We start from the raw sequence: 56,271 nt of genomic DNA, 5'->3' as shown, positions 1-56,271 counted from the left end.
ATAACTCTTAATCTCCTTCAAAACTTATGAAAGAATCACTAATATTATAAATTTATTTCATCAATATATTAAGACAATTAAGTTTGGCATTTTCATAAACTCAGTAAATTTTAGGTTGTATTCTATGCCAATGAATTCATTTATAATTAATTATTTTCATATTTATATATTTAACCACAACCAGAAGGGAGAAAACATAATCGCGGATCAAACACAAACAGTAAAAGAAATCAATTAAAGCATGATCATTTGGGCCTTGCATATTATATTTGTCCAAAACTTGGGCCTTAGGCCCATGACCTGACTTTGGAGACTCAAGCCGGACTTCGGGTTTTCTTGAAGGAGGGGTCAACACTTATAAGCTTCAAAACCCACCCCTTGAACTTTTTGGCAGCTGAGTTGAGAGAGAATAGACAAGCTGCACCTTGCTTGTGTTTCAGGAAATTAAATTCCTTCGTTACTATCATTTTATCTTCATCGCTATTTCACTTCCATTAAAATTTCGACAAAACTAATCCTGCTTTCAAACATTCTGGTTACCGTAATCTAGGGTTTTTAGTAAACTAAATTTCTAGGGTTTAGTTTAATCTAAGCATGGCACCGGATCCAAACAGCGCCAGCGGCAGCGGAACAAGAGATGAGACTTCCGTCAAGGTCCCGGCCAAGGATCCAAAGAAGAAGGACGAGAAGAAGGACGAGGATCTGGTGAGTGTTCTTCTTGTTTACTCTCTGTTTGGTTTCTGTAGCAATGTAATATATTTTTTAATGCTTGGGTAATATCATGCTTGGTCACTGAAAATAGTCGGGGATTTCGGAATTTCCAATTTTGTTGATCTTTTGAAATTTATCTTCGTGTGTTGTGTTGGTGTTGCTTTTATTTTATGAGCTCGTATTGATTAAGTGAAGTGGTTGTATGCTAGGTTTAGGGTTTGTTTATTAATTTAATAATAGGTTACGTGGTTTAAGCTGTATGATTGCAGTATAAGAAAAATGAGAATTTATTGTGTACAGTGAGTACATTTTTATGTTGTTTGGGGTTCTGATAATACAAAATCACCCTATTTATTTGAGGAGGAATGCGTTATTTTAATATGGGTGGATTGTGGGATTCATTTCATCTGATATGTATGAATTGTATATGCAGTCGGAGGAGGATTTGGCTCTGAAGCAGCAGCTGGAGTTGTATGTAGAAAGGGTTCAGGATCCTGATCCCGGGTTGCAGAAGGTAGCCCTTGAGAGTATGAGGTAATTTGTGATTTCTCAATTTCTAATTTCTAGTGGTATTGTCAGCAGAGCATGAACACCCATGCTTATAATGGATGTCATTAATTTGAATTGTACTTGACGTTTAAATGTTTTTGTTAGTCATTTACTCTATTAATCCTTTACCACTGAGCTTACTTTGAATTTTAGTTAATTAATGTTAATAGAGAAGATTATATAGCATTCCAGGTGTGCTCATCAGATTATTACAGCAGAATATTCTTGTTTGTGGTTCAAGTGATTTTATATCAACAGATTAGCTGTTGCTAGTTATTGTTTATACAGGTGGCATCAGGGGATGGTTTTGGGGTTAAGTTTGTGTAGAAATATTTTTGGATCGAGAAGATATCTTATACTTGTGGTTGATGGTGAATTATTTTCTTACAGGCAGGAAATTCGAACCTCAACTAGCTCCATGACTTCAGTTCCAAAGCCATTGAAGTTTCTTCGTCCACATTATGGAACTCTAAAAGCATACTACGAAACAATGGGGGATTCAGACCTGAAGGTATAATTTCTCTGATTGAACTTATTATTATTTGTTTATGGTTCAATTTGTTACAGTTTATGTGAATTACTTTATCTTAAATGCAGAAATACCTGGCAGATATACTTTCTGTTTTGGCCCTGACCATGTCTGCTGAGGGAGAACGGGTATGACTCATTCTTTTGAAATTTAACTTATATTATGTTGGCTATTTCTTTTTGGGTTAATTATGCATGGGACATAGAGAAATTTGCATCTTCTCTTTGATCTCCCAATTTGGTGGTTCTCATTTTATTTTGTAATTGTGATCCTCATGCATAACATTGGTTTTGCATGTTTAGTTGGTATGCAATTTATATGTTTTGCAGTGATTTCCATGAGTCAATGTCTCGTCATATATTATCATCTGATAAATACTTTTCATTTGAAAACTCTTCAGGAGAGCTTAAAGTACAGATTGTTGGGTTCAGAAGGTGATATTGGTTCATGGGGCCATGAATATGTCAGGTGAGAGTCATCTGGTTTGAGAACATTGTTTTCAGAATCGAGTATTGTGTTGGAGTATCATGCTGTCATCTTTTCTTGATGAGAGATATCTTGCTATTATCAGTGGCTATATCTTTTCAAACTTTGTTAATGCTTTGGATTGTTGTCTTGGTTCTCAATGTTGGTTTGTTTGTGGTTAGAATGTTACATTTATTGTGTTTCCACATGAGACTCAGGGGCGTAGCCAAAAACTTATTCTAGGGGGGTCAAGTCGTTAATTAAACTTAATAATACAATTGTAAATAAACTTATAATAAATAATATATTGGGTATAAGTTATACAAAAATATGAGTATTTATTTATAATGGTCTTTATGATTAATATATTTATGATTGTGTTTGACGATATGGAATAAATTTATAGTACTTTAACGAGTGTAAAACAAAACCAAGAAAATTTACTAATGAACAAGTTATTAAGCTAACACAAATAACAACATCTCCAAATTAAACTATAATAACATATCTACTAATAAAATATTTAAAGATTTATCTAGCTTTTATCGTAAGATATTATAACTTTTGTTGTAATTTCACTTTTATGTTTCGACCCCTTAAAATAATGCATCAAAATACATATTTTTGATATTTATATATATATTTTTTTTCTAACTTTAATATTTTGATATGACCCATCTTTGGGTAGTCTAGATGCTTAGAATGAATTGGGGATAGTGTGGATAGACACACGGTCTTAGGTTCGATTCTCCATTTGAGCATCCGCAATTTAAGTGGGGGGCCGTAATGGTGGGTTGTAAGCTAACCATATATATATACACAAAACAATTGACAGTAATTTAAATTGATAAACAAATTTTAGAAATGATATATATTTTATAAAATATATGAAAAGATATACAAACTTCATTTTGTTCTTTGTACAATTAAATAATATATATATAATTCATTATATAATTTCTTAAATGTATTTGTGGGATTTTTTTGTAAAAACTAAGAATTTAATTTGATATATTTGATAAATTTAAAAGTTAATTTCGTATATGTATATTTGAATTTTGATAATTTTTCAAAGTCAAGGAGGGTCAACTGACCCTCCTTGACCCCCCCTCCCTCTGCCTCTGATGAGACTTGTATGTTTGAGATCTTTCTGATGCTGATTTTCTTGGTGGATAGTAGCAGGCTGTAAAACTGTGATAATAGTTCTTTTACTGGGTGGTGAATTTTAGATTTTATCACTCAACTAGGATGTTGCTGGAATTGTGAACCCCATGATGCATGTTTCTCTATACTTGTATTAAGTGGAATGTTGTTTTTTATAAATGCTTGTTGTATCATAATTATCTTTTGCTCCTATAAAAAAATATCATAATATCTTTTGCAAGACTGACACTTTTCACCATTAGAGGCACATATCCAATGCCTCTAGTCGTTCAGTATAGTGTGATACTGAAATTTGGCGTATTGTTTTTATGGTGTTATAGATTTGGTAACATTTTTGTAGAATGAGCAACAATTTAATGGAATAGGTTGTCTAGGCATTTTTCCAAACAGCATGCTGTACTCTTGATGTTGTTAGATAGTCCATAGGTCTCCCATATATATATATATTTATTTATTTATTTATTTATTTTTTTTTTGTGGCAAAGCACTTGTGAGGCTGGTTGATTGTTGCTTAAGATTTGGACATGCATTTTTGTTTATTATTTGGTTGCACTCCCATTACCACACAACTTAAGATAAATGTGAATCATTTTTTTCTCACTGTTATTGACTTTTTTAAATCAGGAACTTGGCCGGAGAAATTGCACAAGAGTATACAAAGCGACAGGTTAGTACTGCATTCTCATTTTTTAATTCTGTTTAAAGTCTTAAAGATGTAGTTCAAGCATCTGGAATACTTCTTAAAGTTCTGTATCTCTCTAAGTTTTTAAGTTTTAAAATATGCATGTTGAGTGGACATTGTTTGAAATTTACGGCATCATTTTATATCAAGTAATTTATGTCTTCATTCTTAATTGGCATACAGATGCATTGTCTTGTTTTTATGTTTTTGATATCTTTGATGGTTGATGCACCTGCTACCATAGATTCTTCACTCAAGAAGTTAGTGCTAAATGATTCTTCCATTTTGGATTTTGATAACTTTTAATTATGTTATATTAAAAATTCTGATTGTATTTTCCTTTAATTAATTAATTAATTTCTTCATTTTATTTGCAATCACAGAGTGATGAGGCACCAATTGATGATTTAATGGAACTTGTACAAGAAATTGTTGCTTTTCACATGAAGGTATGACTTTACTTCCAAGTTTTGCATGGGTTCCCTTCAATCGAACAATTTTGAAGCTAAATACAATCTTTCATGATAACAAAAACGTTCAGAAACCAATCTACAATTTAGGTGTAGACGTCATCTGAAAGCAATTTGTTTGATATTGCTTTTAATAATGCGCTATTGCCCTGCAGCACAATGCTGAACCTGAGGCTGTCGATCTGTTGATGGAGGTATTGTGCAATTACATAATCTTTGTTCCCCATTTTTTGTCTTAATTTATTTTGTTAGATGAATTCAGAATATGCATTGCATTAACAAATCCAGGTTGAAGACCTTGATCTGTTGGTTGAGCATGTGGACTCTACAAATTTCAAGAGGACTTGTCTATACCTCACCAGTGCAGCAAGGTAAGATTTTGGGTGAATAAATTCTTTGGTATCATCTTTTTAAGAATTCTAAGGTTCAAACCAGAGAAAGAGAATACGAGAAAAAATAAAAAATAAAAGAAATGTAGAGAAAAAAATAAAAGAAAAAGACTCTAGCTCTCTAATTCTTGCAAGTTTTTCTTGTGATCCCTTTTGTCATTCATGTTAATTATGATATTTAGTCATCTATTACTTATTTTATGATGAAGCATCAGCACACTTTTGTTAACAGTCATGAAAAAAAATAAAGGCTGTGTTTGGGGTATTATTCAAACCCTATCTTATCGTACTATCCTATCCAAAAAAATGAAAAATGCATTTGTTTTAATATTCTCAAAATGCAACCCTATTCTATTCAACTCAACTTTTGCAAAAATACTATTCTAATTACTCAAACAAACACAGCCTAAGATATTTTTTACATATGGCTTTCTCTCTTTAAGAGTCTGGCTGAATTTTTTTCTTTTCTTTTCTTTTTAATATTTTCAGTGAATAAATTGCGGTTTGCTTATATTAGTAGCTTGTCTGCTCTCTCCCTTCCACACCCTCTCCTTCCTGCCCACGATCTTTGATGTTAACATTTTATGAGGCAATGTATTGCAGATACCTACCTGGACCAGATGACATGTTAGTTCTGGATATTGCATACATGATCTATCTGAAATTTGAGGAATATCCGAATGCACTTCAGATCGCGCTGTTCCTTGATAACCTGCAGGTTTGTATATGAATTTGTAAAAGCTAAATTCTGAAGTTGTTACTTTGCATTCTAACTCCCAGAAATGTTTGTGCCCTGGATTTAGTGATTCCCATTTCTGAATTCGTATCTGCTTGGAGAAAGAGATGAAATGTATGATCTTTGTGACATTCTTCTGACTTTGTTATGTCTTGGCAGTATGTGAAGCAGATCTTTACATCATGCGACGATCTGCTGCGGAAGAAGCAATTTTGTTACATCCTTGCTCGTCATGTAAGTCTTGCAATCTTGAATTTTCTCTATATTCGAATTATCTTTTATTTAGGATTGTGACGTTTAATTCTTTCTGAATCAGTTATTCCCTAGGAGTGGCTAGGCTTGCATATGTGCATATTCATCTGGTTGTTTCATACTGCAACCAAATTCATGAAGCCGGTTTAGGGTTGCAGATTAAATTTTTATGGATGATTATTACGTTACAATATATCCTTACTTGTATTATCTTTTCATCCTTGAGTTGAGTGTGAGGTCTTGTAGTTTAATGTTATTTGTGTGGAAATAAATCACTGAGATGGTTCCGTTAAATATTCGAAAATTGCTGTGTAGTGTTTGTTTTGTTTGTTAATTGAGATTGGACTTCGAATCTAATGATTGCTTTCATTTGCTTACTGTCACTTGTTTCATGCAGGGTGTCTCATTTGAGCTTGATGATGATATGGTTGCCGATGACGATGATCGATATGTACTGCAGGATATTATCAACAACATCAGATTTAGTGAAGGCTATCTCACCCTTGCACGTGATATTGAGGTTATGGAGCCCAAATCTCCTGAAGATATTTACAAGGTTTGAAAGTAGATGTGACTCTTGATACATACAAAAATGATTTTAATCTATATTTTTTTATACCTAGGGCATCCTCAACCTTTCTTTTTACGTTTGTGTTTTTCTACTTTGGGGACTATTGTTGGATGGTAAAACCTTAGTAGTAAGGAAATAGGTAGATAGAATCGTAAGTTGGTGGTCTCGAGGTGATTAATATCTGCAACTTTTGTAACGTTTGTCTAGTTATTCAATTCATGACAGTTTTAAGCTGGATTTATTAGCTGTTGCTGACAGTCTTATTACATTATATGTGGTAGCATTTTGTTAGGTGACATAATTAAAGTTTGTATACATATTGCTTCTTTGTGGTATTGCTGATCTCCAGTTTTCGCTCCTATCTTAGTTCCCTTGTTTTGCATTAATGGTGAAGTGATTGTATCTTCTTAAAAGATCAGTATAATTCCTACTTGCTGTTTCATGACTATCTTAGCATGCTCAGTGCCTCTTGTCAGAGGCAGATATGATAATCCTGATACCCTCTTCTGTTTCAGAAGTTATGACCAAAATAGTGCATAAACTGATATGATCTCCTTGCTTATATTTTCCCTATAGGTAAAACAGAAAGTTTGAATGATTAATTGTGTGGACATTTTTGTTTAGTAAATTTTACATTAGCACAGCCAAGTTATACCTCATATGAACCTTAAATTACTAGAGTTGATGTATTTCATTTAAAGTGATTCTCTTGAACTATTTGATAATTTTATTGCTGGGTTTCTGTTAGGCACACTTGCTTGATGGCAGGGCTAGTGCTGGTGCAAGTGTTGATTCAGCCAGGCAGAACTTGGCTGCGACATTTGTGAATGCATTTGTAAATGCGGGCTTTGGTCAGGTACTGCATGTGAAATTTATTTATGCACAATAGTGGAGTGTTGTGCATTTTATTGATATTTATTGTTATTGTTATTATTATAGTAATAATTATCTTATTTGTTGCAGGATAAATTAATGACTGTCCCATCAGATGCTTCAAGTGGTGCATCAGCAAACTGGCTTTTTAAAAATAAGGAGCATGGGAAGATGAGTGCTGCAGCAAGTCTGGTATATAGACCTTTCAGTACCATGCTTATTGTTATTATGATACTTTTATATAAGATGCTCATTGGCGTTCCTTGTTATAGGGCATGATTTTACTGTGGGATGTCGATTCTGGGCTTGCCCAAATTGATAAGTATTTCCACAGCACTGACAATCATGTAATTGCTGGAGCATTGCTGGGGGTTGGCATTATCAACTGTGGTGTTAGAAATGATTGTGATCCTGTGAGTAAGCTGAATTCTGTTTTATGGTTTTAATTTTTTTGACTTGGTGTTCAGAACAATTAGTAAGACTTCTGAAGTGTTTATCTTGTACAATCTCTTTTTTTTTCAGGCATTGGCACTTTTAGACGACTATGTTAACAAAGAAGATCCATCAGTCCGAATCGGTGCAATAATGGGCCTGGGAATTGCATATGCTGGTACTCAGAATGATCAGGTGAGATATTTCGCAGTTCTAGTAAATTCTGGTAGGCTGTGGCGACTATATTCTTTCTAGTGGACATGGGCTTACTTTTCTATAATGCTAGGCTCAAGAATGATTGTGTTAAATTCTTATGTAGCTCCAACCTATTGGTGAAAGATTATTTCTTGTCACTGAAATTTTTGATCGTTCAAACTGGTTTGAGTTTTCTGAAACTGTGGTTTCTCTTTGATGTGTGGTTTATTTGTTCCAGAAAACTAACCTATGATAACTTGGACAGATAAGGAGTAAGCTAACTGCCATACTTAATGATGCAAAAGCGCCCCTTGATGTGATTGCTTTCAGTGCCATCTCTTTGGGTTTGATATATGTGGGTTCCTGTAATGAAGAGGTCGCTCAGGCTATTATATTTGCTTTGATGGACCGAAGTGAATCAGAATTAGGGGAACCCCTCACTCGGTTTTTACCTCTTGGTCTCGGTCTTCTTTACCTGGGGAAGCAGGTAAATCACAACTGCTGGTGCTTTCTGTGGGATTCCGTTATTTTCTCATTATCCTGAAATTTTCTTTTGATACTCTATGTGGCTTTTGGTATTCTCTTTCAGCAAAAATATTGTTAATTGTGAGAATATGGAGCTCTACGGTTATTGTATACTTTATGACTGATTTTGAATCCTTTTTTGATGTACAACAGGAAAGTGTGGAGGCAACAGCTGAAGTCTCAAAGACATTCAATGATAAGATAAGAAAGTATTGTGATATGACACTTCTTTCTTGTGCCTATGCTGGAACTGGAAATGTCCTCAAGGTTCTTATCGAGGCCCTTCAATTTCCTTTTAAAGTGATGTTATGTACAGTGAGTGGCTAACTCTTTCTTTATGTAGGTTCAAAACCTTCTGGGTCATTGTGCCCAACATCTTGAGAAGGGTGAAACCCACCAGGGACCTGCTGTTCTTGGAATAGCTATGGTAGCTATGGCTGAAGAATTGGGTGTTGAGATGGCAATTCGATCATTGGAGCACCTTTTGCAGTATGGAGAGCAGAATATTCGTCGGGCAGTTCCATTGGCACTTGGTCTCCTCTGTATATCAAACCCAAAGGTAGTTAATTTCATTAGGTCTAGGTTGCAATAGTTAATTGTGGTATAAAGCTCTAGTCGAGTTTTGTCTTTGTCAGGGGATGAAGTTTGCAAATGTGAAATTCACTTAATATTAAGTGTTGCTATGCATGCACTAGGTCTTGATAAGGAAGTAAGACATGCTATCAACTTAATGTTTGATAGGAACTCTTGAAATCAAGAAGAAGTGCGTTGTGGTTTTCATGTCAACCCATTCTACTAAGAATGGACTTCCTTGACACACAAGAAAACTATAGACCCATTGCTAAAAAATTTAGTTGCCGAGTAATCAAAGTGACGATCTTGTAGCCTGTTGACAAGCCTCTTTCCATGTTTTTGACTTGTTCACTAGTTTCTTTGTTGGATTTTTCCCAGGTTAATGTTATGGACACCTTGAGCAGGCTCAGCCACGACACTGATTCAGAAGTAGCAATGGTAGGATTTGTTTATTATCAACTTCATGTTTCTTCGGTTCTCATCTTAAAAAATATAAAATAAAAATCCACATCATATCTATAGCTGTAGTTATTTCATATGCTACTATCTATTTGTTAAGCTAGTTGTAGTTATTGCATACTACCCTCTAGACTAAATCCAGTTGTTTAATGTTACAGGCTGTAGTTACTAAATTGAATTGTTTTAATGTTACAGGCAGCAGTTATCTCCTTAGGTTTGATTGGTGCAGGAACCAACAATGCTCGAATAGCTGGCATGCTTCGCAATCTCTCAAGCTACTACTACAAAGATGCCAACCTTCTATTCTGTGTAATCTTCTGTTAATTTATGTGTTACAATTTTCTTATTTCTGTGGGACCTGTTAGAGATTGATTAATTTCTGTATGCACCTTTTGCAGGTCCGAATTGCTCAAGGTCTAGTACATTTGGGAAAGGGTCTATTAACTCTCAATCCGTACCATTCAGACCGCTTCTTGCTATCACCGTAAGTAATCTTCTTTGTGACAAACTATACCTTCAGAGTAAGTGGTTAAAAAGTAAAGTGAAGAGGTATCTGGGAACTTTTTGCTTTATGTCACTTAAGAAATAATATATGAATTTTTCCTCTGGACAGGACTTCGTTGGCTGGTATAGTGATCATGCTGTTTGCATGTCTTGATATGAAAGCGATCATTGTGGGGAAATATCATTATGTTCTATACTTCCTTGCTTTGGCAATGCAGGTTTGCTTGAATCATTATACTCTGTCTGCACTCTGATTTCTATTTTTCATTGTAAATTCTCATTTCTGTTTCTTTTTCTGAGTGACAGCCAAGAATGTTAATGACTGTGGATGAGCATCTCAAACCTTTATCTGTACCTGTCCGGGTGGGACAAGCAGTCGATGTTGTTGGCCAGGCTGGTCGACCCAAGACCATCACTGGTTTCCAGACCCACTCAACACCTGTGCTTCTTGCTGCTGGTGATAGAGCGGAGTTGGCTACTGAAAAGTCAGTGTTTTTTTTTTTTTTTTTTTTTTTTTTTTTTTTGGTGTTTCCCTCTTTTTACTTGTTCAACCTTTTATTACTGGTTTGCAGACTGACAGTTTGGTTTTGTGCAGATATATCCCCCTTTCGCCAATTCTTGAGGGCTATGTCATCTTAAAAGAAAACCCAGAATATAGAGAGGAACACTAATTTTGTTATCCAAGTGGAAGTGGAGCTCATTTATTTAGGTGCCTGCAGCAACCTTGCCTATTGGTTTCAAGTTCATACTCATAGAAAGTTCACTTGGAACTTAGAAGAAACTTTGGGTGAACTTTGGATTTAGCAGATTGAGATCAATGTTACTGTTCTCAAGTTGTGGCCAGAGCAGATTGCTGGGATAACAGACCACTTTTGGAAATTACGTGGGAAAATATGCCTAGACTGTTGTTATATGCTTTCTTAGTTCTGAAGTTGGAAAATTTTTATGTTATTTTCATTGAGTGTAAATGGGATATATTCACATTTGGCCGCCATTTTAATGGAAAGAAGCGAGCCTCACTATATTTTTCTAACCACCCCCGGAGTTTTGTGAGAGATTATTTTTGCGTTCTAATCCCCAATATTTCTGGCAATGGTAAAGACAGAGCTTTTGTATGCTGGGTGGCTTTTACCCTATTTTCTTTTTCCCTTATTACATTTTCTTTCTTCCATGGAGAATCCTTAACAAACTCATTTCCTTTTCCGATTGATAAAGTGCTTATGGAAATTCAAATGCTTGCCATGAGCTAACTGCTAAGTGCTAACTATAATGCAGTGGCAATGGCCCTTCTTGTCTTTGAAATAGTTTGCGAGTTAAATTGCTCAGAACAAACCAAGTGCCATCTACTGCATTAAAATCTCAGTGAAAATAACAATTTAGCTTCCATGATGATTGATGAGTGAAATTAAGATGCTAATTAATAGGTTTTCTTTTATTTCATGGTATCTGTACGCAACAGTAAACACTTAGTTTAAACGATTATTGAGTACTCCATAAGGCCAACTTGTTAATATAGTAGTTTCTTAAGTCTTCCGTTTTATTACTAGATTACCTGTGCTTTCTTGTCTCTAATATGATATAATAGCTATAGCGTGGAACGAGCGATTTTGGATTAGGTGGGTTTGCATGAAGCATATAGGAATAGGATATAATATAGTCAAAAGTACAGATATGTTGAAGCACTGATGATGATTAATATAAAGAAATGTAAGGGGTGGCCACCTTCTTGAATGGTGATAAAGACTTTTCCTTAAAGTTTATGCATGATGATCTGAGCGCCATACTGGGGTTGAAGTGTTAGAACAATAGAAGGAGCGTGAGTATAGGTAGGCGACAGCTCAAATGAGAAGTGTTGCAAGATCTGAGATAATGCCAGTTTAGCTTCAAGCATTGCAAAGTTTTGCCCAATGCATATTCTTGGTCCATAACCGAAAGGAAAGTATGAGACTTGATCCTTGGACGCCTTGGACATACCTTCAGAAAATCTTTGTGGGTTGAATTCCGTTGCATCTTCTCCCCATTGTTCAGGATCCCTATGGACAAGGTGCATTGGCATAAACAATTCAATTCCTGCCGGTAAACAGAAATCTCCTAGTTTGGTCTCTTTGACTATGCTTCGGAGAAGTGAAGTTGGTGGGTATAACCTGAGAACCTCATGCAGGATCATATTCACCTTACAAATAACAAGAACAATTAATCATCAACAAAAATTGCAGGATGAATAATAAACTTTCAGAAAATAAGCACTACTTACAATCTTCAAGTGGTTCAAGTCATCAAAAGTTGGTTTGTTTTTCCCTAGAATTTGTAGGACCTCTTCTCTGGCTCGCTCTTGCCAATTGATATGCATGCTCAACACGATCATAGTCCATGTTAGCAAATTGGCTGTGGTCTCCTGACCAGCAAAGTAAAATAGTCTGCATTCTTCAAAAACGTCCTCTGTTGTCATACCGGCATTTGAGTTCTGGTTCTCTTGAAGCTCATTGAGATTAGACTTTAACAATAGGTCAAGCAAATCCTCTTTGTCACTAGTGTTTCCCATCAGTATAGCTTTCTCTCTTTTCTCTATTATACCTCTTAATATGGTTCGAACTTCTCTATAGATTTGTCTCATTCTTCTGTTCACTTTCGTGGGAAGAAACCTATACAAGTAAAATTGAGGACAAAAACATTGCTAATGAAAGCTGTCCACAAAGCCAAAACAAGCTTAATGCTCAACTGAACCTGTGAGAAGAGAGAGATAGAGTGCACCTAAACAGTGGGAATTTATCGTAAGCCAGAGACTGTAAAAAGAGTTTCCCTTGTTCCTTTTGGAGTAAGAATATCAATCTCCCCTCTTCGAAACTGCTACCGAAAGCTGCTCTTGATATAACATCTCCAGTAAAGTTCTGAAACTCTATAGACACATCCAATTCACAAGAACCTCCCAACCCAGTTACTAAGTTGTCCCATTTCTCTATCAGTTCTTCACAACAGGTAGAGAATGCAGGCAACATTTGCTAATAATAGCACCAAATGGGAATCAGAATCAATATTTAAGAAGTAGAAAGATAAATTAAGAGGTTAAGAGTAAGAACCTTTAACTTTTCTATATGGAAGGCAGGGTTGATAATCTTTCTATGTTTGGACCATTTATGACCCTCATAAGTTGCAAGGCCCGTGGCAAACAACTTAGTCAACAGACTTATTTCTGGCTTGGGGAAATTACCAGATTTGTTTGAGAATACTTCTTTTATCAACTTAGGATCCATGATTGCCACACGAGGAGTTGTTCCATACCAAACCACGAATGTCTTCTCTGCATCTTATCCATACATAGTTTTTTATTAGTCAATTATTTTCTCAACCTTAATACTACATGGAATTATAACCCAGAAACCTTTAGTAAGGATAATTTTAAGTTAAAAAATTCCAACTTCAGAGGATAATCAAATGAACGGTAGATTTGAATTTGTACAAATTTAGTGAACGCTAAATTCGAAAGATAATTTAATGAATCATTGATTAGTTTGTTTAGTTTTCAGGAAGAACATCAAATAAAGCAAGCACTTACTGTAGGAGATGGCCAGCTCGTGAAGTAAGGGATTGACGCGAGGCATAATATCATGGTTTGATACAATAGGGTTAGACCGATTTTCCTATGCTAGCTTCATCATCTCCTTGGTGTTACCATGCAACAACCCGTATGGATATCCATGGATCCCTTGCTTCTTTAGTTGCTTCTCTATCCTCTTAGGTCTCCACCATATCTTGTTCAAGAATTTTAGACCCCAGATCAATGATATAATCAGAACACAGAGTGTCATCAAAAGCATACTTGCCAAAACTAGTATCTCTCTTTCTCTTATTCTTATATGGATGGATTTAGAGTTTAGATGATCATCATAAACTATTGACTGACTTGTAAAATGTCCAGTGAGTACTGACGGATAGAAACGTCAAGAGAATTATGGGTGCGTTGGTTTATTGTTTTTATCCATCTTCCCAATCCTATTTTTTAAATGTTGTTAGGCACGTTAGTCTTTTTCTTTTTAATTATTTAAGACCCTATAAGTTTATTAATTTTATTAAATATCTTTAAGAAAAAAGTTTAAAAACTAACAAAAATACCCCTACCCACCAATACCTGTTAGATTCCAGCAACCATCGTCGATGGTAGCTGGAATCTATCACAATAGTCACACAGCCATCAAAAATAGCTGGTAATGGTCAGATCTACTGTCTTTGACAGACAACGACGGCCAAAAATGACCGTAGTTTCAACCTTTTCTGACCGTTGCAGCCACAACAGTTCATAGATCTGACTAGATTCATGGTAGATCTGGTCGAAAAAGGCCATAACGATGCGTTACGGCACAAATTCGATCGATCTGTGTCATAACGAAATTTTCTGACCAGATTCCAGTGGTGGTGGCCGGAATCTGGCACTGCAGGTGGTAGGGGTGTTTTTGTCATTTTATATATTATAGTCTTTAATTAAATTAGTAAACCTAAGGAGTTTTTTTATAAATTTTTAAAATTTATCTCATAATACTTTCCTATCCAACAACCTAATATTATCTCCAAAATCTTATTCAAAATAATAAACTAAACACACGCCCTATGATATTCAAATCGTGAGGACCTCGAAGAAATGACGTTAATTATTAGTTTCTTACTTGCGTGTCTTGTTCTTTTCGAACCTTAGGCTGCGTTTGTTTCAGTTTTGGGAATACTACTTTTAGTATTCTCAAAAAAGTTAAACAGTAAAATACCCAAAAACTCAGATTTTTGAGAATACTACTCCCAATATTATTCAACTTTTTTTAAACCCCTTAAATTTGATAATTTAATTAAATACCCCTAAATATTTTTTTTTAAAATTACAAAAACACCCCAATAATCCACATTTTTCAGATTCCGGCCACCACCACCGGAAAATGGCCTGAATCTGGTAGGATGGCGCACTACCGGCTGAATCTAGTCGGTAGTGCGCCGATCTAGCTTTTTTCGGCCAGATCCACAGTGGATCTAGCCGGAAAAGGCCAGATCTAAGGCCAAAGATCTGGCCGTTGACGGCCAGATCTTTGGCCGTAACACTCGGTCACGACGGCCAGATCTGACCGTAGATCTGGCCGGAAAAGGCCATAGTGACGCATGACCGGCAAGATCCAACCGGTCATGCGCCCATACGGCGACTCCGACCACCTCCGGTGGTGGTCGCCGGCTGGGGGTGTTTGAGGGTGGATTTGGGGTATTTTTGTTAACTTTTAATGTTTTATTATAGGGGGTATTTTGTAAAAAAACAAACATAAAGGGTATTTTATTGATTTATAAATTCTACATCGTAATACCCGCCCAATTCAACTTTTTTTTAACTTTTTTCAAAAAACTTTTCCCAAAACCCCCAAATTTTGAACCAAACGGAACCTTAGTTATTTAAAGAACAAAAATATACATCATCAATGACGAAATATACGGCATTGTTATTTTATTGTAATTGTTTAATATCTCGTTAAATGGTTTGCAATACACAGAATCGATTGCTGATTTAGGATTATTTAAGCGTGTGCGGATAGCATTTTTTTTAAAGTAAGAGTTTAGGCGATTATCACGAGTGGAATTTTAAAATTAACAAAAACACTTTCTTAGATTTGTTAATTTACTAAACATTTTTGCAATCAAATATTAAAAATTAACAAAAATATTCTCACTCACCCATTAAATACCGATAGCCAGCCACCATCATTAGATGATGGCTAGAGTCACCATATCAACATACGAATGATTGGATCTGACTGATCGTGTATCGACATGATATTTTTCGATCAAATCTACTATAGATCCGATCAAAAAAGGCTAGATTTATAATCAGATTTGACCGTATTTGCTCGTCAATGACAACCAGAGATATGACTATCGTTGATGGTCAATGACGGCCATATCTTGACCGTCATTGATGACTAGCTACAGTAAAAAATCTGATCGTCGTAAATCTGGTCAAAAAAGACTAGATCGATACACTACCAACCAGATCTAGTTGGTAGTGCATCATTATACCAGATTTTGACCACTTGCCAACAGTGGTGGTCATAATCTGATAAATGTGGATGGGTGAGAGTGTTTTGTTAATTTCTAAACTTTTTTTAGAGGATGTTTAATTAAATTAACAAACTTATAAGTTTAAAAAAAATAAAATAACATTATAGTGCAAAATTACTTAACCCTCGGTATCCACGACTGTTGTGATCATTGATTGACAAGATTTGCGATGAGTATAAAGAGGTTTATTAAATAGGTCAGACCAGAGAAAAACATTGAGGAGGAGAATAAAAGTGGTTTCCAGAAAACATTGGTGATCTCGAGTCTCGACTTTACGCCTTTGTCATCAAGCGTAAAAACGGCCTACGGAATTTTTTGACATGTTTCTGGTGTTACCGCAACAACAGACGAAAAAATAGTCAAACCAAGTTTAACCAATCATAAAAAGCCTCTTAATTGAATTTACCCAAGTGAAGGACACTTGTATGTTAGTTCGGGCTTTAATTAGGCCCATGGGCTTTGAAATTTTTAATGGGGTTTTGGCCGTCTTCTTCCTCCTTCGAATAACTATCTCTAGGGTTTTACTCTCTCTCTCTCTACAACCCTCACTGTATTCCCAGTATTCTTACAGACGCACAAACATATATGCATCTATAATATATAAAGTTTTTCATATTAAACCCTAATAAAACACATTAAAAAATGAAGGTGAAAGTAATATCACGTTCCACTGATGAATTCACTCGAGAACGAAGCCAAGATCTCCAGAGGGTCTATCATAATTACGACCCCACTCTTCGACCCCAAGAGAAGGCGGTGGAGTACGTCAGGGCTCTTAATGCTGCTAAATTGGAGAAGGTAAGTTCCAAAATACTGGCTTTAAGGTTTTTTTTTTTGTCGAGGCTTTACTTTTTTTAATTTCTTCATGTTTAGATTTTTGCAAGGCCGTTTATTGGAGCTATGGATGGTCATACAGATGGAGTATCGTGCATGGCCAAGAACCCCAATTATTTGAAAGGATTGTTCTCTGGCTCTATGGATGGAGGTTTAAGGGGAGTGTTACCATGCAACAACCCGTATGGATATCCATGGATCCCTTGTTTCTTTAGTTGCTTCTCTATCCTCTTCGGTCTCCACCATATCTTGTTCAAGAATTTTAGACCCCAGATCAATGATATAATCAGAACACAGAGTGTCATCAAAAGCATACTTGCCAAAATTAGTATCTCTCTTTCTCTTATTCTTATATGGATGGATTTAGATTTTAGATGATCATCATAAACTATTGACTGACTTGTAAAATGTCCAGTGAGTACTGGCGGATAGAAACCTCAAGAGAATTATCGAATCGTGAAGACCTCGAAGAAATGACATTAATTATTAGTTTCTTACTTGCGTGTCTTGTTCTTTTCGAACCTTAGTCGATTAAAGAACAAAAATATACATCAACAATGACGAAATATACGGCATTATTATTTTGTTGTAATTGTTTAATATCTCGTTAAATGGTTTGCAATACACAGAATCTATTGCTGATTTAGGATTATTTAAGCGTGTGGCTATGTTTGGCAATTGGCATAGTATTTTTATCCATATTCTGGATCCTATTCTCTAAATAATATTTGGCACATTATTCCAGAAATATTACCCTATTTTTTAATTATTTTTAGACCCTACAAAGTTATTAATTTCACTAAATGCCCCCTAAAAAAAGTTTAAAAATTAACAAAAACACCCCCAATAACCCAACTTATCAGATTCTGGCAACCACCATCGGTGATAGCCAAAATCTATACAACGGCCTAACTTCCGACCAGAAATGGCCGGAAGTTCACCAATGTGGCCTTTTCCGGCCAGATCCACCACGGATCGGGCTGTAAAAGGCCAGATCTAGCCTTCAGCAATAGCCAAATCTTGACCGTCGTTGACCGAAAACGACAGCCACATCTTTGGCAGTCGCTGACGGCCAAAGATGGCCGTCGTTTGGCCTTTTCCGGCCGTCGACGTCCATAACAGACCGTAGATCTGGCTCTGGCCGGAAAAGGCCATAACGACGTGTTACAGCACAGATCCGACCGGTCTATGCCGTAACAAAATTTTTCGGCCAGATTCCGGCGGTGGTGGCCGGAATCTGGCACTGCAGGTGGTGGGAGTGTTTTTGTCATTTTATCTGTTAGGGTCTTTAATTAAATTAGTAAACCTAAGGGTTTTTTTACAAATTTTTAAAATTTACCTCGTAATACTCCCTTATCCAATAACCCAATACTATCCCCAAAATCCTATCCAAAATACTAAACCAAACGCACCCTTATTATTTTGAATAAGATTTTTGGAAAAGTAAGAGTTAGATGGTTATTACGAGGTATGATTTAAAAATTAATAAAAACACTCTCTTAGCTTTGTTAATTTACTAAACACCCTTGTAATAAAATATTGAAAATTAACAAAAACACCTTCATCCACCCATTAAATACCGGTAGACAGCCACCACCGCTAGAGGGTGGTCGGAGTCACCGTATCGATGTACAATTGACTGCATCTGACCGATCGTGCGTCGATATGACCTTTTCCGGTCAGATCTACTGAGGATCCGATTGAAAAAAGTCAAATCTACGATCAAATCTGGCCGCGTTTGCTCATCAATGATGGCCATATCTTGGCCATCTTTAACGACTAGCTAGGGCAAAAAATCTGGCTATCGTAGATCTGACCTTTTTCGGTTTGATCCACAATAGATCTGGTCGAAAAAGACTAGATCAATATACTACCGACCAGATTCAATCGGTAGTACGTTATTATACCAGATTCTGACAATCTGCTAATTGTAGTGATCAGAATCTGGCAAATGTAGATGGGTGAGAGTGTTTTTTGTCAGTTTTTAAATTTTTTTTGAGAAGTGTTTAATTAAATTAACAAACTTACAATGTTTAAAAAAAATTAAGTAAAAAAGAATAATTAAGTAAAAAAGAATAACGTTTTCATAATAAGAAATAAATGCGTATTTTGGTTAGGAATGGATATGATAGTGCAAAATTACTTAGCCTGACTGTTGATGATCATTGATTGACAAGATTTGTGATGAATATAAAAAGGTTTATTAAATAGGTCAGACCAAGAGAAAAACAATGAGAAAGAGAATAAAAATGGTTTCCAGAAAACATTGGTGATCTCGAGTCTCAACTTTAGGCCTTTGTCATCAAGCGTAAAAACGGCCCACGGAATTTTCTGACATGTTTCTGGTGTTGCCGCAATAGTTTTCATGTCAAAACAAGTTTAACCAATCATAAAAAGCCTCTTAATTGAATTTACCCAAGTGAAGGACACTTGTGTGTTAGTTCGGGCTTTAATTAGGCCCACGGGCTTTGAAATTTCTAATGGGGTTTTAGCCGTCTTCTTCCTCCTTCGAATAACTATCTCTAGGGTTTTACTCTCTCTCTCTCTACAACCCTCACTGTATTCCCAGTATTCTTACAGACGCACAAACATATATGCATCTATAATATATAAAGTTTTTCATATTAAACCCTAATAAAACACATTAAAAAATGAAGGTGAAAGTAATATCACGTTCCACTGATGAATTCACTCGAGAACGAAGCCAAGATCTCCAGAGGGTCTATCATAATTACGACCCCACTCTTCGACCCCAAGAGAAGGCGGTGGAGTACGTCAGGGCTCTTAATGCTGCTAAATTGGAGAAGGTAAGTTCCAAAATACTGGCTTTAAGTTTTTTTTTGTCGAGGCTTTACTTTTTTAATTTCTTCATGTTTAGATTTTTGCAAGGCCGTTTATTGGAGCTATGGATGGTCATACAGATGGAGTATCGTGCATGGCCAAGAACCCCAATTATTTGAAAGGATTGTTCTCTGGCTCTATGGATGGAGGTCTTTTTTTGTTCTCGTCTTTTTTTTTTTTTTAATCTTTTTATGATTACTATAATTTGTTCTTGCATTTTTCCTTTTTGGCGTGTCTGTTTGCAGATATTCGTCTTTGGGATATAGCTAACAGGTAAATATAATGCTGTCTTTATTGGCTTATTTTAGCTTTTGTTGATCAATTCGGATCTAGGTCCTCTTCTCGTATTATTCATTAGAAATGTAATTGTCTTGTGTTTAATGAACAAATGAACAGGAAAACAGTTTGTCAGTATCCTGGTCACCAAGGTGCTGTTCGGGGTTTGACAGTGTCGACAGATGGTCGCATTCTAGTATCGTGTGGAACTGATTCCACGTAAGAAAACAACTTGTATTGTTATCATGGATCATAGGATTTTCGAAAATTAGAAGTGAACTGATTTTTCTACCAAGATTCAACTTCTATTCTTGTTCTGAACTTGAAACATAGCTGCTTTGAAGATTCACCTACATTGCTCTCACTTTTGAAAATTGGACTGTTTTTCATTCAGTGTCAGGCTCTGGAATGTTCCTGTTGCTACTCTTACAGAGTCAGATGATTCATCTGATAATTCGGCAGAGGTAATTCTTTCATGATGATGACCTATGTAAGGCAATGAATGAATTTTTAAATCTGCTTCTTTTTTCTCTGACCAAATTGCAAATGAAATTTACAGCCACTGGCTGTTTATGTTTGGAAGAATGCATTCTGGTAAGGATAATAACATCTAAAAGATGTTTCATTTTTTCTGCATGTTCATTTTACTGCAGGAAATTTCCGTAGGTCTTTCATCATACTTTTTTCTGACCCCACTTTTTTCTGTTTTCAGGGCTGTTGATCACCAGTGGGATGGAGATCTCTTTGCCACATCTGGCGCTCAAGTTGACATATGGAATCACAATAGGTTTCATCTTAAGCTGTGTTTGATTAGATTTTTATGTATGTAAGTAAACAAGTCAAAATATTTTATGACACTATGCCCTGTAATCAGGTCTCAGCCAGTCAACAGCTTTCAATGGGGAACAGAGACAGTTATATCTGTTAAGTTTAATCCGGGAGAACCAAACGTTTTAGCAACAACAGCTAGGTACGTTTTGATATGTGGTTTAATTAATATATTTGGAATCTCTATTGTGATACATTGTCCAAGGGGTATGTGATTCATTGAATCCATTAATTTCCCTCTTTTTGTAGTGATCGCAGCATAGTATTATATGATTTGCGCATGTCATCCCCGGCAAGGAAAGTTATCATGAGGGTAATCTTGTCTCTCCATTGCTTTGAATGTTGATGAATGGAAGTATTCAAATCACATAGTATATTATATGCTGTTGGGTAGGATTTTCATTTTTAATCTTTTTTAGGTGAAATTGGTTTGTATTTGGCTTCTGATCAATGATTATTTATGTGTTGAATGTTTTCTAATGTGTTTGTCTTCCTCTTGTTGACTTGCATCTTCACTGGACAGACAAAATGCAATTCTATCTCTTGGAACCCCATGGAGCCAATGAACTTCACAGCTGTAAGCACAACAACTGAAGCTTATTTTCTTTGAACCAATCATATATATATGGCACTAGTTGTATAAGAGTTAGTTTCCTTTCATTTTTAAGTGTCATGAGTCACCGGTCTCTTTCCATGATGATGTAGGCAAATGAGGATTGCAATTGCTATAGCTACGATGCTAGAAAGTTGGATGAAGCAAAATATGTACACATGGGTCATGAATCTGCTGTGTGAGTTGGGATATGCATGTCTTTTAAGCTGTTATATGTTAACTAATTAGCTATTAACCATTGCTATTGAAATGATTTTTTTTTTGTTTAATTTCTTTTCTAGGATGGATATTGACTACTCACCAACTGGTCGAGAATTTGTTACTGGATCTTATGATAGAACAGTGAGTTGTCTTGAATTTGCTTATATTTCATCTTTTACCATGTTTGGTTGATGACAGATTTATTGTTTAATTAAACTTCTATTTTACAGATTAGAATTTTCCAGTATAATGGTGGTCGAAGCCGGGAAATCTATCATACTAAGAGAATGCAAAGGTTTTTGCATTGTTTAGTATATTTTATCTATCTCATTTCCTCTGTATTGATTGAAACTTGGTTCCTTTAATATTTATGGTTAGCTTCCGAGAGCAAACCTGTGTTTCTATTCAGATGTGTGTGATTGTGCCTTTTTATGCTACATTGCTTAGCTTTTGAGGACTTTTAGTGGAATATGTACCATTTTCATCAAGTTTGTGTTTTCTGACTGCAATTTTCTTTTTTAATGTTCAGGGTCTTCTGTGTGAAGTTCAGCTGTGATGCCAGTTATGTTATATCTGGAAGTGATGATACCAACCTTAGGCTTTGGAAGGCTAAAGCATCCGAGCAATTAGGAGTTGTAAGAATCTTGCTTTCACACAATTTATTTCTAAAACTTGGAAATTTGAAGGCTATCCTGTTGTATTGTTCTAGCTATGATGAGAATATAAAATAAATATTTTATTTGTATGCATGGTCTCATTAACAAATGATGTTGACATCCTGAATATATTGTGTTAAATTATTGTTCAGTTAATAGCAAAAGAAAATAATATTTATGACTATGATAGCTTAAAAATATAGATAAGATGTACAAAGACTGAAATACTATTGAAATGAAACCATTGAAAGATATCATTTTTTGCTCAAAGACATTGGTTCCATTTGGTACACTATTATTAGACTTTTTATAATAGTGTTTTGGAAAAAGTAAAAGTTGAGTTGAGTTGAGTTGGGTTGGTTTTATGAGAATAGAATTTGAATTTGAAAATGTGTTTGGTAAATTTTTTGAGAAAGGTAATTGTTAATATTTTGAGTTGAATAGAATAGGATTGAATTTTGAAGAGATTTTTTTGGATATTGAAACAAATTTGTATTTGGATAGGATTTGATAGGATAGTGGAATAGGATAAGGTGAAAATATTTTACCAAACGGAGCCATTGATATTCGTGGCCATTTGAGCTGATGTTTCATTTATATTGTTTAAATTTTCTTCATGGCTTCCTAATATTAACCTTGAGCCATTCTAATCTACAGCTTCACCCAAGGGAAAGAAGAAAACATGAGTATCATGAGGCTGTCAAGAATCGTTATAAGCACCTTCCTGAGGTCAAGCGAATAGTCAGGTAAGATGGGATGCTGACATTTCATTCTTAATAAACTCTCCCTGCTTGTCCTAATCTGAAACTGTGTCAATCAAGCTATGTTTTGATTAGTTGTCAGTTATGTTCGTTGAAATACATGTTGTGCCTAAATAGCAATCAGCCCCTCAGAATTGCCTGCCAAATGATTTAGAATCTATATTTGGCCTTTGTGCATGTTTCTGATATGCCTTCAATTTGCATTAACAATTTCTTGGACTGTTTCTCATCTAATCAAATTGGATGGGCAGCTAAAATGTATGCTTTACTTAATGTTCTGGCTTTTATGATTTGCTTGTGCAGGCATAGGCACCTGCCCAAACCAATATACAAAGCGGCTGCCCTAAGGCGCACTATGATTGAAGCTGAGAGAAGAAAAGCAGAAAGAAGGAAAGCGCACAGTGCCCCAGGAAGCATCGTAACTGAGCCATTGCGTAAAAAGAGAATCATTAAAGAAGTTGAATGAGTTCTATGGATATTGTGCTCGTGCATAATCGTGTCATGCAAATTACTCCCTGATTTAAATGCTGGTATTCTAAGGTATGGTTTGCTCAGTTCAGCGATTCTTCAGTAGTCATTTTTTAATGTACTGCAAGGTCAACTGACACAATGAAGCATGAGGTCCTTTTATGTAACAGTTTTGACGGACCTTGTAATTTTCAATTTATATAATTTATTTTCTGTAATCTTCTGTTAATTCATTATGCTGTTCCTATTCAAGGAAAACAGAAGCTGGGTTTCTTTATGATCATAAAATATGATAATACTTGGTAGCATTGGGATGCTCCAGTATTTTACCCTCTTTCAGAAATTGAAACCCCGTGTGAGCCTTTTAAAGTAATGCACTTGATATATCCTTACGAATTGATAAAAACTTCAATTGTTTTGTATCTCAAATTCACATGCCTACTTGGAGTGTCCAAGACATTTTCCGTTCATATTGCCAAAAATATTTGGAAGAGAAGTTGGAATAATGGTATGAATAAGTTGTGTATAAATGCAACCTTGAAAGGTGAATTTCATCTAACTTCACTTGAACTACCCTGCGTGCTAATGTAAATACTCGTTAGAGAATCTGTCAACAATTGCCACCTTCGTACCACACCAAAAAATTCTTGTAAACACTTCTGTAAACGCTCGGAAATGAGTAGTGATTTCAGAAACCCAGTTGGGCATGCATGATTACATACAACTCAAGTTACCTTACAGGTTCCATTATCAAAACGGATGCAAACAACAATAATCCTAAAGCACGTTAAAAGGTATAAATTTTGAAGTCTCTTCTTCAGTACTCGAGTTACAAGTCTCAAACTTAAGATAATAGACACCGTTGTTTGAAATATCTTCATATGACACTATGTCAGTTTGTCCCCATAATTGCCCAATATAGAAACTAAGCTTATCAAACAAAAATCAATAGCTTTAGACTTGTTGCAAGAACACTGTATGATCCTCCCATATTTGAGCAGCATGCATTGTTTTTCATCAAGCTGCTGGTGTGCCAACAGAAAACACCAAATCATAGCATTAGAATCATTAAGCTCGCCGCTTCCGATCATCATCCTCATCATCATCAGAGTCACCACTCTCCCGGAAACGTGGATTCTTCTCCTGTGCATTGAAGAAATGTCAAACTATAAACAATGGAATATTCTGTACATGTTTGCGAAGAAGCAAAAAATTGTATTCTCTTTCACCATCTAAAAAAACAAAGTTGCCAGTGTTATCAATACACTAAAAGTGATATATGCTTTCATTCTTCTATATTCTGCTGACCAAGAATTAAACCTAGACTACAGCTTATTAGATCCCCCTCATTAGCATCTGAAGCAAAATGGCATCATGGAGGCACAGTGGTAACTCAAATTTTCCACTTTTTAAGTAGTAAACCCATAATACAGCTAAAAAGGGTAAAAATCTTAAGATTGAAGAGGGAGGCAGTCAAGCATTTAACAAATACCGGTCTTGAGTCATGATCAGAATTTCTCCTAGATTCATGATCTGAGCTTCTCCTGGAGTTCTCATGTGCATGACGATCATCTTCGCGAAGTCGCTTTCGATGGTAATCTGTTTTCTCAGAAGCAGCAATCAAATAAGATTTCTATAGTTCTACTCAAAGATAGATTAAATATATTCAAATATGTGTAATAGAATTGGGATACAAGGAAGTAAAGGGAGGTACCTCTGCCATGCCTATGAGAACCCCCATGACCATGACCTCCACCATGTCTACCACTACCATCTGCAAAATTAAAATGTCAGAGGTGGGTTTGAAAAAAAAAAATTAAAGACAAGAACTTGAACTTTGATCCAATCAAAAATCATTCCTAGCGGCTGAATACCAAACCTAGTTGAAAACTATAGCTTACCAAAACTACTGGTGGTATATAGGACCCAAAGGCTTCCTAAGACACCTCAGTTAGGGAGGAGTTTTGGGACATGAAGTAGATACTAAAGGAAACTGAAAAAAATATAACCAGTTCATTGCATACATGTTTACACACAGTTTAAAAAGGTTAGATGGCTCTTAAAATGCCTGAACTTCCACTTCTAAAGTTTAGTTTTATGTTCTAACTTCTTGAATTTCTATTTCTCCTCTATGATGTTGAAAAAGTTTTACATTTTCAACTACAATTGAGTTTAGGGAGTAAAATGAATTAAAAAAATAATAATAGTAATAAATTGAGGATAGCATGTTCACAAAAACATACATCTTGACCCAGTATAAACAAACTTCCTAAGATCATTTTGCAACACACAGACATCCCACAGAAGTCACTTGAAAGAGAACCAAAAAAACTTCCTAATAAAAATCTTAGATTCTGTATTCCAGAAACTATTTGTCCTCAAATTAGTGTTCCACAATGAGGCAATATATTCAAGTGCCATAACACTCGATAAAAACACTCGCAGTAAAGATAATTTTCCCGCTTAACAATATTAATAGGTCAAAATTTGACTAATACTTCTGAGTCTGTAGTCAGGCCAGGCAGGATTATATCTTGTCAAGTTCAAAACACTGAATTAGTAGTAAGATGGGTAAATGGCCCAATTTAAGGTACACCCAAGACTGCCCCTACTTCTATAGAAATCGAAAAAGAATGTATGAGTCAAACACGGGAGTAATTCCAGCAAACAAGCAACTTGCTAACGACATTCCCAGTCTAAGAATTAAAATTCTACATATAATAGCTCTCAAAACTTACAATGATGGGGCATAACCGGTTGGAAAGAGTTCAATGAACCGGTACCATAATCTACAAGCTGTCTTTGTGCTTCCAACTCTCTTTGAACTAATTTTCCATAACCTCCTCTGCGTACAACATGTTAAGGAAACTGAAAACTGAAAGAGCATTCAACTTTTCAACTAACAACAATAATCAAGGGGGTAAAAAAGGCATCAAATTGAGGGAGCAAATTAAAGAAATTCCCCAAAAGGATGTTCCATAAGTAAACACAAAGGAAAAAGCAACAAAGTACCATGAGGAACATGACAATCCCTTAATCTTTAATATATGCAGACACATAAGAAACCAATTAACGCATTATAAGATGTTGATAGCATAACATCTGTAGCAAACCCTGGCCTAGTATAATAGTATATTGGGAAGACGGCATAAAAAATATCCAAGTGACATTATATGCTCATCTAAAACAGGAAGAACAAGTGTATCTCCAGCCAGTGACTAAACAGACAAAGTTACCGAGGAAACACAAATATTTGTTGAGACTCAAAGAAACCAATGACCAAGTTCAGGTAATATGATACACAGAGTCACAATATGTCACTAAAAGGATATCAGGATCGTAGTCGGTACGATATTCATCCCGAACCTGCAAAAATACAAGAATACACAGAGAATCAAATTAAATCAACCACAGAGGCAGACCACAGGCAATAATAAGTGGCAGGCACCGTAACTCACCTGCCCACCACTTCGACCACGACCCCATTGCCTTCCTTCTTGAAATCCCCAATCAAAATCCACTCGAATAGGACGGTCATCAAGAATTGTACCACTTATATATTTGACACAATCCTCAGTATCTTCTCTAGAGTAGTATCTAACGCACAAAGTTATACAAATATCAGCTTTGGTTAAACATTTAACAAATATCAAACTGCTTTCTACTACTCTGTCATCCATAACCCTATTCTTCAGAGAGGGTACTTATCAGTAAATCAAAATTCGATAAACGCTAACACCAAAGTTCTCTAGACATGGTTTACAAAATAAACCCATTAGCTCATTCAGGTTAAAATTACAATTCAAGCTATGTATATTTTCATACTTACTAAAGCATACATGCAAAAGAAACAGTAAAAGAAGTAATTTTTTTAACATATAAAAGAAAACAAATCACATTACTAACTTCATTTGAAACACAATAACGAAGAAGAGACTTACAAGACAAAACAAAAGCCACAAGGTGTTTTGCTGTTCTTGTCTAAACCCATAATAATCTTCTTAATTTCTCCAGTTCGTGAAAATAGCTCATAGATTTGCTCTTCCGTCGTATAAAACGACATGTTTCCGACATAAACAGTTGTTGACGTCAGCAACGCGTGTTCAAATTCCTCTTGTGTCCCAGGAAACCTTCTATCACGATACGCTGAAAGCTTCGTTTGATCCTACAGAAGAAAGCAAAAAACTGTAATTGGTTCGAAACCCAATTGAAGTTGTTTGAAGAAAACAATGGAAGCTAAGACATTGAAGTTGATATTACCTTGAACAGAGAAGCCATTGAAGAAGAGAGAGTAGCCGAAGAGAACAAATGTCGGGTCAGAGTACTTGGGTCCGATTTTTTGTTTACTCAGGGATCTGTTTGGTAAGTGTAAATATTGTAACCCGGCAAAACTTGTTTGTTTAATTTGTTTTTATTTTCAGAAAATTTAGGGTGCTTTGATTCATTATTCTATAATTTTCATAATAATATTTTGAAAAAAAGTAAAATTAGGTAATTATTAGAAGATAAAATTTAAAAATTATAAAACACCTCTCTAAGTTGGTTAATTTACTAAATATCCTTTTAATAAAACATTAAAAATTAACAAAAACACCCCCATTTACCTATTAAATACCGGCACCCAGTTGCCACCGTCGGAGGGTTATCAGAGTCGCTGTATCAGTGCATGATCGGTTAAATCTGGTCAGTCGTACGCTGATATGACCTTTTCTAGCTAGATTCACCATGAATTTAGCTAGAAAATGTCAGATCTATGGCTAGATTTGATCATTGACGACCAGATTTGGTCGCATTTGGTCGTCAACGATGGCCAAAGATATGGTTGTCGTTGACGACTAGTTACAGCCAAAGATCCGACATTTTCTGGCCAGATCTACCGTGAATCTAGCCAGAAAAGCTAGATCGACGCACTATTGGCCAGATCCAAACGCTGTATCTACCGTTTGGATCTGGCCAGTAGTGCACCATTATACATATTTCGACCAACTTTCGGCAGTGGTGGTCGGAATTTGGCAAATGTGGGTCGATGGGGGTGTTTTTATCAATTTTTTAACTTTTTTTGAGGTGTTTAATTAAATTAACAAGTTTAGGGGTTTAAAAATAATTAAATAAAATAGAATATTATTTTTAAAATAAGGAAACATATATGTATTTTGAGTAAGATAGAAGAAAATTGTGAAACAAACGCACTATCATTTTGAAATATTTTGAAGGTTTGATGAGTAGTATTTTAACGAAAACAAATAAATAAAGTCTAATAAAAGTGATGAAAAAATAAATCATTTATCATCCATGGATTTAGTTAAAAAAATCTCTTTTACAATTAAGAGAAAGCTTCAGTAATTTTCAAATATTATATGGAAAATTATAAAAGGAAAATTGGGATGTATTATAGGAAAGAATTAAAATTCTATTTCGGCAATATATTTTTGTTTTTACTTTTGATTTGAACCTAAAATAGACAAAAATAGGGAGTTGCACTCAACGGAGGCAGTACTAGCCGTGAACCCAAACACTCCGCAGGGTTTTAGCTTCACTCCTTCAGAAAGCCAAAACCAAAACCTCTTAAACACAATTTCTTTTCAATAGAAAAATTACTTTATTTACTGATTCGGATATCGACGATGGCGTCATTCTCCGCCGCCAGATCCATTTTCCGATCCAGCTCGGTTCGCAATGCCGCAGCAAAGTTAGGTTTCCAAGCCAAAACCAAAGCGACTCGCTCCCACTTTGGCGTCTCCGCTAAGAAACCCCTATCTCTTGGAACTCTCAGGTCAGTAGTAATCTTCTCACAATTATTCATTCATGTTAATTTTGTAATGTCAAAATGTAATGTATGGATTTGGCAATGAAAGGAGCCCCGTTCAAACGAGCTTTTGTGTGGAATCATTGCTGCCGTATCATACTGTCACTGCTTCGGCTTTGATGACGTCAATGCTTTCCATCTCTCGCCGCAGTTACGGCTCGCTTCCTGACGGTACAGTCACTTCAGTCTGTCACAAAACCATTGCTTTTTGTTGAGCTGATTTATTTACTGTATGTCGGTGCTACTCTGTGTGCATTTTTAAGAAACTGGATGCATAGGATTGGATTTTTAGGTGAATGAATGAGATTTTCAAATGGGTTTTCGCTGAGAGTTGCATATTTGTCATATTGTCATTCAATAGAAGGTGGTGTTGGTTGCTTGTACTTTGTAGGTTACCTAACTTTTTGCCTTTTCGTTCTTGAAATAGGTAACTAGCAAAGTTAATAGGACGCCCTTGAATGATGTTCTTTTCGTCCTTATAATTTTCGGGTAATTTAGTGGCTTGGTGTTTGCTAAATTTTGGACTAATAGAGCCTTTATTACAGCTTTAACAAAATGAATTAGACTGCAAGTGTAACTGCTGCTTTGATCACAAAATGAGTTTTTCCATCTTTGTTTCCTCTTCATTTCCTTTTGATTCCAGTTTTTCATGGATGTAAATGTTAGGCCATGACCAACTAGCTGAGCTTGATGCCATACACTCGTCCTACCTCGTCTCTATTGTTAAATTTATGCTCTTAAAATAAGTCCATCTTCCATTCTTTTTCTCCTGTATTTGTTTGATAAGAAGGTGCATACTCCTCTTTTTCATGCTGTAGGCTGAAACAAGACTAGATGAAGATCGAGAAGCAAAGATGGAATGACTTGGATTTGTTCATGTTTTCAAGCATTTAAGCTACTAGGGACTGGCCTCATCTATAGATTAGGGAGTACTGTCGTTATTTCAAAGTAACAGTCAAACCTGATAAAGAAATAAACAATGGCATATTTTATTGTTTAAAAGAAAATAGAAATTTGATTTGTTGGAAGTAGTCTTAAAGATCTGTTAATAAGCTTGATGCAATGAGCTCTGCATATGCCTTCATTTTGGAAGAATTTTCTTTTGCATGTGATTATGATTAGCTTTTCTTTTCCCTTATAATAAAGCTCGTAATATTCTTAAGAGCATCTCAAGTCTTAAGCTAAATCTAACAAAAGATGATATTCTACATGGACAAGTTGGTGAATCATGTGGCATTCTAGTGATTCCATTCAGTTGTTCCTTAGAGGATGATTACCAAAAATAAAAAGCAACTAATTGTCCTCTCAAGTAGTTGTTGTGAGATTCCAAGGTTTAAGTTTTTTCATTGTTTATCAGTTGTTATGGTGAATCATTTATGAGTTTCCCTCTGTAATGCTGTTTATGAATATATTTCTTTTTGGTAACTTTAATTGTTATTCATGTTTCTCTGGCTGTAATTGATGCTATTATTTAGTCAAGAGTCGTTGAGTGTCCATGTATAATTATAAACATTTTCTTGATTGAAAACGATTTAAGAATAGGATCATTTTGATCATTAAGGTAGCATACTGATAATTTTTATATAATCAGCTTGCAATGATGATGTGTGATGAATGTTCAGAGGATTCAAGCGAGTTTTAAGTACAAAATTCTGCATTCTAAGGCAGTGATTGCTGATACATTAGAAGTTTGCAATGATCGGCAGAAGAGAAAGTTGGATTTCTGTACTTCCAAACCTAGATGATGAATTAGTTGACTTTTGACTTTTGACTTTTGTCTTTTGTCTTGAAGATATTTCCTTTTTGTTTGGTGTTTGATATTTAATGTAGTTCATAGACATTAAAAGCAAACATGTATTGCAAATTTTTAAATCAAGCACTTTCGTTTTTTTATTTAGTTTCGGATTTTAATGTTAAAAGAATTCTAGTATCTTGGATCGAATAAGCTCCTAGTGTATGATGAATGTCCAGTGGGTTCGAAAATGTTTTTGTTATTTTCAAAAGATTTGCCTTTTAAAGAGAAGCATGTCTGTTAAATAAAATTTAGAAGAGTTTACCTAGATAACTGCTGAAAATTTAGCAATAGTTTCCCTTTATTTTGATTTCTTTGCTATATCTGAGGTCATAGGATTTTGATTTTAAAGTGATTTGAAGACTAATTTTTTTTTTTTGGTTTTTTATTTTTATTTTAGGTTTGCTACTTTGTCCTAACTGTTATAAATTTAAGACTACTCTTTTGTTCCCTTTTGTTCACGGGGTATTTATGTGATGATCCCTTTTGTTAGCAGTTAGTCAATTTAGTTTTATTCTCTTTTCTTTGATTATTCCCTTTTTTTCTTTTTTTGTGCCTTTTCTCCATCTTGGTTCCAGAAATTATATTTTTTTTCTTGCCATCAAGTTTTTTTACTAAACCCTAGGCATTTGGTTCATTCGCAATCTCTCTTCTTTATTTCTAACTGCATCTTTTGTTTGTTTAGGACTGTAATATCCTCTACTCATTCGCAATTGCAACCAGGAGAGGCTCCAAGTTGAACCTTATCGCCAAATTGAGTGTATTAGATGTTTTGACTGCTTTGCTTATATTCCTGCCAAAATTTGGATCAGGTTTAGTTGTAACCAGTTAGCTGAATCTTGAAGCTTACAGGTGTATCCCCACCTTATTTGTTTAACCAAAAGAACAAGGTTTTCGCACTTTTGTATTTCCTCAGCAACACATAATATAGCAGCCGTCTTTTATTTGCGGTTTACTTCTTGGCCCAGCTTAGGAGTTAGGTTTGTGCCTTTGCTTATGGAAGCAATTAAGTATCAATTTACTGATAATCCTATATCAGTAGAGAGCTAGCAATTTCGAGCAAGACTATATTCCCTAGCCCATGTTTGGGTGCAATCTTTTGTTTTGTTGACTATCACGAATTCATTTTAACCATAGTTGAGTACCGCAAAAGACACGCTCAATGCTGATGGAAACAAGTCTATAAAAGCTTCCAAAGCTGTCTCTGATTATACGAAATGCAAGTAAAAAACATCCAAATATTCTTATTGCCAACTAGGACGTCATTGATTTCTGATCAGACCTTTAACAAGGGGTGTTCAAATTACCCGCAATCTGAACCGAACTGAACTTTTTGGGTACTTGAAAATCTGAGTCGGATTTGGGTTATAGCCTCTGAGATACCCGAATATTTGGTTTGGGTACTGGTTAGGGTTTTAACAAAATTCGGGCACTCGAACCTGGATTGTCAAAAACAATTATAAAAAAAAAAAACCCAAAAATCGTTAAATGAAATAACCTTACCTAACCCTAAAATCATAAATCTACCTATTTCTACATCTTCAACCCACCGTCGCTTCTTCTCCAGTTCTCCTTGTGTCCGTCAACCCACTGTTAGTCGATCGTCGTCCTTCTGTTGTCGTTAGTTGATCGTGCTCCAATCGAATTGTCTTTGTCCTTCTTCTCCTTCGTTGAATCATCGTTTCTTCTCCATCAGTCTTAAATATCTTCTAAGTTCTAATTGCTTGGTTGTAGACTTGTAGTCTTGTAGGTTTTAACTGCTTCATGTGAATATGATTCTTGCTTGATTAGATAATACTTAGATAAAAGAGTATGTTAACTAATGGTAGATATTGGTTTGATTTTTGTTTAATTTGAATGAATGTTAATTATGTAGGTAAGAGAAATTCTATAATGTGTCTCTCCTACCATTGTTCCTTTCATCACATTCAATTTATGAGCTTAGTTCTTCTTTCCATCAGANTACCTAGATGACTGCTGAAAATTTAGCAATAGTTTCCCTTTATTTTGATTTCTTTGCTATATCTGAGGTCATAGGATTTTGATTTTAAAGTGATTTGAAGACTAATTTTTTTTTTTTGGTTTTTTATTTTTATTTTAGGTTTGCTACTTTGTCCTAACTGTTATAAATTTAAGACTACTCTTTTGTTCCCTTTTGTTCACGGGGTATTTATGTGATGATCCCTTTTGTTAGCAGTTAGTCAATTTAGTTTTATTCTCTTTTCTTTGATTATTCCCTTTTTTTCTTTTTTTGTGCCTTTTCTCCATCTTGGTTCCAGAAATTATATTTTTTTTCTTGCCATCAAGTTTTTTTACTAAACCCTAGGCATTTGGTTCATTCGCAATCTCTCTTCTTTATTTCTAACTGCATCTTTTGTTTGTTTAGGACTGTAATATCCTCTACTCATTCGCAATTGCAACCAGGAGAGGCTCCAAGTTGAACCTTATCGCCAAATTGAGTGTATTAGATGTTTTGACTGCTTTGCTTATATTCCTGCCAAAATTTGGATCAGGTTTAGTTGTAACCAGTTAGCTGAATCTTGAAGCTTACAGGTGTATCCCCACCTTATTTGTTTAACCAAAAGAACAAGGTTTTCGCACTTTTGTATTTCCTCAGCAACACATAATATAGCAGCCGTCTTTTATTTGCGGTTTACTTCTTGGCCCAGCTTAGGAGTTAGGTTTGTGCCTTTGCTTATGGAAGCAATTAAGTATCAATTTACTGATAATCCTATATCAGTAGAGAGCTAGCAATTTCGAGCAAGACTATATTCCCTAGCCCATGTTTGGGTGCAATCTTTTGTTTTGTTGACTATCACGAATTCATTTTAACCATAGTTGAGTACCGCAAAAGACACGCTCAATGCTGATGGAAACAAGTCTATAAAAGCTTCCAAAGCTGTCTCTGATTATACGAAATGCAAGTAAAAAACATCCAAATATTCTTATTGCCAACTAGGACGTCATTGATTTCTGATCAGACCTTTAACAAGGGGTGTTCAAATTACCCGCAATCTGAACCGAACTGAACTTTTTGGGTACTTGAAAATCTGAGTCGGATTTGGGTTATAGCCTCTGAGATACCCGAATATTTGGTTTGGGTACTGGTTAGGGTTTTAACAAAATTCGGGCACTCGAACCTGGATTGTCAAAAACAATTATAAAAAAAAAAAACCCAAAAATCGTTAAATGAAATAACCTTACCTAACCCTAAAATCATAAATCTACCTATTTCTACATCTTCAACCCACCGTCGCTTCTTCTCCAGTTCTCCTTGTGTCCGTCAACCCACTGTTAGTCGATCGTCGTCCTTCTGTTGTCGTTAGTTGATCGTGCTCCAATCGAATTGTCTTTGTCCTTCTTCTCCTTCGTTGAATCATCGTTTCTTCTCCATCAGTCTTAAATATCTTCTAAGTTCTAATTGCTTGGTTGTAGACTTGTAGTCTTGTAGGTTTTAACTGCTTCATGTGAATATGATTCTTGCTTGATTAGATAATACTTAGATAAAAGAGTATGTTAACTAATGGTCGATATTGGTTTGATTTTTGTTTAATTTGAATGAATGTTAATTATGTAGGTAAGAGAAATTCTATAATGTGTCTCTCCTACCATTGTTCCTTTCATCACATTCAATTTATGAGCTTAGTTCTTCTTTCCATCAGACAATGCATGCCGACGAACTCACTGCCATAAACTGGGGGAGGCTGCTTTTTCTTGCCATGCTTCTTAGACTTGAGAATGTTGAACTTTTGCTTAGGATCTCTATCAGCTTCAAGCCTTCAAAAGCAGGGTTGATCAACAAGCTGGAGCAGAGCTAGGGCCAAAACCCATGTCTTCATGCTGGAGGCTGCCAATTTTGATGATGCCGATTATTGATCTATTATATATTGTTTACTGTCTATCGTGTTGTTTACGTCTGTGATATTGTTTACTGTCTCTCTTTGTTGTTTACGTTTTGTTTTTTTGGTGATTTATTACACCTTAATACAGGTGTTCAATGTGGGTTTAACTTGAGAAATTGCTTGCAATTAGGAAGTTACTGACCTTACTTTCTCAAATGTCATGAAAATTCTGCTTATAATTCAGGTACCCGGTAACCAATCCGATAAATAACCTGGGTATTCCAGAAACCAGTTTGGTTACCAAGTACCCTTAGGCATGACCCAAATATTAGGGTCGGATCCAGAAAAAGTCAAAACCGGTTCGGGTACCTGGTTTTGAACACACCTACTTTAACATGTACTCAACTAGGCTTAAGATTTTGCACACATAACTTAGAAACAGTTACAAGGAACATGAGCTTCACCCCACGACAGACTGCAGCAGTCATATTCACTGAAAATAGTACTCAGCATTCTCTTGCAAATACCTCAGATTCAATTTGTTAACAGTATCAAAGACTGCAATCTGCTCATCACTTCTTCCAGAATCATCACAACTGAGATTACTTTAAATTCTGTTTCTAAAACTTTCCGAGTAAAGAATTAAATTTGCTACAAGTATTCATGTCTAAGTACAGCATCAAGTATTTTTGGAGTTTTGAGTATAAGAGAAGCATACTATGAAGGCAATTGAAGGAAAAGAAAATAAGAATCTGATAATCTTAACTTAGTAATAAAAATAGAAAGATAGCATTAACTGATCTGTTTCAAACCCAATCTAATTCCCAATCTGACACTTAAATTACTTGCGTTTATCATATCAATATCAAGGCTGAAAAAACATCTTCAGCAAGATCTTTGTACCACATTCATAGAAAACTGAACCCCAGTTAACAGTTTTGACAGGGGAACAAAAATCAAACCTTCAGTAATGCTAACCTAAAAATATTCACTTCCAAACAATACCAATCACTCAACATTAACTAGCTCATATTCAACCAAGGAGAGATTGTTATTCTCTTTAACCTCAAAGGTAGCAGGTTCAGTGACTTCAATACGTCCCCATTTGTCAACTGCAAGCCTCATTGATCCCTTGAACATGTCGATCTTGGCATTTCGCAGAATCACTGTGGCACCCGGTGTCATAATGTCAACTGCATTCGAACAAAACTATCAATACCATAACATTGTGCAAACAGCCAACTAACAACAATTAATGCATAGTCCTATCAGTACAAGTAATTGAAACAACAAAATAAATGACTTTTAGAAGTACCCAAGCTGGGTGGGAGTAGCTACTTATAAACAGCTTTAGCTCCCAAAGACGAACGTTTTCACAAAAATAAATGTAACGCAAATTAAGCCAAGAACCACCCAATCTTGCTAGTAAGAAACTTCATTCAAATTCAATTATCTAAAGTCCTGAATACCTTGATAAAATTGCTTGTCCCAGCGAACTTAATTTGATTACATTAACAGAACGGCAATTCTATGCGTCAATATAAACTAAAGAAAGCAGAATAGATTTAATATTTTTGCCTATCTCAACTTGCTCACTGCCATTCAGAAAACTACATAAAATGTCAACTTTGGTATTTGATATTCTTTAAACAACCAAATAACATCATATGGCAAAGATTTTTTAAACTTTCAATATCTTTGCTTTTGCTTGCCATTAAAAAAAATAAAAAATAAAAAAATAAAACTATTAACCTTTAAATACCATACAGTACAAATACAAACAAATAAACTAACATACAGTACAAATACAAACAAAGAAACCAACATTCCCCAGATTAATTAATTCACACAAAAATCAAACCTTAAAAACCCTAATTACTACAAACAACAAAAGCAGCGGCACAAAGATAAAGTGTACCTTGGTCGTTGCGGGCCGTGAAGTAGATGGAACCAGTCTCATCGCCGACTAGACACTCAGCGATGCGAGGGGGTCGAGAAGGCTGAGAAAGAGCAGACAATGATCTAGAGCCACGTGGCTTGTTGACCGGCACAGGCTTCGATGAGACCACCTTCAGGGTGAGCGTGTGGCCACTGGTGCCTGGCTTCAGCTGATCAACCTGTACGAACACTGGCTTCCTCTTCGCAGTCGCACCGGCTGTCGCCATCCCAATAATTGCCCTAGGTTTGGGTTAAGGTTTGGTCCTCTGGAGAATTGAAGCGTCTAAAACTAAAAGTACGACGGGTACAAAAATGAAGAGAGGTGCTTTAGGGTTTTTCAGTGCTTTTTTGGCTTCCACTATGTCGTTTTGGGTACGTGAAACGACCTTTGTGCACGTGTCTATGCTACATTGGTTTAGAAGTTACAAGCGATGGGCTGTGAATTTTCTTCTATTTTTGTGTTTCGGTTTTAAATAAAAGGCATCAAGTAAAGTTAGCAAATTAAATATAATAATACAGATTTTATGGTGAGGCTATATTGCTGACTTCAATTTTTGTGTAAGGAATAGAAATCTTAAAGAGGGAGGAGGTGAAATTAAAAAATAAGAAAAATAAATAATCTTAAGAAATATGTTTTTGTTATTCTCATTATTTATGGATTGCACACATTCATATTTTTAATATTTAAAATATATTTCATGAAATACTTCAAACTCAAAAATTGAGTTTGATCAGATTTTTTTTTTCTTTTTATTTTTTTCCTTCTGCTAAAAATATAAAATATTTAAAATAAATAATAAATTGGAGTAATATTGTTCCAAACAAAAATATATGATATCTCATTATCTCTTGAATATATATATTTATTTACTAGCTTATATATATTCAGTCATAGAATATATACTTTGACCAAGTCATCACTCATTAGTTTTTTTTTTTTTTTTTTTTAAATTATGCCTAGATTTCATAAGTTGACCAGAAAAAAAAAAAAAAACACCCAGAAAAGAAAAGAAATTTATTATACTTATTACATGGATGAGTGAACTGTTATGTTACACCAGAGCAAGTGTTAGCTTAGCTTTTGTGGAAATACAATGCCCCCATCTCTCTTTTAAAATAACATCTTATTTGGCGTTAGAAATGCACAGAGAAACAAAAAAAACTGCTACTTCTGGACTTCCCTAACTTCTGCCACCACCAATGCTTGCTGCTGCTCTTGCTCCCCCCCTTCAACTGTTTCCACTTCTTCCCGTTTTGGCACTAGATGTTGCCGGCAGTACCGGAGTATTACCAAAGAGATAAATGCTGCAAATATAAGAGATTTGGAAATATACTGATCAGGGAGATCATGAGCTTGATATTACATCTTATATGTAAAGCGTCATTCACTACTTTGTGAACTATAATTTCAACCGCAGTTTCCTGGGTGATTGTAGGTCTCCCAATTCCTTTTTGGTCCAAATTGCTAAGTTACAACATAAATTGACATGGGTTATTTTAGATTTTCAAGGATCTTGGCATATCTTTTTGATCAATCACTAGCCCAAATTGCTAACAAAGTGTTTTAAGTGCCACAAGAATGCAACCCACACATTAATCATAAATGTTGTGGATAATCGTTTCAAAACCACCCACACATGAATCATAAATGTTATGGATAATCGATTCAAAACCATGGATCGCAGGTTGGTAATCTGAAAAATACCTGTTAAAATACGTGTTTTTACAGTGGACAGATTCCAGAAGGCCATGACTGCTGATGCTGCCAAAATCTTCTTGTGAGAACAAGCTCCCCATGCTTCGAGCATGTAAGATTTCATATTATCAGCTGCAGTACCCAAAATTCACTATTATATTATATCTAAAAGAGAGAAACCAACTTCTTTACAAGTACATGGCCGAGTTGTAACTTAAAATACATACCTTTTTGGTTTATCCTATCAGAATAGCATGAGTACAGTTTTGGGACAGTGAAACTGATAAAAAACCCTGCCCAAATTCGCACCAACAAGAACATTTGCATCAGGAGCTAAAAACATTGAGAAACTTCTCATAAACTTGACCTCAAATTATGAGATGGGTATTAGTATTGTAGTGATCATACCAAGAGCAAGAAGCCTCCGCATTGTTATAATATGGCCATACTCAGCTCCTAGAAGCAAAAATGGAACTGCCTGTATCCAGAAGCATTACAAAGCTCATATAAGAAGCAAATTACAGGCATGTTTTAGAGTCTTTAAACGCATGAACAGTGATATTTATTCTTACTTTGAGGGTCGTTGATGGCTCTCCTGAGAAAAGCTCTCTTGTCTTTGAAATTGCAAGGTTTGTGGCTGGAAGAATTAGTCTACCGAATCTCAAAATGTCCTCTTCTTTCAGCTTAAACTCACGCTTCTTCCCATCATTATTTCTGTAAATTTCCCAATTCCAAAACTCAGAAAAAATAAAAAAAAAAAACAAAAGAGAATGAATGGGAAGATAACATGATAAGACTAATTGGATTTGTACCTTTGCAAAATTGAATTTGAGAAGAATGAAGCACCCAAGAACAGAAAACTAAGTTGCGAAATTGCCGAAAAGATGCTTATATCATGGAAGTGGAAAGATTTAGATATCTAATTAATCAAAACACAAAACAGAATGTAAATGAAATGACAATAGAGAAAATAAGAAACACACACCTAAAGCTGACTCCTTTTGTAAAACAAGAAGACAAGAAACATAAACATCCAAGACCAAACCAAAGGCTCGACTTTGCAACATCTCTCCACATTATCAAATCAACAAACAAATGCCCGATTCGATCAAGATTCCCGTGACCACCATCATCCATTTCTAAATCCACCACATCACCATCAAACCAATCATAAATAAAAGCAGAATAAAAAGTAAAAATAAAGAATAAAAAATAAATGAAACCAAAAAAACAATCAAAGAATCATCAACACATACTTGGAGATAAACTCGACGAAGGAACACAAGGGACCAAACTAAGCTTCTCTTTCTTTGACCGCACGCTATGCCTCCTTTTTCTTAGTTTCCCAATCTCATCCACTAACCCAATGTCTCTCTCTTCTCTCATTATCTCAATCTCCGATCGTCTCCTTAGCCTCCGGTTATTCCTCGGAGACCCACAACCGGATATGCCCATTTGAGCTCCTCTTGTTTTGCATCTCCTACGAGACCCAGTTGATTCCAGAGCCACCTCCTCAGCCGCATCAAGACGATCCGCTAAACGGGTTCTTGATTTTCTCAACGGAGAAGGTGAGAGTAAGAGTAATTCTGGGAGAGGAAGAGCGGGAGATACCGAAGAGTGTTTCTTGGGAGGAGATATGAGGTCTAGAGAAAGATGTGGCGGCTCTTCAGAGCTCATTCTTGCGAGGCGCAAGGCTGATTTGGTTTGAGAACTGGGGTTTGAATCCATTAATTTTGTGAACTGAATTGAACTGAACTGATTAAAGACAAAATATTTTGAGAGGATTCTGCGTTCTTGAAAAAAATGTTTTAGTATTGCATTCTGATTTGTGAGAAATTGGTGGGATTTGAACTGATTAAAGGAATTTTGGCTTTGAAGGAAATTTGATAATAATGGTAGGAGCCGTTAGAGAGAGGAAAGGGTTTTTTTATTTCTTTATGTGAAGTTTGAATTTTTTTTGGCGGCGGGGACAGAGGAACGATGAACTTCAACGGTAAGAAATTGAAGGCCGATTGATTTGTGCCGTTTGTGGAATTGTGGGCCTTGTTTACTGTTTAGTGGGGTGCCATTTGTCAACCTCGGAACTTGGATTCTGTTGTGGGCTTTTGTAATGAGTGACGAGATAGATTAATAACGGGGCCTAACGACAGTTCTTGCCACCCGAAAAGTTTTAAAATGACAGAGTCCACCCATCCATGTAATTTCTCCGTTAATTTCAACTGCGGAAGGATAAAACAGTAAATTTAGTTTATTTTAATATTTTATTTTCTTTTTAAAATTTTGGTAACCTAACAAGAATGCTTCACTAATCCCGTACATCATTTGATGAATGCTTTCTCGATTGATTTACAAACCCCCCGATATCAGTCTCCTGTAATTACAACTCAAATTATCATCACGCTTTAAACTTCAATCATTGAACAAGAACAAAAGCAAAAATTTTCCCATAAAAAAACTAACTTTAAAGTTGTTGATGCGTGATTTTGACACCAATGAAACGCACGTGTGAAATGTTAGGTTGGCCCAAAAGACACACGTGAATAGAAAGGAAAATGACACTAAATGCAGTGAGAAAGGAGTTTTAAAGTGGTTCGGATGCTAAGAAAGCAAATCCTACGTCCACTGATGTTTTTATTAATGATAAAGGTCAGGTCGCTTTAGACGATTGACTTTACACTGATGATACAAGGTATTAAAGACTGTCTTTTCTAGAGAGAGAGAGAGAGAGTTTTGTCAAGAGTAAAAATGTGTCAATCCCCTTAATGAGAGAGGAGCTCCCATTTTATAGTGGGATGCCTTGAGATAATGATCACTGAATCTGTAAGTTGGTGGGATAATCCGTGCAAATCCTTCGTTTAGAGTAATTCATGTGATTTGCTGCAGGGATTGGACACGCGGGATCATCACAACTCCTTGCTGGCCTGACGTGCATCCATTATTCTGACGGAAGCAAGCTGTGGGGTGCAACCATGATCACATGACGCAGCTGTGCCAGAATGGCAGTAGACTCTTCCTGAGGTCTGACCTTTCGCACTTAATTGGGTGCCACGTCAGCCCTATGTTCCCAGACATAACAGAAGTCTCCTAGTTTTTAAGGTTTGAGAACCGAACCTTGGAAACTACAAGTCATACCGCAATTGGGTGATTCCTGGAGATTCTGGAAATTCTGACCTGTTTGAAAGTAGGTCGAGATGGCACTTTTTCGAGAACGACATCGCATGTTCATTATTTGCAGGGGACAAACTACCTGATTTCGTCAGACGTCATTTGTTGTCCTTTTGATATGGGTGCATTTAATGAAGCAGTCCCTACGCTGACAGATGTGCCCTGTGCGTGATAAGTGCCAGCCAGATGCATTAAATGCATTGTGCGCTGACACCATACGCCTTATCAGGACATTAAATGCGTTGTACGTTGAAACGACGCCTTTTATCAAAGCATTAAATGTAGATTTGAGATGCAATTAATGCTCTGAGGAAGAGAGATGGCCGTCGTTTGAGCTTTTCAACAGAAGAGATGAAGGTTTAACTTTATCTAGTCATGACGCTCACTCTTCTCCGCTGATACGCGACACGTGGTCGTGATCAACGGTGAGAAACCTTTGCCGCCCAAATGCCGTTTCGATTCCAAGAGATTGAAACGCCGATTCATATGCTATAAAAACCTCGAGTCGTTCTCAGGCAATGTCACCAGAGCCTTTTTCTTAGAGAGTAAAAGATTTTCGCAAGCTTGGAACCTATCTCTCAAACCAGCATTTTTCCAGTATTCGAAGCGGAAGCTATTCTCATACTTCGAGAGGTAAGAGCTTTTCTCTGTTTTTGTTTCATTATCTTCCATGGCTGAGTGGCGTCTGTCTTCCGGTAGCCTATTGGAGACGAGATGCTTAGGTCAGGTTCGAGCCATGAATGGCGGCTCGAATCATGCCGTTAGGGTTTCCTTTGGAATTTAGGGAGTTTGTCTCCTCCCACATCATTGTACGAAATAGCGTACGGCGACTAAATGACCTTTCTGCTTGTCACTTTTGCAGACTAGCAAAATGGACCCCTCAGCAACCAGATTCGAACAGGGAACCGGTTCGTCTCCATAGGGTGCTCCAAACATCCCTATCGAGGTCTTCTCGGTTCTTACCGGGGATGAGCTTGAGAGGGTAATAAAGCAGTACAACATCGAGGTAGATGCTTTCCTCGACGTGGCGCACTCATCGCGGTACCCGTTGAGTGGTCTGGCCGCGGTCTCTGAGGAGATCATTAAGGGTGGAGGACTAATCCCCTTCCACCCTTTCATCAGGTCGTTAGAAAAGCATATTTTGAGTGCAATGAATTTGTCAAAAAAAAAAAAAAAAAAAAAAGAGTCTACTTGGTTCCTAGAAGCGGCAATGGCCGTCATAATGAAAGAAGAAAAACTTCGTTTCATAGGCCCCCACGTTGCTCGGGTAGCTGTGTATCCCATCGGCAATAGTAGGTCGCCTGAACAAGTAGTAAGAGTCCTTGTCCTTGCTCTTTTTCAAATAATACGAGCAACCGACCTCCATCACGGTCAGCTCACCGAACCCGTTCTCTTGGCACGCGATGTGACCACGACGCTTCGGGCAGTGCACCTGGTCAGCGGGATAGTAGAAGAGCTGATCAAAGGGGGGGAGGGGGGGGGGGGGCTTCTGTTATGCCTCAAAAGTCACGCTTATGTCAGCCTAATAAATGTGCTGCCAAGCCCGTATCTCCTCAAAAATATTCACACCAACTCTATCTCATTTCAAGAAATGAATGGACGAGAGTCTTCCATGTGTCAAGGCAACTTGCAAAACACTCATTACATTGAGTGTTTAGGTGTATAAATGGGCACTTCTCTTCCCGAAAAAGGGGGTTGGGCTGAGATTTGAGCTTCATTTCATTCTCTCTCTGTAAACACTGTATTTCTTCATCTTTGTATGTCTTATGGGAAAAATCATAGAAATAGTCAGAGATCAATAAAATAACAGTGGATATAGGAGTCGCTTGTTGAGCATCCGAACCACTATAAAAACCCCCTCTTGCCAATCTTTTATTTATTTTTCTGCAAAATATATAATCTCAGCTCCATATTCAAATCTTATGGATCCATTCACGTGTGATTCCTAAGTCCGCTTAGCGCTTCTCACGTGCGAGTCGTTGGTGTCCAAAATCAAGCGTCAACAAAAGCTTTGAATGTTATATCCATGTCTGCCAAACTTTGAAGCAGATCAATTGGAGAATTTTCAGATTGAAAATCAAAAACAGAATCAAACTCATCTCATAAAATTCATAAAAACAAAAACTTGAAATGAAAAAAAAATAATAAATAAAGAAACCAGGTCAGGATCTTCAAGATTTTCTTTAATTTCAAGAACTCTTTCCCGTTCATCGCAAACAAACCGCCATAAGGATCCACATCATCCCCATGATCATCATCATCATCAACTGAACGGGGCGTGTAGGGTGATATGTGGCCTTTATTCAAGCCTTCATGTTCAATCTCCTTCTCAATCTTAATGTCAACTCAATTATCCCGATTATCTCCCCCACCAGCGAAGTCGCAGTTTCGATAGTGCCTGGAAATACATGTGTCCGCTTAGTCACCTTTTCCTCTGAGCAAAACCCATCCCAAACACACCACCAAACTTCAATTCTTTCTCAACACAATTACCGCAATACATAACAATCATCAATCAAGAAAAATCATATCAAAAAAGCAAACAAATAATCAAGTCTTCTCTCGGCCAACTCGATTTTGACTCAGTTTGGCTGGCAATTGGAGCTTCTCGACTGGATAGATAAAGCCAGCATGTGTCTCTTGCGCCGCGCCTTTGGCCAATACAAGGGCCTTAGGTGCGGCCAGATTAAGCCAATAGCGACCACTGCCAGAGTGAGGAAAGATAAGAAGAGAAGAAAAAGGGAAGGGAAGAGAGAAAAGGAAGCACGAAAAGAAAAGAAAAGGGAAGACATAAAGCGGCCTGGTGCGATTGAAAGAGGAAAGAGAAGAAAGAAAGAAGGAAAGAGAAAGAAGAAAATAATTGGGGTTTTGTTTTTCAAGTTTATATATTGGGGGATAAAAGGACATAATTATCCTTCAATTGTTTTTTGAAATTATCATTCTTTCCTTCTGTAGTTGAAATTAACGGAGAAATTGGATGGATGGGTGGGAAACTGTGGTTTTGAAACTTTTTGGGTGGCAACTGGTCGTTAGGCCAAACCTTGGGTGGGAAGTTTTCGTTCACCCTTAATAAAATAATAACATTAAAGTATGCTTTATTTACCTGATATTCACTACAGACTTGTAGGGCTGTGCAAAAAAATCCGATATCCGATCCTAATCCGCTCGGCTCCGCTCCGCTCCGCTCCGCTCCGCTCTGCTCCGAAAAAATCGGATATCCGAAAATTCGGATCGGAATTTAGCAAAATCCGAATATTCGGATCGGATACCGGATCGGGATTATTAAAAAATCGGATATCCGTATCCGATCTGGATTTTACAAAACTATGTCTTTTTGAGTTTTAAAAATTAAATTAACCCTAACACTAACAGTCTAACTCTAACACAATTAAGTCAACTCTCTGTCTCTCTCACTCTTTGTCTCTCTCGGCCTCTCGCTCGAACACGAACACTCAGTCACGCATAGTCGCACAGCCTCTCACAGAGTCACAGTCTCACTCTCTCAGACCAGATCTCGTTTGTTGTCTCAGTCTCTCACTGTCTCTCTCGCTCAAACACGCACAACCTTTCACTCTCTCAGACCAGATCTCGTCTGTCGTCTCAATCTCTCACTGTCTCTCTCGCTCAAACACGCACAACCTTTCACTCTCTCAGACCAGATCTCATCTCAATCTCACTCTTTCTCTATCGCTCAACTCTCTGACTCTCTCGCTCAAACACGCACAGACAAACACACAGTCAGTCAGCCACTCTCTCGGTGTCTCACTCTCTCTCGCTCGAACACTCTTAGATCTCAGTCTCTCTGACAATTGAAGCCCCAAATTGATTGTTGTCACAGCCTAGTGCGACTGCCGCCACATCGTAATAGCCTGGGTTTCCTCTGTGCTGCAGTGCTGCTTAGTGCTTATGTTTGTAGTTCATTGAAATTGCTTGCATCTTAGATTATTATTATTGTTCACTTTGATGTTGTTCCTATGAAATGTGACACATTCTAACTGATGACGGATTGCATATGTCCTTGCAATATGGCTTTGGAGCATTATTAGCCTTAAGGATTGAATTATTTGATTTTAATAAGAAAATCTTAAAATTCGGATAAATTTCGGATATCCGATTATCCGATCCGAATAATCAGATATCCGTAAAACCGGATATCCACATAATTCGGATCAGATTCGGATCAATATATAGCCTGATCTGAAAATTCGGATCGGATATCCGGATTTGAACAACCCTACAGACTTGTAGCTTTCTCTCTTAAAAGGAACTGTTTTGCAAGCCTCTTTTACTCAAGGATTTTTGTTTTAAGAAGTAAGAATTTTTATCTAGTACCTGATGAGTGATGAACTGATGATGACAAAATTATCCAAAAATAGATTCTGAAAGATAGCTAATGGTAATGGGCATTTTTCCAGAATATATATTCTCTTTTGGATTTGTTTGACTAACGATATGCAAATATTTGTGGATTGTGGTCTCATCATCTGTATGAAATCAACAATATGAGTTCTGAAGTATTGCCCATCATCTCATCATCCATTCATGAATTTGTAAATATCAACTTTATATAAGTTGTTGTGTTATTCTCTTTCAAGGATTAATCGGATTGTATGTAAAATAATTTTAAACAATATAATAAAAAAAAAAAGTTTACATAAATGATTTAAGGTTGTTATGCCATTAAATTGCTGATATGTAGATGCACGTCACATCCCCTTGCAATTATAAATAAACTTGAATATTGTGCAATCAAGTAACTGACTCCCTAAAAATCAAGTTCTCATCAACAAAGGGCCACTTGGCACAACGCCAAGAAGTTATCAGAATTTGAGAAAGAACCAATTGCTACGCGTTGCAATTTCTTCAAGCCAGCAAGTAGATAATCATTTCATTAAAAAAGCAGCCGTATATAAATTGACCATTGATACACGTTGAAGGGGGATGGACAGATAAAAGCTGGGTATACATTCGATCTTTTGCTATTATTTTTCTCCCTATAAAAAGTTTTATTTCATTTTTGTATGTTTTTATAAGTGGTATTAAAACACTCTCTTATTAATCTTTTATTTATATTTTTTCAAATATATAATATTATTATATTATAAACACTTTCATAATATCTCACATGTAGATTTGTAACAGTTTGCATGTATTTATTTTATTAGTATCAAAGTGGCGCATCAACAAAGGTTATATACTATGCTATTGAATGTGACTGAGTTAATTTATATTGGTACTAGGATTTTAATTCAAACCCACCTAATGAACAACATTAATATAATAATATTACTCATTAACTGCATAACCATTCAGTGTCAGACATTTGCACCAATTGAAGTTTATTTTAGTAGACAAGACACCAACTATTTTGATTTTCGCTTGAATATGTTGAATCAAAAGGCGGGGACACCAAATACAGGATCCTGGGCCCAACTGCCCGACAGATTTTTATTTTTGCCTGGCATGCCTCAGGCAGAAGCTCTTTATCCTCTCAATCCCATCTTCAAAGAGTTTCTACATCAAGGGCAAAACATAAGCGAAGCCAATTCTTCAGTCCCACAATCACCCCTGCAAATATTAATAATGTGCTTAACTCTAATTCCTCAAATTACATCTACTGTAGATGTGGCATTTCATAGCAACCATTAGATGATTTCCGATCATAATTCAACAGAAGTAAAAATGAAATCATAATTCTACCAAAACAAGAAAGGAATCAAAGAATTGAAGTGCTCTCTTTATTGTTCACCTGGCAAAACAATCACGGATTCCTCCTTAGCTAACTTGAAACAGAAGTCCACATCGTCATCAATACCTTGAAGATACGACACGTCCAACTTCGCCTGGAATTGATAAACAAAATATAACCTCAAATAATTTATCAATGTAATGTTAATTGTAACAGCTTCATTACAGTTACAGACTCACCATTAGAAACACAGATCCTGCAGGTTTTGTTGGGCAAGTAATGCAAGGATTCTCTTTAATTCTCTCACAAAGAATTTCTGAATTTTCTCAGAGCAGGTTAATACTTTTAAAGAAGAAATCACTTTCTGTTTTCTCAAGGACTTCCGGAAGTGCGGCCTGTTAATTGCATTAAACATGTTCAAATGCAAATGTACAAAGTATGAACAAAGAAAAGCATGACAATCAAACTATGATGACTAATAAGTCTTCTGAATCTAAGTAATATTATTTGTCTCTTATTGAGTACCTGAATGAATGTTACGGGATCGGAGATGATATTGAGACAAGCCTTTAGGTAATCCGCAATCTGTGAGGGCATTAAAATACAATTGGTGAACTTGCCTGAATATAAAAACTGAACGAAATAGAGAAGCAACAGGAACAAAATAATAATAGTTAAACAAAACAAACAGTAAACAAAGAAAGTAATACGCGCGATTTACCCTGGTTCATCCAATGTGGGCTACGTCCAGCTGAGTCAATATTATTGCAATATGCCTCACCTCTCTCGTTTACAATGAATGAATTGTTCTCACACCCATAACAAGAGAAAAGTATTTTTATATACTAGGTTTAAGAGATTAAACCTAGTTTTACAAGAATTCCTATTCCTAAGCCCAACCCAAAAAGGAATTAATAACTTAAAAGGAATCCTACAGCGGTTATACATGGAAAAGCCCAAAACCGCCTACAGCGGGACTCCCGAGTGCGTCTCCGTTACCCATTAATGCTGAAGTAGTCGACAACTCCAACAAAAACTAGTCTAAAGATGCAAGGAGAGAGAGAAAAGAAGAACCTTTGATTTTTGGAGGTTGCCACTGGGATCACATGTCAGAGGCCAACCGAGTTTCCAACCAGTAACAGCCCATCTCTTTGATATGGAACCAAGAGTAATAACAGGAACAATTGGTGCAAAAACTCCCACCGGCACAAATGATTTACTTCCAAAAGTGAGATGACCATAGACTTCATCTGTAATCACCAGAATCCCAAGCTCTTTTGCTGTCTCTGCTATCTGAAATTCATCAAAATTCCACTATGAGAACCAACAGTACATGATAAATAAAGAGCATAATGTGCATTGATGATCAAACCTTCTTCAAATGGTCATAAGAGGAAACATTCCCACATGGACTTCCTGGGTTAATAGTGAGAATACCAACAGTATTCTCATCTGCAGGAGCTTTAACACCATCAAGATCCACTTCCCAGCCTTTTTCAGGAAGAAGATCATAGTGACGAACTTCAAGGTGGCTAAATGCACAACGAGCATCATAATTTGGGAAACCTACACTAGGCAGCAAAATATTGGCACCTGGATAAGCAAAAACTGTCACAATGATTTCCATCGCCTGTGCACAGCCTGATGTGATATAAACATCTTCAGGAGATAACTTGTATGGAAGGTCCCGGGATAGATAATCAGCAACAACCCTACTCATCAATAGATTTATATATTCGGAACAAGCTCGGAAACATTCAACTTCATACTATAAGAAATTATGTAATTAAGCTACCTTCTAGCAGGAAGAATACCAAGAAATGGGGCCTAACAATTGAATTTAGCAGATTGAAGAGCATCGACAACTGCTTTTTCAACTGTGTGACTGGTACGAATGCCAGACAAAGCACCAGGGTCACCATGGCTAAGTGGAATAACAAGCCTTTGATCTGCTTCATTGACACTCTGCCTCAGCTTACTCAGAGTGCCTCTGACGGTGACAGTTATATCTATGCCTGGGTTCAGTTCTTCATTTACTCTAGAACTCCATTTCTTCCACATTTTCTCCATATGTTTCCAGTTCTTCCTTTAGATATTTCCCTTGAAATCAGTAAAGACTCTTCCTTATTGGGTTTGAGCTTAGGAATATGAATCCTTATAAAACTAGGTTTTGTCACTTTAAACCTAGTATATAAACATATTTTTCTCCTATTATGAGTGTGATAGCAATCATAGGACAATTTATTCATTATAAACGAAAGAGATGAGAAAGTATTACAATAATATTGACTCAGTTGAACGTAACCCATATTGTCCGTGATTTGTTTTATTGTTATGTTGGTTTCATTGTTCTCTCTATTTCGTTCACTTGATACGAGGTTTGGTGCAGGGAGCTACTAAGTGCTAACCACATATGGCCAGATGACTAATACAAGATTCTTTTCTACCATTAAAACTGACGGAGAGAGAACATGGAATTTAATCTTTCATTGAGCTGTGTCAAAACGACATTGGTTTAAAGTTGACAGTAGTTTTTCTCTGCTTTTAGATTTGTTGACCCTATACAAATTGTCAATCCACTTCTGACACATATCCAAGTTCACTAGGCTTGACCCTATCTAATCATATCTTTAAAACTATGTGCACATTCTGTTCTGCACGAAACTAGATTGTTTTGTTGTGTTATCCTTAGTAGGGAAATAGATCTTTCTTGCAAATTACATTTTGAGAGGCTGAAAGCTTGTCAGTATGTAAGATTTGTTGTCATGACACTTTTGAAATCTACTCTATTTGGGTGGCAATTTATAAGCCAGAACCTCACTAATGCATCTGGCATCACCATTAAAGGGGTGGTGATGAAGTTAATGGACAATATCAACAAAGATGATCCACAACACACCATTCCTTAGGCCATGGCAACCCCTCCACCTTTCCCAGCTTTTTGTACTGCTGCTGTAGCCGAAGATGCCGTTGTTCATGCCCTCCGCTCCGCCAATTATAATTGCTATTCACCCACTACTGGTGTTCTCCCTGCTAGAAGGTAGATTTAACAGTTTAGGCATGAGCATATGCTGATTTAAGTATGTTTTTGTTGTGAGTTGGATAGATATTATACTAAAATATTTTTTTTTTTAAAGATAAAATTGTATTGTTTTTCTAGTGATAAGGTAAGTGAACGCTATTTGTTTATTGACTGTTGTGTTCGAAGTTTTTTGTGATATGTTTGTAGCAAAGTCAGAAATACTCATATAGATAGTCCAAGAATTGAACGTACACTCAAAAACACACATATCATTAATTTTGGAAGGTTAGATACAATCTCAGTGATTAAAAGATAAATAATATTATGTACACTAACCAAAAACCATACAATTCAAGTACTAACTGACGTGACAGATCTCTCTTATTGCTACGTTAGTTTCCCCAAAAAAACTAAAAAAAAAATTTTCAAAATTTCAGTTGTTAGTACTTGGATTAGTACAATTTGATTAGTGCACATAACATTATTCTTAAAAGATTCATTAATCAAACGGAGGAGATTATAGTCATTGGAGTAGCAATACAAGTGATCGGAGATTGCATAATGCAGAAGTAAGTATCAAGATGAAACAGAAAATTTAGAAATCCTACTTTTCATTTGAAATTACAACCTATGGAACTATTCAAGTCCTAAGAATAACCCATTTAAACGATCTGAATAAGTAAAACAGAATTGGCATATTCCAATTCCAATTCTAAGGTTTGGTTCAATTCTAAACTTGTATGAAGCCTTTGTAAAGAAGTTGATGACATTTAGACACTGGTTAAACTAAGACATGAAGACAGTACACTCTCTCTATTGTTTACCTCAATCTCTTCTTAACTTCCCATTCAACAATTGCCTTTTTGTAGGCTGCCTTTGAGGAGAGACCAAGCACACTTATACATTATTAATTGTAATTGCAATTCGTTAATGGTGGGCTTTTTATGAATTTTGTGTTTTCGTTTTCTGTTTTCAAAAAACATTGAAATTGTTTGAAAAATAAAAATGTGTTAGGCATATTTATCAATATTTTGAAGATATGAAAATAAAAATGTATTCGCCATAATTACCAGATGATAGTTTTCAAATTATATAAAATAATTTGAAATCATATTCGGCAACAAAACATAGTCACAATATATATATAAACAGAGTCTGCACATTTTACAATTAAAGACAATGAAAAATGAAATGATACACGAACATACACTAAGATTTTTTCTTGGACAATGTCAGTGGGTCTAACTTGTAGTTGAAGCTAGATTTACTTGGAGGCCAAGATTAAATTCTTGGTGAACAAGAACGAAGCCTCAACAAGGTAAGAGTTTCTAAAGAGGCGGCGGTGATTGATCTTAAAAACATAGGTGATTGTTGCAGTTAACCCTTTAAAAAACTATACAAATTCCATGGTTGAATGGTTAGGTGGGAGCAATAAAATAAGACTCTGAAGCAACATGTGACACAAAAACAGGTTCATAAAATAAGCAATTGTTTTTTGTTTTTTCTACTGGGATGGAGATTCACATATGTTACTCTATATATATTGCAAGTGTAGACTGCCAACTCATGTCATTTCAGTGAAGTGAAGTTACTAAACTTCTTCCCAGTTTCTCGGTGCCACGACAACACAACACAAATAATGGAAAACATACTAGCAAAGAAATGGGGTTTGCAAGCTAACCAAACCATTCGAAGGGTGGTCACCACATTGATTGATAATCTTAACAAAGACAATATAAGACTCACCATTTCTTTCGGCTATGGCGACCCCTCTATCTTTCCCAGCTATAGGACTGCTACTGTAGCCGAAGATGCCGTTGTTGATGCCCTCCGCTCTGCCAACCATAATTGCTATTCACCCGCTGTTGGTGTTCTCCCAGCTAGAAGGTAAATATAACATTTCCTACATATTTGTTTGTAATTAAGCATATGCTTATTTAAGTATGTTTTGGTTTGTTACCTAGAATAACTCGTTTGGCTGTGTTGTGAGTTGAAAGGCACTAGTTTCGAGAGAGCTTGCTAAGAATATATACGGAAGAAACTGTTATGCCAAAAATACACACGCACCATCAATCAGAGTTCAACAAGCACTTAAAGATAGAGTGGTATTCACTGTCAAAAACTCAAACCACCTCCAAAAGATATTTTATATCAATCCTATTCCATTTTAAGATAAGGATTAGAGATATTTTATATCAATTCTATCCCATTTTAAAATAAGGATTAAGGACTAGTTCTCAGGTGTCAAGACAACTTGCAAAATCACTCATTATATTGACCTCAAAGGTGTATAAATAGGCACCCCTCTTCATGAAAAAGGGGCTGGCTAGGCATATGAGAGCTAGACAAATATTTGATCTTTATTATTTTTTCTCTGTAGACAAAACATTTCTCCATTTTTGTATGTCTTATAGGGAATATCAGAAAAATAGCCAGAAAATAATAAAATAACATTGAATGTAGGATTTGCTTTAAGCATTCGAACCACCATAAAAATCTCCTTGTCAATCAATTATTTATGTTTTTGCAAACATATATAATCTCAGCATCATAAACACTTCTTATGAATCATTAACGTGTAATTTATAAGTCAGCTTAACACTTTATATATGCAAGTCGTTGGTATCAAAATCAAGCATCAACAAAAACTATGATAATATCACTGAACATTGACTGTTAAAAAAAAAACTAAAAGAAGGTAGTTGTCCACAAAAGTTAATAGCCATTTAAAGGATGCAAAAAGATCTATGTAGAATAAGATTTAAAACTTTGTGTGTGTGTGTGTATAACATAATAGGATATAAAACTTACAAATACTTTAGTATAAAAAAACTACAACAGGGTGAACTAACGGCAGTATGTAAAATTACAGTGCAGAAACTATATAAATGATCAGTATTGTTAAATGTTAAACTAAACAAATATTGAACTATGACAGGGCCATTGCAGATTATCTCACTCGTGATTTACCATACAAGGTATCCACAGATGATGTTTATCTTACGGCAGGAAGCAAGCAAGCTATTGAAGTTATATTAGCTGTTCTTGCCCGTCCTGGTGCCAATATTTTGCTTCCAAGAACTAGCTACCCATTCTATGAAGATTTTGCGAGTCATCTCAATCTTGAATTTCGCCATTTTGATCTTCTTCCAGAAAAGAATTGGGAGGTTGATCTTGATGCTATGGAAGCTCTAGCAGATGAGAATACTCTTGCTATGGTTATTATTAATCCTGGCAATCCTTGTGGAAATGTCTTTACTTACCAACATTTGCAGAAGGTATGCAAATATATTTTTGTTTCTTTTTCTATTTATTTCTTTCCTTAGTTTGCTGGAGGCCATAAGTGAATACCTTTTTGAGGAAATAAAATGTTGATATTTAATATTAGTGAATGATGATTTCATGAAAATATATTAGATTGCAGAGACAGCAAGAAAGCTCGGGATAATGGTAATTTCTGATGAAGTTTATGAGAATATCACATTTGGCACTACCCCTTATGTGCGAATGGGTGTGTTTGGATCAATGGTGCCTGTCCTTACACTTGGATCATTATCAAAGAGATGGATAGTTCCTGGTTGGCGGCTTGGTTGGCTTGTGACATATGATCCCAATGGCATCCTTCAAAAATTAGGGGTCTGCCTTCAAATACCTATATTTGTGTTTTAAACCTACTATAATAATCTTGACATGATATTGATATTTTCATTTTTGTACTTGCCAGATTCTGGACTGCATTAAGGACTATCTAAATATTTCCTCTGATCCTGCAACCTTCGTTTAGGTTGGCAATTTATGATGTTCTTAGAGATGAATGTAAATCATATTGAAACAGAGTAATACCTATTCATCTCTTAAGTACAGTAGAATTAACAAAGATTCATTCTGAACTTATGTAAAAATTTACCCAAATAAATTTTGGGTGTACTCACCTTGAAGAGTATAATTTGTAGTGTTGAGAATTTAGTTTTTCAAGTCAAATTCTCTTGATTTTCACCTTGAAAACTTAATTATTGAATGCGGCAGGGAGCAGTTCCTCAAATCCTTGAGAACACCAAGGAGGATTTCTTCTCAAAAATCATTTGCATACAAGGAGAAGCTGTGGACATATGCTGCAATAGAATTGAGGAGATACCTTGCGTAACTTGTCCAAAGAAACCTGAAGGTTCCATGTTTGTAATGGTGAGAGGTGAGGTCAAATATAATCATATTATCTATATATCTATGCGTCAGGAGATGAGCGTATACCATTTTCCGTACTACTATTGCAGGTGAAGCTGAACCCTTCACTGTTGGAAAACATTAATGATGACATGGAATTCTCTCTCAAGCTTGCAAAAGAGGAATCAGTCATTGTTTTACCAGGTATGATATAAAATTTCTAAAATTTCTGGGTTTCGGATATTGAATTCTGAGCTTACCAATATGATAACCTCTAGCCTTCTCTGCTATATTGAAAGCAAATAATGGAAAATGGGCTTAATTTATCCCCCAGATTGTGTCAGTGGAAAATGCATTTGGTTTTATAGTTTTGTTGTCCTAAATCAAGTAGGGGAAAGGAGTAAAAAATTTAAAATTGAACATTTAAAACCTCCCTTTGGACTGTTTGCAGACTTGACATTATACATTGTCTAACCCTTTTGAAGCAGATAAACAAATCTTGCAGGAATAACAGTAAACATGAAAAATTGGCTCCGTTTATCTTTTGCGGTTGAGCTTTCAACTATGGAACAGGGTTTTGGGAGGATAAAAGCCTTTTGTCATAGACATGCCAAGAAGCAATAAATGTGTGTAAGTTATGAGATCGATAATAGGATGTTGATCTCAACTCATGCTCCATAGTTTCCCCTTCTCAAATAAATTTGGTCATGTGCAATTCAATCAATAAGGGCCAATGGTGATTGGCTTTGGCTACTCCGCATTGGATCAAAAGTGTTACTGGTTTGTTCTTTATTCAAAAGATTTCCTTTTATCAAGGAGTGTCGTCGCCAGTTGTGTGAATTTTTTATTGTTTTTATGTTATTAAATTCCTTATATATTGAACATGTTGCCTATTTTTTTTTTTCTTTTCTTTTCTTTACCTTATTTTCTGATGATAGCATAAATTGAATGATATATATCTAAAGTTACACAACACAACCAAAACATAAATGTTAATAATTACTTTTAAAATAAAAATAAAAATATTAAATAAGTAAGTTTCACACTCTGATCCAAATTTATCAATTATTACGGAAATGCTATTATTATGCCAGTTCTTTATAATCCAATCCCATATTACTGCCAACTATGAGATACTGTAGTAAGCAGAGGGATTGAATTTGAGAACCCAGGTTGAAATCAACATTTTATAAAATTAAAAAATAAACACTCTTGTTATTCTTGATGGAGATTTGTATTTATTGGGCCGTATGTCTACTGGAAGCGTGGCGGACTCTCAGGCTCCCAGCCCCAGCTCATAGTCACTGAACTCAACCTCTTGCCGCCACAAAACAGAAAATATAGTAGCTGGGAAATGGGCTTTGCATTGCAAGCTGACCAAGACCTCACTACTGCATCTAGCATCACCATTAAAGGAGTGGTGATGAAGTTAATGGACAATATCAACAAAGATGATCCAAGACCCACCATTCCTTGAGGCCATGGCAACTCCTCCGCCTTTCCAGCTTTCGGACTGCTACTG

General features: G+C 36.0%; 7 protein-coding genes and 2 pseudogenes across 13 annotated transcripts; 4 read left to right on the top strand and 5 right to left on the bottom strand.

Annotated features, from left to right (window-relative positions):
* Window positions 1-383: 383 nt before the first annotated feature.
* On the top strand, window positions 384-10,882 carry LOC116113298 (26S proteasome non-ATPase regulatory subunit 2 homolog A). Its single transcript, XM_031399444.1, has 25 exons — window positions 384-705; window positions 1,145-1,245; window positions 1,651-1,771; window positions 1,858-1,917; window positions 2,190-2,257; window positions 4,043-4,085; window positions 4,484-4,549; window positions 4,726-4,764; window positions 4,859-4,941; window positions 5,563-5,677; window positions 5,855-5,929; window positions 6,345-6,503; window positions 7,267-7,374; window positions 7,482-7,583; window positions 7,664-7,804; window positions 7,914-8,018; window positions 8,284-8,505; window positions 8,697-8,810; window positions 8,887-9,102; window positions 9,495-9,554; window positions 9,771-9,884; window positions 9,974-10,059; window positions 10,189-10,297; window positions 10,386-10,564; window positions 10,675-10,882. The coding sequence occupies exons 1-25, from the start codon at window positions 595-597 to the stop codon at window positions 10,748-10,750; spliced, it is 2,673 nt and encodes an 890-aa protein (XP_031255304.1). The 5' UTR covers window positions 384-594; the 3' UTR covers window positions 10,751-10,882.
* An 871-nt stretch (window positions 10,883-11,753) lies between these two features.
* Window positions 11,754-14,025, bottom strand: LOC116113317 (cytochrome P450 CYP72A219-like). 2 transcript variants are annotated; one of them, XM_031399474.1, is made up of 5 exons: window positions 13,633-14,025; window positions 13,157-13,377; window positions 12,831-13,078; window positions 12,334-12,721; window positions 11,754-12,252 (listed from the first exon to the last, which is right to left on the bottom strand). In XM_031399474.1, exons 1-5 carry the CDS (start codon window positions 13,676-13,678, stop codon window positions 11,830-11,832), a joined length of 1,326 nt encoding a protein of 441 aa, XP_031255334.1. In that variant the 5' UTR covers window positions 13,679-14,025; the 3' UTR covers window positions 11,754-11,829. The 2 variants fall into 2 exon arrangements, with proteins under 2 accessions (XP_031255334.1, XP_031255333.1); XM_031399473.1 differs by having other exon boundaries at window positions 13,157-13,383; window positions 13,633-14,024.
* Window positions 14,026-16,653: 2,628 nt separating this feature from the next.
* LOC116113316 (DDB1- and CUL4-associated factor 13) lies at window positions 16,654-23,856 on the top strand. Of its 2 annotated transcripts, none has more exons than XM_031399472.1 (16): window positions 16,654-16,958; window positions 17,034-17,145; window positions 20,081-20,108; window positions 20,232-20,330; window positions 20,506-20,575; window positions 20,671-20,705; window positions 20,824-20,898; window positions 20,986-21,081; window positions 21,189-21,252; window positions 21,463-21,516; window positions 21,645-21,730; window positions 21,834-21,894; window positions 21,984-22,048; window positions 22,283-22,388; window positions 23,067-23,155; window positions 23,474-23,856. In XM_031399472.1, the coding sequence occupies exons 1-16, from the start codon at window positions 16,803-16,805 to the stop codon at window positions 23,634-23,636; spliced, it is 1,359 nt and encodes a 452-aa protein (XP_031255332.1). In that variant the 5' UTR covers window positions 16,654-16,802; the 3' UTR covers window positions 23,637-23,856. The 2 variants fall into 2 exon arrangements, with proteins under 2 accessions (XP_031255332.1, XP_031255331.1); XM_031399471.1 differs by lacking the exons at window positions 16,654-16,958; window positions 17,034-17,145 and adding exons at window positions 19,502-19,801; window positions 19,873-19,984.
* A 445-nt stretch (window positions 23,857-24,301) lies between these two features.
* LOC116113355 (nuclear cap-binding protein subunit 2-like) lies at window positions 24,302-28,040 on the bottom strand. Its single transcript, XM_031399502.1, has 8 exons — window positions 27,899-28,040; window positions 27,580-27,803; window positions 27,097-27,235; window positions 26,971-27,004; window positions 26,377-26,487; window positions 25,353-25,412; window positions 25,131-25,237; window positions 24,302-24,781 (listed from the first exon to the last, which is right to left on the bottom strand). Exons 1-8 carry the CDS (start codon window positions 27,914-27,916, stop codon window positions 24,707-24,709), a joined length of 768 nt encoding a protein of 255 aa, XP_031255362.1. The 5' UTR covers window positions 27,917-28,040; the 3' UTR covers window positions 24,302-24,706.
* A 1,082-nt stretch (window positions 28,041-29,122) lies between these two features.
* Window positions 29,123-35,254, top strand: LOC116113357 (protein NUCLEAR FUSION DEFECTIVE 6, chloroplastic/mitochondrial). 5 transcript variants are annotated; one of them, XM_031399504.1, is made up of 3 exons: window positions 29,123-29,411; window positions 29,494-29,615; window positions 34,994-35,254. In XM_031399504.1, exons 1-3 carry the CDS (start codon window positions 29,263-29,265, stop codon window positions 35,029-35,031), a joined length of 309 nt encoding a protein of 102 aa, XP_031255364.1. In that variant the 5' UTR covers window positions 29,123-29,262; the 3' UTR covers window positions 35,032-35,254. The 5 variants fall into 5 exon arrangements, with proteins under 5 accessions (XP_031255364.1, XP_031255365.1, XP_031255368.1 ...); XM_031399505.1 differs by lacking the exon at window positions 34,994-35,254 and adding an exon at window positions 31,036-31,578 and having other exon boundaries at window positions 29,124-29,411; XM_031399508.1 differs by lacking the exon at window positions 34,994-35,254 and adding an exon at window positions 30,263-30,668 and having other exon boundaries at window positions 29,124-29,411.
* Window positions 35,255-35,896: 642 nt separating this feature from the next.
* LOC116113365 (uncharacterized protein At4g28440) lies at window positions 35,897-37,385 on the bottom strand. The gene is made up of 2 exons (XM_031399519.1): window positions 36,997-37,385; window positions 35,897-36,271 (listed from the first exon to the last, which is right to left on the bottom strand). Exons 1-2 carry the CDS (start codon window positions 37,241-37,243, stop codon window positions 36,087-36,089), a joined length of 432 nt encoding a protein of 143 aa, XP_031255379.1. The 5' UTR covers window positions 37,244-37,385; the 3' UTR covers window positions 35,897-36,086.
* Window positions 37,386-38,017: 632 nt separating this feature from the next.
* LOC116113364 (reticulon-like protein B17) lies at window positions 38,018-40,594 on the bottom strand. Its single transcript, XM_031399518.1, has 8 exons — window positions 39,969-40,594; window positions 39,698-39,851; window positions 39,525-39,599; window positions 39,285-39,426; window positions 39,121-39,190; window positions 38,940-39,005; window positions 38,722-38,844; window positions 38,018-38,321 (listed from the first exon to the last, which is right to left on the bottom strand). The coding sequence occupies exons 1-8, from the start codon at window positions 40,438-40,440 to the stop codon at window positions 38,182-38,184; spliced, it is 1,242 nt and encodes a 413-aa protein (XP_031255378.1). The 5' UTR covers window positions 40,441-40,594; the 3' UTR covers window positions 38,018-38,181.
* A 6,731-nt stretch (window positions 40,595-47,325) lies between these two features.
* LOC116113380 lies at window positions 47,326-49,636 on the bottom strand (annotated as a pseudogene).
* A 2,591-nt stretch (window positions 49,637-52,227) lies between these two features.
* Window positions 52,228-55,373, top strand: LOC116113378 (annotated as a pseudogene).
* Window positions 55,374-56,271: the final 898 nt, after the last annotated feature.

Source organism: Pistacia vera, unplaced genomic scaffold, assembly GCF_008641045.1.
Source record: "Pistacia vera cultivar Batoury unplaced genomic scaffold, PisVer_v2 Contig678, whole genome shotgun sequence".
Lineage (NCBI taxonomy): Eukaryota > Viridiplantae > Streptophyta > Magnoliopsida > Sapindales > Anacardiaceae > Pistacia > Pistacia vera.
Note: the sequence above shows the minus strand (reverse complement) of the source record. Positions and strands in the feature narration are given on the sequence as shown.

Excerpts from the sequence above, each read along its gene's own strand:
- LOC116113316 (XM_031399472.1), top strand. The coding sequence starts at position 16,803 with ATGAAGGTGAAAGTAATATCACGTTCCACTGATGAATTCACTCGAGAA. Across the intron at positions 21,895-21,983 it reads CTGGATCTTATGATAGAACA|ATTAGAATTTTCCAGTATAA; the intron begins GTGAGTTGTCTT and ends TCTATTTTACAG. Across the intron at positions 22,389-23,066 it reads CATCCGAGCAATTAGGAGTT|CTTCACCCAAGGGAAAGAAG; the intron begins GTAAGAATCTTG and ends TCTAATCTACAG.
- LOC116113364 (XM_031399518.1), bottom strand. The coding sequence starts at position 40,440 with ATGGATTCAAACCCCAGTTCTCAAACCAAATCAGCCTTGCGCCTCGCA. Across the intron at positions 39,006-39,120 it reads GCGGAGGCTTCTTGCTCTTG|GGTTTTTTATCAGTTTCACT; the intron begins GTATGATCACTA and ends GAATTTGGGCAG. Across the intron at positions 38,322-38,721 it reads AAAAACACGTATTTTAACAG|CATTTATCTCTTTGGTAATA; the intron begins GTATTTTTCAGA and ends TTATATTTGCAG.
- LOC116113298 (XM_031399444.1), top strand. The coding sequence starts at position 595 with ATGGCACCGGATCCAAACAGCGCCAGCGGCAGCGGAACAAGAGATGAG. Across the intron at positions 8,506-8,696 it reads TTCTTTACCTGGGGAAGCAG|GAAAGTGTGGAGGCAACAGC; the intron begins GTAAATCACAAC and ends GATGTACAACAG. Across the intron at positions 9,555-9,770 it reads CTGATTCAGAAGTAGCAATG|GCAGCAGTTATCTCCTTAGG; the intron begins GTAGGATTTGTT and ends TTAATGTTACAG.
- LOC116113355 (XM_031399502.1), bottom strand. Across the intron at positions 25,413-26,376 it reads ACCGGTTATGCCCCATCATT|ATGGTAGTGGTAGACATGGT; the intron begins GTAAGTTTTGAG and ends TTAATTTTGCAG. Across the intron at positions 24,782-25,130 it reads CTGATCATGACTCAAGACCG|GAGAAGAATCCACGTTTCCG; the intron begins GTATTTGTTAAA and ends TTCAATGCACAG.
- LOC116113365 (XM_031399519.1), bottom strand. The coding sequence starts at position 37,243 with ATGGCGACAGCCGGTGCGACTGCGAAGAGGAAGCCAGTGTTCGTACAG. Across the intron at positions 36,272-36,996 it reads CACGGCCCGCAACGACCAAG|TTGACATTATGACACCGGGT; the intron begins GTACACTTTATC and ends GTTCGAATGCAG.
- LOC116113357 (XM_031399503.1), top strand. The coding sequence starts at position 29,263 with ATGGCGTCATTCTCCGCCGCCAGATCCATTTTCCGATCCAGCTCGGTT. Across the intron at positions 29,412-29,493 it reads CTATCTCTTGGAACTCTCAG|GAGCCCCGTTCAAACGAGCT; the intron begins GTCAGTAGTAAT and ends TGGCAATGAAAG. Across the intron at positions 29,616-34,898 it reads TTACGGCTCGCTTCCTGACG|ACAATGCATGCCGACGAACT; the intron begins GTACAGTCACTT and ends TCTTTCCATCAG.
- LOC116113317 (XM_031399473.1), bottom strand. The coding sequence starts at position 13,678 with ATGCCTCGCGTCAATCCCTTACTTCACGAGCTGGCCATCTCCTACA. Across the intron at positions 13,384-13,632 it reads CGAGCTGGCCATCTCCTACA|ATGCAGAGAAGACATTCGTG; the intron begins GTAAGTGCTTGC and ends TGTATGGATAAG. Across the intron at positions 12,722-12,830 it reads GATAAATTCCCACTGTTTAG|GTTTCTTCCCACGAAAGTGA; the intron begins GTGCACTCTATC and ends TTACTTGTATAG.